Consider the following 70,946-nt stretch of genomic DNA (forward strand, 5'->3'; position numbering starts at 1 on the left):
ATCTACATAAACCATGGCCTCATCTACCCTGAGACTGGAAGAGCCAGAGGGTGCCTGGTTACCACTAATGACCGTTCTGATCAGGGCCATGGGGGAGAAAAATGTGGAGCAGAACTCAAATTCTTAAAAAGTCCAGACCTAATGAACCATTGAGACTAGAGGACTCCTTAAGGCTACTACCCTCTCTAAACCTTGAACCGAAACTACTCATTGAGATCACCTTTTAGCTAAACAACAGAGTGGCTCGCAAAATGAGGAACACTACCAGTGAGTACTGTGCACCTTTACAAAATCATCTCCATGAGACCAAATGGTCAACAAGGACTCTAAAACAAAGATGAAAGGGTAAGGGGACAGGGAAACCAGGCTATCAGAAGTGAGACATCCAGAAAGGGACTAATGAGAATGTTAACACGTTGTGAAAAACGTAACCGATGTCTAAACGACTTGTGTAGTAGTTGTTAAATGGGAACCTAATCTGCTGTGTAAACTTTCACAAAAAACACAAAATATTAAAAAAAAAAAAGTGGCCAAGTAAGTTGGCACCCCTTTCTCAGCCCACTCCAAGACTCCCCACATCCACTTCCTGCTTCCCAAGATGGGGTTGCCTACTGTTTCTCCTACCCAGCCTCCCTCCTCATTCCACTCTCCTCCCTTTAAGGCACCAGTTGCTAATCTGAATTTACGTTATTATGGGGTTTATCCGGGGACCCAAGAAGCATGATACATAGAAGAGAGCCCCACCTGCTAACTGCAGTTCTCTAAAACCCAGAGGAATAAACTGAGTAGACTCAAAGGAGGTCCTGAAGAAGCTGCTAGATGACCCTGCCTTGGAGAGAATTCAGCAGGAGGTCTGAGATCTTGGCTCCCTTGCTATTTGACCATGTGAATGTCTCTGATGACACCCACCACTGCCTCCCTTGCCCTGGAAGAGAAAGCCTGACTTCATACCTGTTCCAGGACCTGCCTCCACAGCATTCCAGCTCCCAATCCCAGTGTCCTGTAGTATCGGGTTTCCTGGTTGTGGCCTCTGCCCCCAACTAGCCTCTCTCCCCAGGTGTCTGCCTGTGAAGTCAGGTGCTTCTTCCCAGACCTCTTTCCTCAGCAGTATCTGACATCCCGGCTGTTCCTGAGACCCTGCCTGGCTCTAACCTTGCATCCCCAGGGGTAGAGGGCACTGACACAGAGGTCTGGGGGATATGAGTTATACATGTGGTTTTCAGCTCTAGGATACAGTCACTGATGTCAACTACACGTACAGGCTGGTCCCCCTATTGAAGGATGGTGAGCAGAAAGGCGCTCAAGGTAGAAAGGAAGCCATAAGAGAAAATATTTATGTAGATACCGGCCATCAATGGGCTTTCACAGATATGGGAAGCAGTGCACATCATTGTCGAGAGCCTTAAATATGGTTGTTCTCTGAATAAATCATTTCCTTATTGAAAACTCAAGAACGTAGCAATGGATGTATTAATATCCTATAATAGTTCCCCAAATACAACACGATTGTGGCAGATAATGACAGTTTTCCTCCAATATACTTCCTCCTTCCTCTCATAATAATAAAACCAGCACCAATTGCCATCGGGTTGATTCTGACTCATGGTGACTCCACGTGTGTCAGAGCGAAATGTGCTCCACAGGGTTTTTCATGGCTGATTTGTTTTCGAAGTAGACCACCAGGCTTCTCTCTCTAGGTGCCTATGTGTGGACTCAAACCTACAACCCTTCAGTTAACAGATGAGTGCATTAATAGTTTCCACCACCCAGGAACTTCCTTATAGTAATAGACTCCCTGATATTCATCTGGGCACAAAGACATCCAGTTACAAACCATGCTTCTAAGTCTCCATAATGGCTAGTTGTGGCCATATGACTAAGTTCTGGCCAATGCGATGAGAGTAGAGTGGCCGTGTGCAAAGTCTGGGTCTTGTTCTTCAAAGGAAGGAGTGAGTCTTCCACTCTCCTTCCTAACCTCCCTGTTAGGCGCAATGCGGACATGGTGAGGGGCATCTTGGATCATGTAGATGAGGGTCACACCCTAGGACACTGGAAAAGCTTGACTGAAGAAAGCCCTGCCATTCTTATGGGGTGGAGTCACCTTGCCAGACTGGACGTTGACCTAACAGGGAAATAAATGTGTCTTATTTAAGCCACTGTTATGGATCTCTGTTACAACAACTGGACTTACAGCCTAACTATGTATAGAACCACTAAGAATACTGTAGAAGAATATTTAATGACATGGAAAGACAGTCACAATATACTAAGTGAATAAAAACTACAAAACCAGGTAACGGTGTGGTACCTTTTTCTTTCTTTAAAAAGTATGCATATAATAAATTTATATAAAACATTGGTAAGCCACATAATAAATGTTAATGGTTGTCTTAGGTAGTGTGATTATGGATGATTTTAATTTTTAAAAAAACATTTTAACATTTAATTCTTTGATTATTTTTTGTTTAGGCTGCTTTTTCCTGAAGAGCACAATAAAAAGGAAAGTCAGCCCTAAGCCAAGTGCTTTAAAAAAAAGTCTCTTAGGGATTGTAAATTCAGATCCCTTCAGGTGTGGCACAGGAGCCATCCTCTTAGGAAGGGGCAAGATGTCACCAAAGGGTCGGGGGTGAACTGTAGTCACTGGTGTTCTGTACAATAGATCCCACATTTTAAACAATACAAAACAAAACCAATACCAATTCTGGCCAGACAAAACAACTTTTGGTGACCTCAGTGTAAAGTAAGAACGAGGGTCTCCTCTCCTTCTGCCATTTACCACTTCTTCCCCTTCTCCCCTAAGCACCGTTATCTGTTTTCAGAGGTGGAGGCCGTGGGGTCAGTGCCACTCAGATGTTCTAAGGTGAGCTACAGCAGAGAGAGGGGGAACTAGGCATCGCTCAGGCACAGCAGGGTTTAGCATAGACACTGGCAGATCTTGGCCAGGCGGTTGAGTGGGAGAGTTTTTAGGGCTGAGGGGAGACAGCCAGAGGAGAAAGAGAAAGAAGGAGAGAGAGAGAGAGAGAGGGAGGGCGGGAAGGAAGGAGGAAGGAAGGGAGAGACAGAGAGAGCCAGAAAAGAGGAGCATTTCTGGAATAAGGACAGAAGGGGATAAGTGGAAGGGCTGTCTTCCATTACCACATCAATGGAGAATATTCCAGTTTCATAAAGTACTTTCACATACTTCTTCTAGGGTGGGAATTATTTCTCTTTTTCAGATGGGGAAAATGATATTGAAAAAAGTGAGATGACTAGAGTTGTAGAGCTGGGAAATAGCAGCAGGAACCATGGGCACGAACACCACATTCGTTCCACCACGTCAGGCTGCAGAGTGGGGGAAGAGAAGGGTCTAGAATGATTTGTGAGCAGTTTGGGGAAACAGGTTAGGAAGAAGTGTTTTCCCACGGTGGTGGCCTTTCCTGTTCAACTGGATAGTGTGTTCACCAAGATCTGCCAGCCTCGCGTCACTGTGCTCATTGTGAGGTGTGTCCTTGTCATCCCCTTTAATTCACGCCTGTGTTTGTGCTCTGCCTCGTCCCAGAGAGGACTGCGGCCACAGGCCAGCACTGGGCCCACTTTCTCTGAAGGCAGAGGGGCTTGCTTCCCACTCTGTGCCAGGCACCAACAGCCGAGGTCTTTGCTCATGTCTCTGTCCTCTATGGCTTGAGGCCATGGGTGTTCTCACTAATTTATGCATTCAACGGGCATTTGTTGAATGCCTACTGTGTGCCAGTCATTGAGCTAAGTGCTGAGTCTATATAAGCCCAAACTGAACTGCTCTCTATCCTCAAGGAATCTGCAGTCTAGTTGTTGCTGTTGTGAGTCGCCATAGAGTCGGCTTCAGCTCATGGGGAAACCATGTACAATAGAACAAAATGTTGCCTGGTTCTTTGCCATCTTTGTGATCACGGGAATGCTCAAGTCCACTGTTGTGGCTGCTGTGTGTTTTGTGTGCCTTCCAACCTGGGGGCTCATATTTCTGCACTATATTGGACAATATTCTGTTGTGATCCATAGGGTTTTCATTGACTAATTTTCAGAAGTAGACTGTCAGTCCTTTCTTCTTTGTCTGGAAGCTGCCTAGTGACCCTGCTGGTATTTGAAGTACCAGTGGCATAGCTTCCAACTTCATAGCAACACGCAAGCCACCACAATACAACAAACTGACAGATGAGTGGTGGCAGTCTAGTGGAGGAGACAGTACTAGTAAAAAAAATGCACAAATATATCAAAAGGTTGTAAACACTGTGAAAGAACAGACACCTCTCTTCTCTTGCCCCATTGTAAGACTGGCCCAGACATGGTTCTCTGTAAGCATCTGTTGAAGGAATGGGAGGGTGAAGGAGAATGTGTGGGCCATAGGAAGGTCATCTGGGGGGCTGTGCTGGGGATCCCTTGTCTTAGCAAATATGGAGGCCAGGCCCTCCTCCTGCTGCAGTTGCCCCTGCCCAGCTGGGCTCTGGGATGCTGTGGAGGGAGGATGCTGCGGCTCCTGCTCTGCCTGTGACTTCGTGGGCCTGAGCTGCTGCGGGTTGTGAGGGCAGCTTCTGGACAGTTGGTGTCCTCTCAGGGGGTGCAGCCTGGGGACCCCTGCTTGCCACTGGAGACCTGGCTGTGGCGGCCTGCAGAACGCTGGCTCTGAGAAGCTCTCTCAACACTCCACCCTCCCTACATCTGAGTCACGCCCACAGGTGCATCCCCAACACGTCACCTGGCACTAAATTAGTGCTTCACGGCTATTTGTGGAGAGGGTTAAGAAATGAGCCATGGATAGATAATGGCCTCACCAGGCTGGCCTACAGCGGCTGCAGGCAGATTGCAACTGGCTGGGCTGAAGGGTGGGGATTGCCCACACCAGGCTTCTCAGACACCAGTCAATTTCATTCAATAAATATTTATGCTGGACCTAAGTGAGCCTGTCTTAGAATCTGCTATTGGGTGAGGCTGAGGCCACTGGGAGGGGTGGGAGTGTGCTGAGAAGTCGCGTGCGCTCACATGGCCTACCCATGCTGGGCAAGGCAATGACTAACCAAATCACAGATAGGGAACCAGACAGCTGGAGTGTAGAGCTCAAAGGTGAAGGGATGCGTGCATGTTGCTGATTCCAGGTGAGGTTGGGGCCTGACCACGGGCAGGTGGGGCTGGTCAGATGGGAACAGGGAGGGCCCTGCAAAGCCAGGTTAGCAAGGTCATCCCAGAAAAGTGACAGGTATTAAGCACCTACTGTGTGTGTGAGACAGAGAAGAATAGGCAAATAAGCTACTGATGACTGCAGGTCAGGTACTGAAACCTAGGCATTTTCAACCCTACCTTGTAGACAAAGAAACTGAAGTTTTCAAAGGACCCAAATTTGACCCCAGTTCCTCCAATTTAAAGCCTTTCTTTCCACTGTAGCTGTTTGCGTGATTCAGATCTGTTAAAGACTGGAAGACTTTCATCGTGTTTACTAATCATTCATGTATCAGACTTATCTCATGCCTTCAACAGTCATTTCAATTAAATTCCTGCCATTTATCACATTTTTAACATGGGCAATCTACTGTGTAGCTTGTTTCAGGGAAAGCCTACTTTACTGAAGAGGGTGTGTCTTGGGATTGGAGTCAGGGGGTGGGGACCGCTGAGTTCCAGTCCTGCTTTTGTTGTTTTCCAGCTTGGCAGGACTTCAACTCCCTGAACCCACTCCTAACATGCTACCACTCTGATCTTTAATTTGTACTCAGAGCTGTTTTGTGCCAAAGAACTGACATTCCAAGTTAGTTTTCCTAGCTGTTTATTGGTGAGATCATTTTGATTTGGAGACAAAGACCTTTCTTCTTCTTTTGGCCTGATCATATCTGAGATTTGCTTGGATTGATTTTGTTTTCTTATTAGGGAATCTTTATCACCATCTTTTTATTTTGTTTATTATTGTAAAAAATATGTAACACAACGTTTGCCAATTCAACATGTTTCATGTGTGCAGTTTAGTGCTATCAATTACTTTAATCATGTTGTACAACCATCACCCATAATCATTGCCAAATTTCCCGTTGCCACAAACAGAACAGGGTCACCATCTTGTTAATAGTCAGCTACTCTTACTGACAAATGTTTACAGAAAGATTTGCTCCCAGTCAGCAACTTCAGCAGATATATCAGAATAGTCCTGGATGTTGGATCCTAGAGATTGAGCCCCCTAAGCCAAATGCACCAGTAGCCTGGATTCCAGACTCGTGTGTAGCCCAGCGCCCTGAGATTTTCACAGCAGCTAGCACTGAGAAGCAGGAGACTGATGGCTGAGCCCTATCAAGGTCCCTCAGCTCTGGGTGATGGCTTGCACACTGAGCAGAGAGGGACTGTTTACGGCCTCTGGGGAGAGAGGGTGTGACAGTCCCACCCCATTCCTGGGGGAGGGCTGTATTCTGAGAGGCAGCTGTCCTAGTGAATCCAGTGCTTTCTGGTGTGGTTTCCAGGAGGTGCCAGCTTCCCTTCTTCCTGGTACCTGCATCTCCTTTCCTAGCCAGAATCTCTAGGGGCTGGTCCTGAGGCCAAGAGCCCAGTTTGTGTCTCCTGCCCCAGCACAGATTAGGTACTAGGCAAGTGTTTGTTGAAATGGACTGAACTAGACCCTGAGACTTCAGAGGTGATGGACTTGGTCTCCCTCAATACACCCATTCTCATCCTAACTCTTGGTAAAAAGTCATTATCAGCCAGGAAATGGTGACAGATTCACACAGAATTTATGTCAGGAGTGGGGAAGTCAGATGCCTGTAGGAGCCAGGTAGGTCACACATATAGGACTGGTGAACTGGTGTAGGGGGTATGGAGGAGTGGGGCCTGTGGCCAAGTGGAGCTGACATGCCCTGTCTAAAGGCCATCAGTTTAAACTTCTACATTTCTATTGGCCAAAATACCTCTGATTCAGCCCAAAAGTCCTTCGTTTAGGCTTTCAAGCGTGAAGAATGGAGAAACGTAAGCAAGCAAGCATGGTGGCTGGCAAGCAGGGGCAGGATGAGGGAACACAGAGGAGCTCTCCTGAGGATGGTGCTGCTCCCCAAGGGGGCTTCTCCTTGCGATAGCCAGCAGTCAGGGGGCCATGGATAGGTATCCAGAGCACTCATGGTAGCACCTCTCCAGGAACATGGCCCTTAGTAGGGCCAGGAACTTGAGCGTTAGACACCACAGTAATGGACAGACAATAATAACAACAATAAAATAAAACAATCTTTGTTGTTATTACCTGTTGAGTCGGTCCCTGCCTCAGGCAACCCCATGCACAACAGAATAAAACACTGCCTGGTCCTGCACCATTGCCGTGATTAGTTGCGGGTTGGACTGCTGTGATCCATGAGCTTCTCACTGGCTGATTTTCTGAAGTAGATCACCAGCCCTTTCTTCCTAGTTGGTCTTAGTCTGGAAGCTGTGCGGAAGCTGTGCCGAAGCTGTGCGGAGCTGTGCAGCAGCCTGCTCGCGTTATAGCAACACACAAGCCTTCAACGGCAGACAGGTGGCGGCTGTGCATGAGTTGCTTCTTCTTGTCGTTAGTTGCCGTTGAGTGAATTTCAGCTCATGGCAACCCCGTGTGTGCAGAGTAGAATGGCTCCGTAGGATTTTCAAGGCTGCGGCCTTTCAGAAGCAGCTAGCCACACCTGTTTTCCAAGGCACCTCTGGGTGGATTTGAACAGCCAACCTTTCAACCAGTAGTCAAGGGCTGAACCATTTGCACCACCCTGAGACAACGCACATGAGGTGCACTGGCTGGGAACTGAACCTGGCTCTCCTGCATGGAAGGAGAGAGTTCTACTGCTAAGCCACCAAAGCCTCACTAATAAGACAACAATAAAGATAAAAGAGCAGTTGTATCTTGCGTTTACTGAGTGTTTACTATGTGTTAGGCATTGTGCCCAGCACTTTAATCTTTATTGTGTAAGTATATATATAAAACAAAACAAAACATTTTCCATTTCAACATTTTTCCATACCCAGTTTACTTTCGTCATGTGCAGCCATGACCACTACCATTTCCAAGGCTTTCCGTCACCTTTGTCAGAAGCTCAAGCACCATCTTGGAACACTTCGGCTGACACTGCAGTTGGTAAGTCCACGTCACAGAGGGAGTCAGGAGGCCCTGAGAGAGTAAGTGACCTGCTCAAGCTCATACAGCCCGTGAGGACTGGAGCCTGCTTTGAATGAAGCAAGTTCTGTGTGGACTCTGCCCATAAACCAGTTGCCATCAAGTCGGTTCCGACTCATAGTGACCCTATAGGACAGAGTAGAACTGCCCCATAGAGTTTCCACGGAGCACCTGGTGGATTTGAACTGCCAGACTTTTGGTTAGCAGCCCTAGCACCTAACCATTACACCACCAGGGTTTCCACGGACTCCACAGTGGGGCCTAATTCCACCCTGCTGCCTCATGAGGATGAGGAGGCCTTGATCTCGGACAGGGCAAAGGGCTGGGGCTGAGGCTGTGGGATCCATGGGAACCACACGAGAATACACTCTGTCCTGTAGCCACTGGAGGTGAAGTGACTGGAAGGTGGCTTGCGTTTAATAAACGCTATTACTTTTGTCTGGCAGTATAACTAGTGAATTATGGTGAATTTCCAAGATAATAAAATGCATATCTATCCCTTGTTGTATATACATATTTTCTCTTCATAAGTCCCCTGTTCATCTGAAATTTCAATTAACTGCTGTTTTTTCACATCCTCTATGGTGTTCAGCTACCCTAAGCTTTGGTTGGCAATTTCCAAAACTACAAAACGACAATAGATTTGCCGACAAGTCGAGAGCTTGTGGTGTTCACACTGAGCACACACACGCTGTCCCTCCTGCCTCAGGAAAGCTGTGGACCCCAGGGATAGCACTAGAGAGGCTTTTTGCTGCTTAACAACAAAACAACAGCACAGCAAATCGCCTGGACGCTCTCAAAACACATAATTAGGAATTCAGTGTGGCTTTTTTTCTCCCTGAGAATTGAAGTATTTTGTTTCATTTATGCCATTATTATGGACTGAAACCATACTTACTACAATTGTTTCTGTTAATGGAAAGTTTAAAGGGGAAGGTTGGGAAAATCCCTTCTGAGCACAGCAGAGAGGTCAAGTTCAACATATATTCATGTATTTGGGCTAGAACGATGTTGACAGTGGAGCCTGCAAATGTTTCCCCAGTTTTCCTAAAACAGAACCAAAAGATCAGAAATGACTACCATGTGTGATGTTTGAAACATCAGCCCTCCACCTAAAACCCCACATTTTCTAAGGAGTGGGATTTGCTTTGGTTCGATACTCTTTTCAGGAATCAATTTAAGATCTCTCATAATTCAGCCGAAAGACAATTTAGGGCTTACATGTATAGATGCTCCAATTTCCAGCATTTTATTGCTGCTCTCGGTGCTTTTGAGATGACAGCTTTCCCTTCCTAGAACAAGCTTAAAATTAGAAAAATCAAACACCCATCAGAGAAAGCAGATTCTCTCTCCTTTTAATTGATGTACAGCAGTAAAGCTCCCACCACCCCGGAGCCCAGAGCACCCTTTGCAGACATTTTCAGGGGCCGGAGCCTACTGGTCAGCAAGCCACTTGGCCTGGGCCAGGACTGTCTGCTTTGATGAGCTGAGACTCAGAATTCTCAGCTCCAAGATGGATGGCACTAGAGGAGCTGCTTCCCCAACAAAATCTGGCCACAAATTTTGGGAGAAGAGAGTCACTCTTGATCCACTTTATGTTTTTTTTTTTAAGTGAACAACCTTGAAAGTTGAACTTCTACTCTGCCCTGCTGGACCCGAGGTAAATCAGTGCACCCTATTTAGTTCCAGAAAAGGATGGTTATCCAGACGGCAGCCTCTGCAGCTTTTGGGTGTTAAATACTCAGCAAAGGACTGTTGAGGACCACAGAATTGTCTCCTCAGAGGCTGGAAGCACCCCAGGTGGGGTGGGGAGGGTGGGGGAGATGTGAGGCTCTGTTGAAATCTGACATGACCATGGTTTTAACTTTAAATAAGCATTTCCATCCTAATGGAACCCCCCTCTAATGTCTCCTGCAGCTTTGATTTTGGGACACGTCACATTCCTCATTAAAGCAATCACTGTTAAAACATAAAGCAACACAGGATTTATTTCTTCATTAAACTGATGATCCGTATATGAAGCCAATTAACGTTATGAGTCTGGTGAACATCAAGTGTAAAGAGGTTAGAGAAAATTAAAAGCAGTCACCTTGGTCTTTAGATAAAGAAAGTACACTTTCAGGTTGTAAATTATCAGAGTGTCCAAGCGGGACAGATCGGAGAATTTGGTTAATTGGGAAATACGTTTTGCTGCACAAGATTTAAGAGGGAGAAAAGAACACTTTTCCTTACTAACAGCCTTTTTTGGGAGGAGGGGGATGATAATGAATATATTATTAGTCGCCTCCTGAGGCCAGAGCGTAGGAAGCAATTGGGAAAAAAGGGGGAATCGCGTCATCAAAGTTTCGTTTCTAAGGTTGTTTGGTTGCTTGTTTATTCGCTGTTTTTCAACAGGAGGGAGCCCAGCCTCCTAGCTCCCGGAGAGAGACGCTGGGCGAGGGGAGGCCGAGGGTCCCGAGCCGGCTCCTAGTCCTACGCGAGGTTGGTGTTTTTCTGGAGTACAGCCGGTTGTCGCGCGGGGGAAGCCGCCAGGCTCGCGTCGGAGGACCCAGGGAGGATCCGAGCCAGGCAGTGAGGGACCGCAGGATACCTCCCGCTGTAGCTGCGGGACGGGAGCCCTGCATTGGGCCGCGGAGAGTTCGGTCACTGCTGCGAGCGCTGAGCGCGAGTCCCAAGTAACTTTCACAGACTTGGATCGGGAGAGGACTGGAGTTGGTCCCAGAACGATCGGAATCGGGCCGGGCGGGTCCCACCGCGGTGCAGCGCAGGGCCCGGGCAGAGCTCTGGGAGCGTCGTCTTTCCGCGCTGTCCGGGTGGAGCCGATGCCGCTGTCCAGGGTTCTGACCGGTCGCAGACCCTGAGCCAGCCAGGTCCACCTCCGGGCCTTGGTGGTGACTTGCTTCGGAGGAGGTCAAGGATGGGGAGCCGAGACTTGACTTGTGCCTTGCTGGTTTCTGGGGCCCAGAGGCTCCCAGTGTTGGACTGCGAGTGCGGAGGGCTCCCGCATAGATACCTAGGTGCGCCGTAGCATCTCCCCCGAGCCTGCCTGGACGCCTTCCTCACCTCACTTGCTCCGGAGCGCGCAGGGCACGCAGGCGGGTAGCAACCTGAGGAGGCTTTTAGAAGCTTCGGGCGCGTAAGGGCAACCTTAGGCTCTTGAGAAGGGCTCCAGAGAGCAGGGGTTCTCTGAGGGAGACAGGGAGAGACACCGTAAGCGCGAGCGCGAGCTGGACTCTTGGCCCGGACGGAGAACGCTGATCTGCTCCGGGGCTCCAGCCCTCTCTGTGTAAAGCAGAAACCGCGCTCTCCGCCCCTCTGCCCCGCCGGCCCCCGCCTGCCGCAGCACTCGCCTCCAGGACCTGACTGCGTGCTTCCCCGAGTCCCGCAGCCTGGACTCGCGGAGTCGGTAGTCCTGGCAGAGCTGGCGTCGCGGACTCCCTCTGCTCTGAACAAGCCCCAGTTTCCAGCCGGCTCCTTCTGCGCGGCTGGGCCCGCTTCCCTCTCCGGGGCGGGCTGACCCCGGGAGGGGCCGCTTCAGGTCCAACGGGCCTTGACTTGCCTCTGCAGGAGAGGCGCCTTCTTTCGGGAGGGTTCGGAGGGGTGCGCACAGCGCTCCAGCTCGACGCGCCTCGCCGGTGCGGGTGTCCACGTGCGGCCCGCCAGGCTTTTTGTTTCCAATGCGCTGTGTCTTTAAGATCAAGGCTGGCTCCCGGGCCTTGCGGGGACCCGACCCACCGCCTCTCCGAGGCTCCCAAACACAACATTAAAATGTTTATAAAATATTCAATTTATGCAGTCTGTCCAAGAAGCCATCGTCCCAAAATAAAATCAGCAGTCTAGACGGAACACAGACACCAGAACCTATCAACAGTTGTCTGACTTGCATCTTCTGATGCATCTTGAGTGGGTCATAATACCAACTTTATTTTCAGTGGTGCATAAATTAATTACACGCATTTAATAACTAAAATATCATTATATTCCCCCTTTAATATCATAAAGGCTTTCCGCCAGGGAAGCACTTAATAGTGCAGGGGGCCGTAACGGGCTATTATCCTGGTGTAATGCCATTACAGAACCAATTATACGCCATCAGACTTGCCTTTTTTGCAGTTTATGTGATTTGATCCAATCCCGCGCCCCGGACTTGAAAATTTCAGCCCGGCACTTTAGAGTTTAATTTTCACCCAGGCAGAGGGAAGGGCGGTCTCTCTCCGCTGAGTGTCTGTCTCGGATGCGTTTTAAAAGTAATTGCGAAGGGTCCCACCGCATATCATTTGCATCGAGAAACAACATAAATTCAGGGACCCCTTGCTGAGAACAAAATCAAACTTTCCTTTTGTACGATCGCTTGGAAAGGGAAGCCGTGTGCAAAGAGTCCCCCCAAAACCCATCCGGCGGCGACAATTAGCAGCGCTTTTTCAATTCGCAGCCCCACGGCCGCCGGGCCTCTGACAAGGACGAGCCCAAATTCAAGCTTTCCCGGAGAAAGAAGGTTTGAGTCAGAGGGGGCAAGGGAGGGGCCGGAGTGTTTAGAAAAGAATGCTCTTTTTTGGGAAGGGGGAGGGTGGAAGGGTGGTTATTTCCCTCCGCTTTAAAAGAAGAGAAGAAAAACCTTCCTGATGTTTGCTGAGAAATGACTGTTTTTTTTTTTTTTTTTTAACACCACGTGGCCCATTTGTAAGGCCCAATAGACCTATCCAAGTTACTCGCTGTAGACAGCGCTGGAAATAATCAGATTAAGGCCAATTATGCGTGAGATTATAAAGGCGAGTGCTGAGCGGCGGCGCGCGCTGTAGACAGACAGCAAGACATCTGGCCACTTCCCGAGTCACTTTCCTGATCCTGCGGGCGCCAGCCGCGCCGAGCCCCGCCCGCCTCCGGCAGAGCCGGGAGTGTCGACGGGAGGCGGTCACGCTCCGGCCTTCCTCACCCGCCGCCCGCCCGCCAGCCCGCCGAGGTACGCGCGGCTGCTGGCCGACCCGGCCCGGCGCGCCCGGGCCTGGGGGCTCGGCTGCCTTCTGACCCGAGCTGCTGGGCACGCAGGTGGCCCTGCGCCCCCGCCGGCCTCGGCTGCCGTGCCCAGGCTGCAGGGCTTGTGGCAGCGACCCCTGAGAACGGGAAGCCGACCGCGGGAGTTTGGTGTTGGGCAGGGGCGGGAGCAAGGCTGGGGAGGTGGACCCCAGCAGAGGGGATCGGCTGGCGAAGACATTGCCACTTCCCCTCGTGACTCGGCAGTGGGTGAGGACTTTGGGAGAGATTTTTCCAGGAGATGAGCGTCCGGTGCGCCCCAGGTCCCGGCTGGGTCTCAGGAAGAGGGAGATTTAGGCTCTGTCGCTGTTTGCTTTGCAGCCAGGCCGGAGCTGCGCGCCTGTCCGTCCCGCGACCACCTCCGAAGACCCAGCGGTCGAGCCGAGCCGGCCGTCGGCGATGTTTTATTTCCACTGTCCGCCACAGCTAGAGGGTGAGTAAGCGCCGCGCCCGGGGCCGACGAGTCTCTGGGCGGCTCCGCTAGGCCGGCGCCGGCGGGAAGGGACCCGAGAGGCAGCGGGACTGGCGGGTGGTGAAGTCCTCAGCTCGCGAGGGACGCAGCCGCCAGGCGGTGAGCAGGGCTGCCCGGGCCCCCTGCCCACACCCGGCTCCAGCCTCCGCTCCGCCGCCACCTGCCTCCCACCTCCCTCCCCGCCTGGGCCGGGGCGGCCCTAGGCTACGCGCGTCGCGGGGACCGTCCGGATGCTCCCAGCACAGATGCTGGTGTCACGCCTTTAATCGGGGCCCCTGCCCAGGGGGCAGCATCAATCTTTCACGGGTTTTTTTTGCCAGCATCCCGGAAAGCCGAGACGGACTCGGCAGTTGGGCTGCCGCGTCCTGGGCCCGACCGAAAGCCGGGAACCTATTCCTGGGCAGTTCTCGCTGGGGGCGGAAGGCGAGACTGCTCTGGTCCCGCCAACTCGGCAAGTCTGGGCCACTCAACGGTCCATCCCGGGTGCCCGCCGTGCAGCCCCGAGCCGGGTGGTCCTTCCCACCTGGCTTCTCCTCGGCCCCAGATATCCAGGACTCCCCACCCTTCCTAACTTTCAAGGGACAGTTCATGCCATTGAGGGTCTCCAGGCCTTGGAAGAAATTTCTGCTTAGAAACCCGATTGTTAAGTAGGGGTGGGGTGGTGGGAAGGGGGTGCCCTAACCTAGGGCCTAGGGGGCCCTCCACCTGTGTGTGTGTTGGGGGGGGTGATTGTGGCTGCTGTAGACCCTTTAACACACCTTCCTCAGTCTGGGGATGTCTGGTGGTTGCAATACTAGGACTGGACTTTGGTAACCTACCCCTTTGATTTATTTGTGGGGTGGGGGAATTTTGGAGTCAAAGGAGTGGAAGGAGACATGGGACAGGACAAAAAGGAAATGAGAGTGAGGGCCTGATCATCGGGTTACTTGCAGCAGAGCCTCACCTCAGCTGGCAAATGTGCACAGTGATTTCAGAAAGTTTGCGGGGTAGTTTTCCCGTAAAAGATCTTAAGAGTTCAGCAGGGTTTTCTGAAGAAGGATAGTGAGGACCAGTGTTGACGCTGCCAGCTCTGGGAACATCCTGGAGAAGGGAAGCCTGAGCACTTATCTGCAATTCACCCCTTTTGGCCTCCAAGGACCCAGACAGGTGGGTTTTATGAACAGAGAAGAGAGGCGCACCTGGGACAATGTATCCCAGGATGGAGGGGCCATCTGCAGGTGTACGGGTGAGCCTTCTCTGTGCCTCTGAACCCCTGGTCTGGAATGACTGCCCAGGGGGCCCAACTTCTGGTCAAGTGGGAGGGCAGAGGCTTGGACACTTAGCAGGTGGCAGGTTTCCTCGTGTCTGAAAGTGAAGGCCCTGCAGGTTTCAGAAGTCACTTAGGGAGAGCCGGAGCACAGGGCACTAAGCAGCTTGCTGCTTCCAGTTCAGCCCACAGGGTATCTTCTATCCTCACCCCTGTGCCTTCCACCCAGGCACTGATTCTGATTGATATGACCAGAAGGACAGGAGATCGGTCTTCAGGAGCCTTTTTATCCCTTTACAGATGAGTTTCTATGCCGGTTTTGCACACTGCAGTGTTTATTTTAGGTAAATGCTGCCAGGGAGGAGGTGATCTGCAGCAGACAGAAAACCTGAGAGCAGGCTTTGGACAATGACAGCTCGCAAGAGCCTGTCAGCTGTTGGTTTTTATTTCTTATTAACATAGAGAGGCAGAAAGAAGAAAGCAAAGCAGGGCTCATAATCTCAGCCCTCAGATAACGTTGCAGATAGGAAATAAAAGCTACTGCACATACCTGCTCAGGGAATGCCAACAGTACGGCCTTGCCAGGAACGTTCTTGTCTCTCTATCTGGGCACATTTTAATAAGGACATTCATAATTAAATACTGTTTTTGATGGATATTATCAAATTGCCCTCTAAAAAGGTGGCACCAATTGATGCCCCCACAACTGGTGACTGGACTGCACGTTTCCTGCACCCCTGTCTGCTCTGGAGATCATAATACTCTCCATTTTTTCCCCCCAAGATGGTGAAAATAGTATTTCTTGTTGTTCTGTCTTGTTTAATTATCCGTGAGGTTTAGCATTTCATAACATTATCAAACTTATATTTATTTTTAAGCAAAAAGCCTATTCCCATTTTCCTTCAGTTTTATATTAGGTTGGTCATCTTCTTTCTCACTAATTTGATGAGCCATCAGCCTTTGTGAGGTAAAAATTGACATGTAGTGTTTCACTTAAAGGTGTTCTGTGTGTTTCTGTGTATATGTCGTGGAGCAATGTGGGCCACCAGGTGTGAGTTAGAGTTCTGGGAAGGACCGTGATTGGAGAGCCTCCGAGGTTGCATTCTGTCCTCACCAGCCACTTGCTGTTTCAGAAGGAGACAATTAGGTTTCCTGCAAAATATTGGCAATAAGATTGCTTTGAGGTGCTCCCTTGTAAGTTTTCCATGAGCTAGAGAGAAATGTTTGTGACTAGGGTTTTGAAGAAGAGTGTGATTTGGGGGGGAAGGCTTGGCAGAGAATGGGGGTGCCGTGGCTCTGAAGAGTACAACGACAAATAGGAGGGAGTCTGTTTAGAAGAGAGAATTTTAGAAAGCCGGAAGGACTGCTTCTCCCAGGCCGAGGTCCTTTTGAGGGATATTGTTCGGGCAGTTCGGCAGGTAAGCTCCTGAGGCTGGAAGTGCAGAGATCCTGATGACAGAGCCCCTGGCAGGTGAAGCACTCGCTGGTTAATGGAAACGTGCTCATTTGTTTTCCTAAGAAGCCATTGTGGACTATCAAGTAAACCGTGCACATTTGGAAAACGGTCTGAATGCACGTTTGGGGCCAAACTCCGTTCTGGCTTTACAGCAAGCTTTGGAGGCTGCCAGAGAGGACAATGCCTTTCTTTGCCAGGGAAGAGGGAGCTGTCTCTCCTTTATAAGGCCTGGCCAGAGGGTGGGGTGTCCTCTGAGAGTGAGCCCAACCTAAGTCTACTTGGAATTCAGGACAGCTGCTATTGGTGCACATCTTTTGTTAATTGACATCTATATAACAGATCCACTATGGTGCTGATGAGCTGTGACAAATGGTAATTAATATTCATTTATAAACTTCTTACCTCCTAGGATCCTGCAGTTCTAGGGGGAAAGTACTGCAAACTCTTGATGTTTTCTTTGCTCCTCCATCCTCCTCAATTCCCAGCCTTTAACTCTTGCTGCTCAGAGAAATAAGGGGAAGTGGACTCACAGGTTGGCCAAGGATACAGATGCTCATATTCCAAGGTCAGAGGCAGGGGGATGAACTAAAGGAGCCTGGGGCAGGGGTGCAGCTGGGAGCCAGAGGACAGACAAAGGCTCCACCTCAAACCAATGGCCCTCCTGGCTCAGAATCCAGAATTTCACAAGAAGTGGCCACCTTGGGGGTTAAGGCCACCACCTTTTCTAAGAAGTAGGCATCCAAACCAAAACCAAACCCACCGCTGCTGAGTCGATTCTGACTCACGGTGACCCCACAGGACAGAGTAGAACAGCCCCATAGGGTTTCCAAGACTATAACCCTTACGGAAGCAGACTGCCACATCTTCCTCCCACAGAGCAGCTGGTGGGTTCAAACCACTGACTTTTTGGTTAGCAGCTGAGCACTTTAACCACTGCACCACCAGGGATTCTTATGAAGTAGGCATAGCTGGGCCTAAAGTCAAAGATCTTTGGGAAAGAATGAAAGAACAAGAGGGAGAGAGAACATGAAAGGGATGAAAAGAGGGGGCTTAATAAGAGGACGAGTCCCTGAATGATGCATGGTTAGTGCACTTGGTTGCTAACCAAGAGGTCGGAGGTTCCAGTGAACCCAGAGACACCTCAGAAGAAAGGCCTGGCAATCTACCTCTGAAAAATCAACCATTGAAAACCCTGTGGAGTGCAGTTCTAGTCTGACACGCTTGGGGTCGCCATGAGTTGAAGTTGACCCCGCAGCAGCTGGTTGCTCACAATAACAGGAGCGGAGAGCGCAATTTTGGGAGAGAGAGAGCTGGGCGAGCTGGAGGGGCTGCGGTTGGAGCCCCCTGAACACCTGCATGGCCTGGCCGCTGGGGGCTGACCCGGTTTGTTCCCAGTAGGCACTGCGTCCTTCGGCAGCCACTCGACGGGGGACTTTGACGACGGGTTTCTGCGCAGAAAACAGCGCCGGAACCGGACAACGTTCACTCTTCAGCAGGTAACAACGCCTCCCCTTCTGAGAACTGCCTACTTCCTGCCTCCACAAACATCCGAGTTTGAGCAACGCTTATCTTTTAAAATAAGGCCAACTGATTATGTTAACTGGATCTTTGTTTTCTTGAGCAATGTATATGGCAAGGGATCTGTTTGAGGGGAGGGCAGATGGCTGTCCCATTTGCCTTAGTTTTATATCTGGGGAATATTTCAATATCAGCGATATAATGTGAACCTCACAATAAGCCAGGGCTCTGTAGACCAGCCTCTGTCCTAGTCCTGGAGCAAACTGGAGCAATTGGGATGAGGACCCAAATATCCCAAAGGGATTTCTGTAGGACTGACACAGTGAAGGCATCTCGGGTTTTTTCCATTCTCCACCCGACAGAGGAAGTTTGCTGAATGACTCATTCACAATGCTATCCTTAGATTCCTGATTCCTACAAATGGGTTTAAACGGAAATGGGTATAACTACCTACTCCTCTCTCATTCCTTCTTACTCAGAGAGCACCGAGGTTGTTAGTAAGTCCAGCTCCTTCCTAAGTCATCCGTGGTTGAGATTTTCATTCTGTGGGATCTTTTCAAACAGCCCTTTCCTTACTCCCCTTCCCCCATTTGACTGTGGAACTGCTTCCTCCTCACTGGTAGCGCCTGGAATACGCATCTGCTTCCCTTCACCCAGCCACAGCTCTCCCCAGTAAATAGGCTTTCCTTTTACCAGCTGGAAGCTCTTGAGGCAGTTTTTGCCCAAACGCACTACCCAGATGTCTTCACCCGAGAAGAGCTAGCCATGAAAATAAACCTCACAGAAGCTAGAGTGCAGGTAAGCATCCTTGTTAATTATTTAACTCTCTCATATTAAATCTGGCAAACTTTTTTTTTTTTTGACATCATGACTGCAGAGTGCACATTTGGCCAAAGAAAGCAAATGAAGACTATCTGTCATTTTCATGATGCACTTTAATAACATCAACATAATGTGGAATATTAGATTAGGTTGATTAATCGGTCATTCATAATTAACTAGTGATAATGTTCTACACTAATTTGTCCGCGTCTCTAAGGTACTAAATTACATCAATGCACATCCATTTCCTTGCTTTGGAAAAAAAGAAAAAAGAACTGAGATGCTCTTCTCAAAGCAGCCCTGACCGCTCTAGGGTAAGGCGGGTCAGCGTAGAGAACCGAGTTTTCAGATGGGAAGCAGGGTAGGAGCTGTTTTCCAGAAATTGCATCACGGCCAACTTTTCCTCAATATGCGATGGTTTCAACGAAGTGGATCCAAAGGACATGTGCAATTTAAAACTCTTTAAGGGGCCATAGTGCAAGGGAGGGCCCTGGAGATGAGCCTGGCCCACAGTGACCGTCTGGAAGCAGCATCTCTTTACAGGAGCTACACAGTGATTACGTTTAACTGCACAAACCCGTCGAGCCCAGCATCTGTGCCCGAGCTCGGGAGGAACCGATTCACAGAGCCGCCTCTCCCGGCGAGCTGTTCTTTGAGCACAATTATACATTCACTTTATTTATGGGGTTTCCTCCATGCTGTTTTTATTTTATTTTTTTATGTAGGGGCTTGGGGTTAAGGCTATGCAAAGATCTAATTGTAGGAAATATAATAGTTTGCTTTCGGCTCCCCTGGGTCACGTTAGTATCTCTTAAAAACCAATGGCTGGAGAGAAATAATGGAATTCTGAGCAGTAAATTGGGGGTTGTAAACAAATTATTTCCCCTATAATCAGATTATGCGATCCTGATTATTAAATCAGAACATGAATCATTGGTCAGAGGCAGGCAAATTAAACTGATTATTATTTGGAAATGAAAATCTCCTTTGGCCAGGACGACGTCTCTCCTTTCTTTTTTTAATGCCAGCTTGCCAATAGCTGCCTAAAGACTGAACTGCAAATTGAGATAAATGACACAATTATTGAGCATTCAGAAGTGGAAGACCATAACTTCTCCCTGAAAGGTGCAAGGGTGAGATAGGGGTGGTGACAATTCAAGCGGGAATTGTTGTTCAGGCCGTTGTTGGCTATTATGCAAACAGACAATAGCTGTGAAGCGTTTGTTTAGTGAGCTTCCGTGTGGGGACAGGGGCTTCGGGCTTCCGCGGCGGGAAGGGAGATGTGTTTACATTTCTACCCCTTGCTCATTCAAACATGATTAATGTTCTATAAAGCAGGGTCTTAATCGAAGCTGATGTTGTCAAACAATAACTAAATAGGGAAATAAACGACTCCATCACGCTCCTTCCTCAGAAGCAGGCAAACTGTCAGTGCAAAGTCATTAGAATATGATAATGAAAAATAGCTCAATTAAATGTTGTTATAGCTGTGACCTTCATTCAATTAAGACGCAAGAAAGTGTCTGCATTTTGCTTTGCATTTAACTGCCCTAAATTTAGAATATAGATAAAATCATTATTCAATGGTTGCTGATATGTGCAATTAAAAGCAAACTAAATTAAAAAAGAAAGACACCCAGTTAAGGGAGAATGAGAATGAAGAGTGGGGTGGGCTCAGCCTGGGGACCCAGGTTTTCACCAGGGTGGCTGACATGTCGGCATCCATCCAGGGGAGAGGAGAGGACCTCCTGAGGGAACAGGAGGGAAGTCTGGCCAAGCCTTTTTTTAAGCCGGGGGTCATCTTCCAGGAGTAGAAGGGAGAGGCTTTGCTGGATGGGACAAAGAACAGCGGGATTTCACTGACCTCTAAGCAGGGGTGGGGTGTTGGGGGTAGGAGGGGGGGACACCTCGGGGCCGGGCTGCCTGACTTCTAGTAGGCTGCCCTTCTGCAAAGGCACTTTTGGTTTCCAAAGCTTAAAGCATTTCACACCAGCCTTTAAGACGGTGCTTAAACAAACCAAACCAAACCTGACTCGTAGCGACCCTATAAGACAGAGTAGAATGCCCCATAGAGTTTCCAAGGAGTGCCTGGCGGATTCAAACTGCCGACCCTTTGGTTAGCAGCCGTAGCGCTTAACCACTACGCCACCAGGGTTTCCAAGAAGGTGCTTAAAACCAACACCCCCAATGCCGTCAAGTCCATTGAAGGTGATTAGGCCAGGTGAATCCAAAGCTGCCTCCTAACCTGAGGATGATGGAGATGGTTGATTGGTGAGGGCTGTGTTCAGTGTTTTGTGTCATCTTCCTAACAATGTTCGGGGTGACCACTATTATCCCTCAGCAGTTTGGATCATGGTTCCCAGCCAGGACACAGGGCTTCAAATCCTGATGACCTCAGGCAAGTGAATTAGCCTCTCTGCGCTTAATTTTTTCATCTGTAAAATAGGGATATTAGAACTACCTACCTCACAGAGTTGCAGTGGGTCTACACAGGCCTGGAATTCTGGAGTCGGTGTTTCTAGTAGGTACACTGGGCTGATGGTCATGAACTTGTCATGATGTGTAATTGGGTGACTTCAGGATTAAATCCCAGGTGTGAGGCTTGACACACAAGAGAGCACTCAGATAAAGCTTGCCAGAAGAGTGAATGAGGACTTTTGATGAGGAAACCTTAGGGCAGTGTTTTACAAACTGCTTTGACCGTGACCCTAGTAGGAAATCCATTTCACATCATATAATCTACTTCCATGAAAGTCAGTGTAGATAGTTTCCACAAGATGGAACACTTTTTTTTTTTTTATTGTACTTTAGATGAAGGTTTACAGAACAAAGATGGAACATTTTTACCCTTCCAATGAGAAATATATTTGAATGCTTTCAGTTTTTTTTTTTTTTTTTTTTTTTAACACTTCTTAAAACAAAAGACAAAACCTGCTGCAGCCTTCTAAATTGATTTTCTGACCCACTGATGGGTCAGAAGCTGCAGTTCCCAGAGCCCTGCTTTGGGAGGCCTTTTGGAGCAAGAAGGTTCTGCTTACCATGCACCTGGCTGCAAGGTGCTGCAGAGCCCTGGGGAGGGGTCAAGGACGTGTGCTTCGGGCCCTGGCTCCTTTTTCTGTCCGGTTTCTGTCTCTGTTGGGTATGTCTCCACTCTTGTCCCCTCCTCTGTCTGGTTTCTGCCTCTGTTGGGTATGCGTTTCCACTCTTGCTCCCTCCTCTGTTTTCTGCCTCTGCTGGGTATGTGTTTCCACTGGGCACTCAGGTTTGGTTCCAGAACCGGAGAGCCAAGTGGCGGAAAACGGAGCGAGGGGCCTCAGATCAGGAGTCCGGTGCCAAGGAGCCCATGGCAGAGGTGACACCTCCACCGGTGAGAAACATCAACTCCCCGCCCCCTGGGGACCAGGCCCGGAGCAAGAAGGATGCCTTGGAGGCCCAGCAGAGGTGAGGCTGGCTGCGGGAGGCTGTTGTCAGGGGCCGCGTCATGGGTCAGGGACTCAGTGTGATTTTCTTTCTCTGCCAGCCTGGGGCGAACAGTGGGTCCCACGGGACCTTTCTTCCCCTCCTGCTTGCCAGGGACCCTCCTGAACACAGCCACATATGCCCAGGCCTTGTCACACGTTGCTTCCCTAAAAGGTAAGTTTTGGGCCGGCTGGCGAGAGGGGCTGGGCTTGGCTGGCTTCGTCCCAGTGGGGATGATGGAGATGGCCGTCTGACTGTCCCACCTTCTGGGTCAATCTTGCACGCCTAGACAGCGCAGCCCCTTTCTCTGCTGTAAATCATAGCCAGAGTTACGGACAGCACGGGTTTTCACACACGAGACTGTGTTTGACTTTTCATGGCCAGTGACGTAAGTGGAAGTAGAAAGCATGGTTTCACTTGACCAAATGGCTTGTCCAGGAGGCGTTTATTTTAAAAACTGCCACTCTCCTTGTTCACATAGTCCTTCCTCTAACTGGTAGTGGTTTTAGGTGCTAAGCAGCACCTCCTGGTGAGGCCTGAGCTGTCTTGCCCGTTTGCTGTTGCCGAGGACTCCTGATGTCAGGGGCCTGAGCCGTCAGTGTCCGTGGTTTCCCAAGGTTTGCTGTCTTCTTAGTGCCTGTTACTGTCTGAAGGTTGGGAATGTTTAGGGGCTTTTTGTCAGGCTCAGAGTGAGGAACGCTGTAGGCTGTCCCCTGGGGTTTCTGGGGAGCTCTACTGGATGAACGGGCCCATCCAGTGTCTCCTAAGAACATTCCTCCTGTGGCCAAGACCAGGCTGGGCCCCAGGTGGGCCTGGAGGAGCAGGTGCTGGTGCTCCCACGTGGGGCTCCTGTCTGCAAGGTCTGGGAAGTGGGGTGCAGATGCAGACTGTAAGCGTTTTCTCTGAGTAAACAAATGAGTTTCCTGAGACGTAGGCAACGGGATTGGCATCCTGCAGGATCTCCTGCTTGTCCTGTGTGAGGGCCTGAGGCCTCCCTGCCTTTGAAGAGCTCCTCCAGCTGGTGGGCAGATGTACACGTGGAGCATGGTAGCCTACACTGCAAATGTGGTTTCTTCAGTCTGAATGAGAGCCTGACCGAGTCGCCCAGGGCCAGGTGTCTACAGGATGAAGGAGGCAGGGGGCAGTGTGTGCCGTGTCACCCAGGGCCAGGTGTCTCCAGGATGAAGAAGGCAGGGGGCAGTGTGTGCCGTGTCACCCAGGGCCAGGTGTCTCCAGGATGAAGGAGGCAGGGGGCAGTGTGTGCCGTGTCACCCAGGGCCAGGCGTCTCCAGGATGAAGGAGGCAGGGGGCAGTGTGTGCCGTGTCACCCAGGGCCAGGCGTCTCCAGGATGAAGGAGGCAGGGGGCAGTGTGTGCCGTGTCACCCAGGGCCAGGCGTCTCCAGGATGAAGGAGGCAGGGGGCAGTTTATGCTCAGTGCAAGAAGGAAGGCGGAGGGTGTCAGGGCAGGTCCCTGAAGGCCAGGCTCCTGGCTTTGGGCTTTCCACAGCAGCAGGCTGGGCCTCTGAACTTGGCCTCCCCGGGGCCTGGAGCCACTTGTGAGCTGTCTGGGGAGTTGGGTGAATCTCTTTGCTCCATAGGCTGGGTGGGCAGCCAAGTTCAGCTCTGCCCCAGACTAGACCCCAGGGTCCCTCCTTCTGCTCCAGGGTCCAGGTGCTTGGACAGGGGACAGGTGGAGCCCCACGGAGCGGCCTGAGGACATGACCTCAGGACAGTGGGCTGATGGGCACTACAGAGGTGGGCCATCCCAGAAGGAGATGACCAGTGGATTTGGGCATCACCTGAGGGGTCAGTTTTGGCAAAGGGGCAATCCCAGCATCCCCCATCAAAGCCTGCAGGTGCAGCTCCTGAGAGTAACCACTTCTATAAATGCGTTTCGCTCACCCTACTCCAGCCCCATGACTACCCCAGGTCTCTTTGCTGCGGGAGCCCATGGGTGGAGGCCCGAGGTGCTGAAGGAAGGGCTGAGCCAGACTGCCAGGCAGTGTGGGCGGGAGAGCAGCTGTGGCTGGGAGCAGGGGCACCCAGGGCAGTGCCCGGTCGGAGGCAGAGCTGGGGGCCAGAACCACACTCCTGACTCCCTGTGCAGTCGGTGCTCCCAGCTGGGCACCAACCCAGAAGGCAGAGAGCCTTGGGCTGGTGGGAGGGGCTCGCGCGAAAAGTCTCCTGCCTGTTCTGCCCCAGCTCCCTTCTCTAGCCCTTCCCCTCCTTTCTTCTCCCTGCTGCCCGCCCCTTTCTTAAGCCTTTCTGGTTGGTCTGTGACCCTGCGCCTGTCTCGCTGGGACCCACACTTTCCCTTGATGCTGCCTTGGCTGCCCATGGCCTTGGGGCGTGTGGACCCTGCAGCTGTGGCTGAAACACCAAGGGCGTCTACCAACGCGTGGGCACACCTTTGTGCGTTGTGTGGGGCCGCTTTGGCATTGGGGGCAGACTTGTTTTAGAGCTGGTGACACTTTCAGATGTTTCCAGACCAGGTGGGTACCGACCACGAGTGCAGTGAGTTGGTGTGGAATGGCCTTTGCTTCCTCAAATCAAAATGAACTCTTGCTCGTTTCTCTTTAAACACACGGCCCTCTCGGCCTGTCTTTGTTTTTCCCACTGCTGATGGGGGCCTGGGTCAGAGACATATTTCTCTACTGTAAGAAACAGCCAGGCAAGCAGGGCGGCCGGGGCGTGGCGGGGGGCGCGGTGCTCTGTCCAGGGGGCCGGGGTGCTCTCTGTCCGGGCCAGGGTGAGGCAGCGGAGGGTGGGGGCCCTGTCCGTCTCAGGGGCCAGCTGCTCAGCTGCTGCTCCGCTCAGCAGACTGGCCCAGTGGAGTGAGGATGCCGTGTTGCCAGATTTCCTGACTTTCAAGAGAAGCTGGAAATGTGGATTTTTACTGGAAATAGTCCCATTTTTAAAATGTTGTCTTCAAGTCTTTGGGCCAAACTGGCAAGCCTGGGCTCAGATGCAGCCTGGCCTGCGGGTCTGTGAGCTCCATTAAAACAGCAGGGGAGCTGCAGCCTTCCCCGCCCCTCCATCCCCACTTTCTCCCTTGCCTTCACCTCCTCAGGCCCTTTACCCCCATGCAGTCCTGCTTGGCACCCTGGTCTGGCCCCTCTGACACCCTGGCCTTGTGGCCTCGTGGAGCAGTTGGCCTCTTAGTCTCTGGCAAACTAGGCCATGTCGGAAGGGAGGGGAGATGGACAGGCACTGGAAAGCTCGTCTGTCCCTGCAAGGCCAGCTAAGCTGTGATCTCACGGAGTCTGCACACAGCCCAGTGAGCTTCACACAGAGGAGGAGGTGCAGAGAGGCCTTGCTAGGAGGTGCAGCTGGGGTCTCTGCGCTAATGGTGGTGACGGCTGGGATCTCTTTACGTTGTTCTAAAAGCCATCTGACTCACGTGGGCATTTCTGCAGGGAAGGTACTCTGAGCTGGAAGTCTCTGGCTGCCTCTGAGCCGGCTGGGCCAGCCCAAGGGTGTTTGCTGGAAGGTGCTGGGAGACCAGGCCCCCTCAGGTCCCAGGGGACGAAACGTGTGCCTCTGCCCACAGCCAGGTTCATGCGCCATTGTGGTATGGAACCCGTGGGTTGGGGCCAGGACGGCCTTGTCACCATGCAGCCTACTTCTTCTCCTAGGCTTCCCCAAGCTGCAGGAATTAAGGTCATAGCTTGGCCTAGGCCCCAGACAGGAGTGACCCCCATCTTCAGAGGCAGCCACCCCTCTCTCTCTCTGGCCTGGACTGGGGCTGCTGGCCAACAAGGGACAGCCTCTGCTTGCTGGGAGGAGCCTCAGCCACTCCAGTGCTAGAAGGCACCTGGCTGGTCTGAGCCCACTCTTCCTTTCACAAATGAGAAACTGAGGCCATGTGCTCAAACTCGACTTACTCAGCCAGGTCTCCCCTTTGAGGTCTAGGCTGCTCACCACGGGATCCCGATGGGCCCTCACCCCCTCCTTGCCTGGCACCCAGACACTATTTCTTCATTCATTCCTCTGGGTCAGCACCTGCTGGTGGAGGGACAAAGAGGGCACTTGGACCCACGCCCTTGTCCCCAGCACACAGGACAGCTGTGAATCTACCTGGGAGGGAGCCCTGAGCGAGGGCCTGGACTCACCAGGACCACCAGAGTCCTGGACTAATGTGAATTGAGTCCGGGGCCCCTTCCAGCCCAGGCATCCCAGCCCACTTATCCAGGTCTGTGGAAACTTGCAAACGACACAGAAGAAGTGAATCAAAACTGATTTCAGTTCTCAGGTCCAAACTAGAGTTTCTAACACCCTCCCTAGGAGCGGTGGTCCTGGTGGGGAACACAAGCATGAAGGCAGCAAGGGTAGGCCCCTGCGGTTCTGGTCCAGCCCTAATAGCACTCTGGGTGTGGCTCTCCTGTGACTCCAGGCCAGAGGCTTGGGATGCGGGGCAAAGGTTACCCTGTGCAGCCTCCCAAGCAAGGCTGGAGGGGAAGGGCAGACGCCCAGTGCTCCAGAGTCGAATAGTCCCAGAGTAATGCCTGAGGTGTGTTATGTGTGTTGCACATGCAGGGTCTCAGCTGGGGTGCCTGACAAATGCTATTATTGTTAACATGTTCCTTCTCCTTGCCACACAGGTCCTACTTAACTTTAAAGGACTAAAGAAATGACTGCTTTCCCCAAACTTCTCCCATTTCTCTGCATTTTATTGCAGCTTAAGACTCACCATTTCCTTGTTGCCCCCGTTGCTTCAATTTTTGGCAATGTTTGGAATTTTTTCTGTTGCTATAGGATTTTCTGCTCAGAGCACCCATTTCCTCCAGGGGCCTTTATGTGGGCAGTGTGCTTTGCCCTGAGGTTGCTTAGAGAGCACCCAGGCAGGGAAGGGGCTGGGCTCGCTGCAGGTTTTATGACTGGGCGTTTCACGGAAATGCAAATAAAAAGGCAGCAGACCTCTACCCCAGGCGGGGAGGGTTTGCATAACAATAATGTGTGCTCAGAGAAAAAGCCTTTGCAACACAAAGAGTTTTCCTGCCCTGCCTTATTGGCCAGCCCAGTGTTCACAATTCATTAATGCAGAGGAGATTATTAATGGCTGGGGGAGGCGCTGGGGCTTGTCCCGGGGAAGTGCTGGCCGCCGGACAGGCGGTGCAGCTGGGAGACTAGAGAGCCACAGGCAGCCAGGCTTTCACCCATGCACTTAGCCGGCTGCCTCTAACCTGTGATTCGCAGTGCTGGGTGTGAGGTGGAAATAATTACAGCTGCCAGGGGAGAACTTCCAGGATGCACTCCGTTCCCCTCTGTGGGCTCACATTCTGCTCTCCTGCAGGGGGCGCAGCAGTGGGGAGGAAGGCAGAGGTGGTGGGTGTGGGAGAGAGGAGCCCTTGTCCTTTGTCAGGGCAAGTCCCTAGAGAGAACGGAGACTGCTTTATTTATCACTAAATGTTCACCCACAAAGGCTAAACCTGAACTTCAAACTGGTTCTTTGCAGTGTGAACTCCTGCTGAGAATTTGCATTTCCGCCCCAGATACACTGAATCAGAATTTACATTTTAACAAGACCCCCAGGTGATTCTTACAATAAAATTTGAGAACCGCTGCTCTACTAAGGGAAACCCTGGTGCCGTAGTGGTTAAGAGCTACAGCTGCTAACCAAAAGGTTGGTGGTTCGAATCTACCAGGTGCTCCTTGGAAACTCTATAGGGCAGTTCTACTCTGTTCTATAGGGTCGCTATGAGTTGGAATTGACAGTAATGGGTTTGGTTTTTGGCTCTACTAGTGGTTCTCAGAATTGGTCCCTAACCAACAGCATTGGCATCACCTGGGAACTTGTTAGAACTGCAAATTCTCAGCAGGGGTTGGAACCAGAGCTGGAGGCGACAGCTTCCTCCTCAAAGCCCCTGAAAGCATTTTCCTCCTCTTCGTTTAGTCAGAAACCCTGGTGGCCTTGTGGTTACGTGCTATGGCTCTTAAACATAGGGGTCGGCAGTTTGAATCTGTCAGGCGCTCCTTGGAAACTCTACAGGGTGGTTCTACTCTGTCCTATATATAGGGTTAGGTCAACTATGAGTCGGAATTGACTCGGTGGCAGTGGGTTTGGTTTTGGTTTTTCTCTTTAATTGGATTTTTCTTTGTGTTGTGAATTTTAAAAACTGCCTTATTGTGAAATATAACATTTGTTCGAAAAACTCATACAACATTAATATAGAGCTTAATGAATGATTTTAAACACCTATGTAAGCACCGAAGAACCCTAGTGGTGCAATGGTTAAGCACTTGGCTGCTAACCAAAAGGTTGGAGGGTCAAACCTACCAGCAGCTCCTCAGGAGAAAAGACCTAGTAATATATTCCTATAAATATTTCAGCATAGGAAACCCTATAGGGCAATTTTACTCTGTCCTATAGGGTCACATGAGTTGAAATCGACTCGCTAGGGACACAACAAGAACATGTAAGCACCATCCAGGTTGAGAAATGATCGCCTTTCTCCTTCCATCTCTTTTACTCCCCAACACTGAACCCCCATGCTGGTGTTTAAGCCTTACCACTTATCTTAGTCATCAAGTGCTATAACAGAAATACCACAAGCGGATGGCTTTAACAAACAAATTTATTCTCTCACAGCCTAGTAGATTTTGAAGTCCAAATTCAGGGTGCCATCTCCAGGAGAAGGCTTTCTCTCTCATTTGGCTCTGGAGGAAGGTCCTTGTCATCAATCTTCCTCTGGTCGAGGAGCTTCTCTGCACAGGAACCCCAGGTCCAAAGGACACGCTCTGCTCCTGGCACTGCTTTCTTGGTGGTATGAGGTCCCCCTATCTCTCTGCTTGCTTCTGTCTTTTCTGTCTCAAAAGAGATTGATTTAAGACACAATCTAATTTTGTAGATTGAGTCCTACCTCATTAACATAACTGCCACTAATTCCATCTCATTAACATCATAGAGATAGAATTTACAACACAGGAAAATCATATCCAATGACAAAATGGTGGACAATCACACAATACTGGGAATCATGGCCTAGCCAAATTCTTACACCTATCTTTGGTGGGGAAACCCTGGTGGTGTAGTGGTTAAGTGCTACGGCTGCTAACCAAAAGGCCAGCAGTTCAAATCCACCAGGCGCTTCTTGGAAACTATGGGGCAGTTCTACCCTGTCCTATAGGGTCGCTATGAGTCGGAATCAACTCGACGGCACTGTTTTTTTTTTGTTTTTATGGCCTCTTTTGCTCAGCATTATGTTTTTGAGATTTACGTGTGCACGTAGGCTTTGCTGTAGGTCCTTTATGATAGTCTACGCACATGATCATATCATCTGCAGATAAACAGTTTGTCTCTTCCTTTCAAATCCTTACACTTTATTAATTTTTCTTGTCTGTGCTGCTGGCAAAGACTCAGTACATTGTTGGATAGAGGTGATGAGAACAGGCATCCTTGCCTTATTTCTTCATTTTTTTTATGACAGCTTTATTGAGATAAAATTCACACATCATACAACTTATCCATTAAAGTGTACAATTCAATGATCTTTAGTCGATTCACAGAATTTTGCAACCAATTACCACGGTCAATTTTAGAGCATTTTTGTTACCCCAAAAAGAGACCCTGTACCCATGTACAGGCACTTCCCATTTTTCCCCAACTCCCCCAGGCCCCTGCAGCACTAATCTGCTGTCTGTCTCTATGGATTTGCCTAGTCTAGACATTTTGTACAAACGGAATCATAAAATACGTGGTCTTTTGTGACTGACCCTTGCCTTTTTCTTTTTTAATTTACTTTTTGGGAATTAAAAAAATTTTATTGTGGTAAAATCTACAGAATGAAGCATTTTTACCATTTTCAAGTGTACAATTTGGTGGCATTAATTGCATTCGCCATGTTGGGCGACTGTCACCCCTGTGTATTCCCAAACAATCTCCATCATCCCGAGCAGGAGCTCTGTACCCCTTGAGCGGTAACTCTCCACCCCACCTGCCCCCAGCCCCTGGCCACCACTTGTAAACTTATGTCTATGCATTTGCCTATCCTAGATATTTCATGTAAGTGGCATTGCACAATATTTATCCTTTGATGGCTGACTCAATGTGCTCAGCATAGTTTTCAAGGTTCCTTCATATGCTAGCATGTATCAAGGACTTCATTTGTCCTAATGGCTGAATACTATTCCATTGTATGGGTATGGCACATTTTGTTTATCTGTTCATCTGTTGATGGACACTTAAGTTGTTCCCACCTTTTGGCTACCATGAATAATACTGAAGATACCATCGGTGTACAAGTATCTGTTTGAGTCCCTGTTTTAAAGTCTTTTGGGAATATGCGTAGGAGTGGAACTGTTGGTCATATGGCAATTCTGTTTTTGACTTTTTGAAGTAGCTTGTCTTATTCTTGGTCTCTAGGGAAAGTGCTCAATATTTCATCATGTTTGTTGTCTTTCTTTTTAGATACTCCTTTTTCAGGTAAAGATATTTTCTTCTTGTTCCAGTTTCTTAAGAGTTTTAATTATTATTTAAAAAAATCATGGATCTGAGTGGATGCTGAATCTCATTGCATACTTTTTCTGTATCTGTTGAGATGATCACATCACATAATTAAAAAAATATATTAATCCGGTGAATTACATTGATTGATTTTTTAATGTTAAACCAATCGTGCATTCCTGGAATAGACCCAAATTAGATGTGACATGTTATCCTTTTAATATATTGCTGGATTCAGTTTGCTAATGTTTAGAGTTTTTGCATCTGTGATCATGAGGAGATTGGCCTGTAATTTTCTTTTCTTATAATCTCCATTTCAGGTTTTGGTATTGCTTGACTTAACAGTGGTTACCCCAAAACTTGGTGTAAGAAAACAACAGCTGTTTTATTGCGTCTCATGAGTCAGAGGACTGACTGGGCTCAGCTGGGCAGTTCTTCCACTGCTTTAGCTTAGGGTTTCTCTCAAGGTTGAGGTTGTAGTCAAATGGCAGCTGGGACTCATACATAAGAGAGGGCTTCACTTACAAGTGAAACAGGGATGACTGGAAGGCTGGACCTCTCTTCCTCTCCACGTGGTGTCTTCCCATGGCTAGCTTGGGCTAGGGATGGATAGCAGTTGGGTCCCAAGACTGCAAAAGCAGAAGATGCCAGAGCTTCTTGAGGCTTAAACCCGGAACTGGCAGTGTCACTTCTGCTGCATCTTATTGATAAAAGCAGGTCACAGGGTCAGCCTAGATGCTAGGGAGGAGACTGCACAAGGGCGTGAAGACGAGGAGGTATGGTTCACTGAAGGCCATCTGTGAGACTGACTGTGGCAGGTACCAGAAACCCTGGTGGTGTAGTCGTTAAGAGCTACCGCTGCTAACCAAAATGTTGGCAGTTCGAATCCACCAGGCGCTCCTTGGAAACCCTATGCGGCAGTTCTCTTCTGACCTATAGGGTCACTATGAGTCAGAATCGACTCGACGGCAATGGGTTTGGTTATTTTTGGTGGCAGGTATCAAAGCCACAGTGGCTCCATGATATGAGTTGGGAGCATATGTTTTGAACCACCTTACCTTCCAGTCCTGATTACAAGTACTGTAATGGTAGTGGCCATATCTAACCCACCTCTAGGTCCTTCCAAGCCACTCTCACCCTAGCAGAGTCTAGTATAGAATGAAATGGAACGAAGTTTGCATAAACTGGGCCTGGGAAAAACACTCAGTGGGGACCGGCCTGGCCCTGTTGCTGCTGGCTGCCTGCTGGACCCCGGAAAGCATTGGGACCTCTTGTTCTTCACTCGGCCCCCTGAGCACTGCGCTTTGTCAGACTCTGAACCAATGGCTGGGCATCCACCAATGGATTAGACACATCTCTACTGCAAGGGGCTCACAGGCTGGAGGCTGGGCTTGGAGAAAAACAAAGAATTTCTGTCTAATGGGTCATAGTCAGGTGCTCTTCTAGAGGCAAGAAAAGGCATGTGAAGTTTGGGGAGGGAGCGATGCTCTGTCTTTAGGAATGGGGGGGTGTTCAGGCTGAGCTTGAAGGCTTGCAGGAATGGCTGCTGGGTGAAGGCATTCTAGGCTGAGAGTGGCATGAGCATAGTAGAGCCTGAGGTCCGGATGGAGCACAGTTCTGGGGGAGGAGCACCTTATATCCTGGGGGAGCCCAGGCTCTAGGGTCAGACCAGCCGTGGCCCAACCCTGCCTCCCCTCTCGGGAGTGGCTCAACTTAGAGTCTGCCTCAGTCTCCTCACCTGTAAATGAGGATCACGATAGCCATATCTATGGCAGGTATGTGCCTGTGGCACGTCTTGCATGGCTCTGTGCCACACTGAAGTGTCCAATAAACGCTGTGTGTTGTTATGATGGAGTCCAGGAGGTCTCTTGGGATGGTGAGGGTTTGGGTTTCTAAGGTGGCTTCTCTGGAGCAGAGCATCCTGGCTCCTGCTGGTCTTTGCTCCCCATGGGAGAGTCTCCCCATCTCTGAGGCACAGTTCAATATGGCCTGTGGTGTGTGGGCGGCTCAGATGCACCAGGGAAGGAGCACAGCGCCCTGGGGTGCTGACTCATGTCTGAGGGTGAAGATATTTGGGGAGCAGATGAGTTTTCATGGGGAAAGTGGGTGGGGTAGCACTAACCCCACCATGCCTTGCTGAGAAGCCCTACACCCACATCTTGATGTCCAGAGGACAGGGCTAGAGAATCCCAGAAGTTAAGATTTGTAAGGAATCTCCTCATCAGCATGTTACCATTGCTTCTGCAGGACACAGTGGGAGAAACTGAGGCCCAGAGAGGGCACGGTCCTACCCAAAGTCACACAGTATGTCTGTTAGAGGACCCAGGTGTCCCACCTTCCAGTCTACCACACCTGGTATTGATTCTATTCCTTTTCCAGCACCTACTGTCATTTTCTGGCTTTAAAAACTGCAACTCACTTTCTAGAAGCCATTTCCTATGGGTGCTGATGGGTTTGCCTTTCCTGCTGATCAATGGGGGCCCTGGAGCACAGGGAGCTGAGCAGAGGCTCTGGCTCCTGCCCAGAGCCGGCAGAAGCAGCAGCCAGGATATGTCCAGCGTCCTGGCTGAGGCTGGAAGGAAGGGGCGTTGTACTCACTGGCATCATTCTGCACTGCCCTGATGGGCTCCCCAGACCACGTGTTCCTGCCGCTGTGCCTACTGTGCTAGGGGTCTTGGATTCAGGTGCTGCCATTATTTATTTCAAAGACAGCCAAGCAAAATAGAGCCACTTGCACTGGCCAAGACCGTATCAAAGCCCAGGCCTTGGCTGGGATGGTTGGCTGAGCCAGCTCCTCTCCTTAAGTGTTTGCTGAGCTAATCCAAATGACCAGAAAGCGAGCGTCCTTGTGAGAGAGCAGAATGCAGGGTCAAGCCCATCAGAGCAGCTGCCCAATTAACCTGGGGGTTTTGGCATTAATCAGGTTGGATAACTTTGCCATGGCCACAGCTTTTCTTTCCACAGGCCATTGAGGAAACTTAGAACCTGATGATGATGTAAGGAATTAAGGTACACCAGCTCCTTAGGGAAAAAAGAGGGTTTCTCTCCCTTCCTTCCTCCTCCAGGTTTTGGTTGAATGTTTACTTTGTGCCAAATCAGGACAGCTTGGTCCTTGGATCAGGAATGTGGGGCGAGGGTGGGGTAGAGACCTTACACGCAAATTTGGGAGAGAGGCGTATGCAAAACAAACACAATTCACAGTGAAAAGGTGATACAAAGCCTCAAAGAAGGACAGGAAAATGTACGCCAGGGTCTCCGAGGTAGATGATGTGCTTCCTGTTTGGGATTTTCCTTTTGGGCATTTGATTAATTCCTGTGTAAACACTCCATGCGAGCATGAGGCACTGGTATTGTGACTCACAAACATGTTTGTTTATTTTTATTTTTTTCCTATAAAGCAAAAAGAAATGGACTACGGTATTCATCTTGAACAACACGTAAATTCAGGGACTCATGTCCTCGTTCCACTGTGCTGCCCTTAACCTTCCAAAGAGAAAGCAGTGCACAGGGTTCCTCCTGAAACGAAAATTGTTGTTCACCTACCTTTCCGGGGAAAATATGCCGTCAGCAGAGACGAGACAGAGCTAACTTGATTTTTCCTGTCAGTCTCTGTAGTAGATCAATTAAACTGCCAATGAGATCAAATATTTCAGACTGTATTTATTACATTAAGTATTTATGTTCAGGCCAACCTTTAAAGCATGATGTCAGATAGGAAGGCAGGCCGATTAGATCAATTCAGCAGAATTTGCTGTAACTTAATGGAAATCTAATTGTGTGTTTTAATTTAACATCCAGAAGGTAGTATGTTCTCCAAACAGAACAGTTCCTAGGCTGCATATAAGGGCCAGGACTATCAGACTTTGGTGATGGCAAATGCTGGCATGGACAGAGGAAAGAAGGTCTTTGCTGGCTGGTGAGTTGGTCAGGTCCCATGCAAAGGTACTCAACGGCTTTGATCTCCCCAGACCAGGAGTTGGGCGTAAGTGCTCCTGGGTAAGTTCTTCCTGGTGAGCCCTCAGCCCCTTGCCTGCCAGTCAGCACCCACTCTGGGAAGTCATTAGCCATCTTGGAGTCTTAGCTGACGAAGACACAATATTTCCTAGCGAGTTCCGTGCAGCTTTGTTCTAAAGGGAAACATCTATTCCCATCATCTGATAGAATCGAGATCAGAAAACGGACATCCGTTTTATGAGAGTAGTACCTGGTCAGTTTAGAAAAACCGGAAAATACAATAAACCACAAAGGAAAAAAAAAATCATTCATAACCTTAGCCCCCAGAAACCACTATGGATGTTTTTGTGTCAGTACTTCTCTTTTCCATTTTAAAATAGATATATTCATATATATATAACAAATAAATTTGTTTTAATAAATTATTCATAAATTTAAACTTTTTTACATTTTCTATTTTTAAATATGAATGTATATAAATACATAAAAAAAAGTCAGGGGCTACCTGTACGTGTACGTAAATGTATACACAGTGTATACAAACATGCATACATATTATTCCATCTGGGTACGCGTATGTGTGTGCACACATGTATGTATATATTTACGTACACGTACAGGTAGCCCCTGACTTACGACAGGGCTCTGTTCTGAGGACTGTCGTTAGGTCAGTTCTAACTTGAATGCCCCCTTTTTTTGGTTTTCATTATTATTGTGTTTTATTGTCAGTATCTTTATAAATCTGATTTTTGAACATCTGTGAATGAACGTCGGAGAATGGTAACATTCGCGAATTATGCAACATTGTATGTCCTACCTATTACTAACCCTAAGATGTACAAAAACAACCATAAACCAAAAAAGAGACAGCTGTAAGTACAGTTCGTTGTCACTTGAATATGTCATAAATTGGGACTGCCTGTATTTGCATGTATGTGCGTATACATATTTTATACATACACACATCAAAATGAGACCATATTGACTTACCGCTTCTTAGCCTGCTTTATTAACATTTCCTCATGGCACTCAATGTTCTCCTGTAATACAATTTTGCAATAGCTACCACACGTTCTATATGGGTGATGAGTCAGCAAATTTCCCATTATTAGACCATTAGGTTATTTACAGTTTTTTTTTTCTTGCTATATGTCATATCTCCTTTGTACCTAGTTTAATTTTCAAAGTATTCATGATTATCACTTTTTGACAAATTAAAAAAACAGAAAACTGCTACTCTCTTCTGAGCGCCTAGTTTGGGCATCTAGTAATAACTAAACGACAGGCTTTTAAAGTTTGTTTGATGTACTTCTCAGCATTCTGATGGCAGAATGAGTTATTCTTCCTGGTCAGACAGGAAAGGCTTCCCAAGGAAGAGCTGTGGAGAGAGGTGTAGGGATTGTGTCTAATGCAGGCTGACTTCTATAACGTTTTGTCTCTCATATATCCATCATTGTGTCGTCCATGAGCAGCCACATCTCCTCCTAGCTTGTGGCGGTTTTGTAAGTCAGACAACCTGTGTTAGAAACGTGCTTAGCGTAAGATTCTTTAAGCACTTCGCAGGCTGGTAGAATGGTTATTGCAAAAAAACTTAGCTTTGTTGCAAATTTCACCAGCCGGTTCTGGGTTTACTCCTTGAGGACACTCAGAACAATCTAGTTCTTCAGCTGGTTGTTGAATCAAATGGAAAATTAGAATAAGCTATGAATTGTGACTTAAAATTTCTCTTTGACTTGCATGTTGGTGCTAGTTGCCAGCAAGTTAACTCTGACTTGTGGCAACCCCATGTACAAGAGAATGAAAGATTGCCTGTCCTGCATCATCGTTGACGATTGTTGGTGTGTTTGAGTCCATTGTTGCAGCCACTGGGTGTACTGAGTACCTTCCAACCTAGAGGGCACATCTTCCAGTGCTGTATCTGACAATATGATTGGCTATTTTTCAGAAGTAGATCACCAGGCCTTTCTTCCTAGTCTGTCTTAGTCTGGAAACTCTGCTGAAACCTGTCCACCATGGGTGACCCTGCTGGTATTTAAAATACTGGTGGCATAGCTTCCAGCATCATAGCAACAGTCAAGCCACCACAGTCTGACAAACTGACAGGTGAGTGTTAATTTGCATAGGGTTATGGAAATAATGGCTCCCTGGGTGGTGCAAGCAGTTGAGTGCTTGACTAGCCAAAGGCTGCCAATTCCTCCAAAGACAGGCCTCTCGATCTGCTTCCAAAAGGTCACAGCCTTGAAGATCCTGTGCAATAGTTCTTCTCTGTAACACGTGGGGTTGTTGAGAATCACAATCGACTCCATGGCAACTAAAAACAAGCTTTATACACTTTAGCCCCGAAGTAGGTGCTATAATCTCCGTTTTACAGATGAGGAAATTAGAGTTTGGAAAGAATGAAAGTAGCCCCATGGCTGCTTAGCGATGGGGCCGGGGAGCAAATGTCAAAACGGCCCCCTCCGCCACCCTTCATCAGGCTGTGCCTAGCTTTTGGGCCTAGAGACTTCCTACTGTTACTCTCATTTTATAGGATTTTTTTTTTAATTACTCTTTTGAGGTTTTATTCATTTCGATTGTGACAGTATAATGAAAGTTTTTTTTAATATAATTTTATTAATTTTGTTATTGTTGAGGATATACACAGCAAAACACGCATCAATTCAACAGTCTCTACATGTAGCATTTAGTGACACTGATTGCGTTCTTGGAGTCCTGTAACCATTCTCACTCTCCTTTTCCAAGTTGTTTATTTTATAGAATTTTGACAATGATGACTTGGTTTCAGGTGGACATTTTCTAGAATGTTTTCTTCAACATCGTGAGGCTCTCGGTGGCAGACTCAGCATTGTCCCCAACACAGCTGCAGGGCCGTTGTGGTTTCAGAATACCATCTCTTGTTATAATTCTGATGAGCAGTCCCTGCTGTGGGTCAGTGAGGCCTTCAGGTCATGCTAAGATGTGTTGCATTGCTTGTCCCTACACTAAATGGCCTTGGGTTACTGTGCATTTTGAGATTTTTGATTAAGTTTTATAAAATTTTGTCTTTTCTCAATACCATGTTTTACACAAATAACGTGTACCTTCTATGTTTGTTTGCCAGCTCCGCCCCACCCCCGGAGGTATTTTCATAAGCACTGCTATACCTTTTTTTTAACATGCTGTAAAAAAATGTAGCATAGCATGTTTATGAAAATACGTCACAGGGGGAGGGTGTGGCTGGCAAATAAATGTGGAAGGTGCGTGTTATTTTCATAAACATGGTATATCCATCATTATGTCTGTCACGAGCAGCCACATTTCCTTCCAGTTTGTGGCAAGTCAGACAACTTATGTTAGAAACGTGCTTAAAGTAAGACTCTTGAATTACTTGGTGAGGGCCTTGAGCATATTTTTATGGGCAAAGCACATGAGCTTCAGGCTCTGGATTTCTACTGGGAAAATATTTGTTAATAAACCCCCTGTAAAATGGTGAGAGTAGGAGCAGTGTCACAACTTGTTTAACTTCGGGGGGTATAATTACCAGGATCAGCCCAAAAATAATTTCCATGGGGTAAAGGTCAAGATACCTCTACTTCGCAACTTCTTTATCATTTCTGACACCAGACATCCACCCATAGCACTTTCTATTTCTCTGTTGGCTTCAATAATTCATTACAATGGCCACACGGAACTAACAGACCATACCTACAGTTAAGTGGTTTCCTAAGGAAGCAACAGGCTTCAACTCAGGATCTAGATCAGGGAGCATGCAGGCAAAGTCTCCCTTCTTCAGTGCAGGACAGCTCTCTCAACTCCTCTTGGCCACGCAGGCCTCCTCTCGGCCCCCTTAGGACAGGCTTCTCTTGGTCCTGCCATCTGCCGCCACTGGCTCTGCTGCTGGGCCCCTTCTGGGCCTGTTGCTATCTTCGGCGTTACAGTCCTGGACACTTCTTACAGCTCTTTTAGAAAGTTCCTTCCCTTCTCTCGTGCGGCTTTTTCTCTCTTCTTTCTTCCTTTTATTTCTTCCTGCTTCTTTCTGTCTCAAAAACCTCTTGGGCCTGGCTGCTTAAATATAGGAACTCCTTGTCAATTTCAAGACATGGCACTCCCACCAGGACCATGAACTGACCAATCCCCCTCCGTAAGCTACAGATACTTCATTTGCATAGTAAGCTAAAGCTTGCCTCATGCATAGTCTATTGACCAATGCCTGCAGACCGCAGCCCAGGACTGGACAAAATGTATCAAAACCAAGTTGTTTACACTTACCCCGGAAATGTCAATCAACCTGGACAAAAGTAACAAACCCTCCGGAGTAGAAAACTAGGGCAAAGGTAAACTCCTCAGGGCTTGTGGGAAAAATCTCTCAAACTGGTTTTCTGAAGAACCAAGGCAAAAGGCTACATAAAGGAACTCATTTCACGTAGTTTTTTAGTAGTTGCTCAGGGTAGATGAGGCTGTACCAGCAGGTAGCGTATGGAGAAGCCTAATGATGCTATTGGTACTGTGGGATAACGGAGAGCAAGCGTTAGCTTTACAGGAATCCTGTTTGTGGAATCATTTTTCATTTGTTAAAAAAATGGTTATGGAATCTAAGGGACATGCTGGTCATTGGACATTTTAAGTTAGTTGCAATGAATGGAAATCCTGAAAACAATATGCTGAAGTTGTAAGTAGAACTGGAGTTCATAATTCACATCCCGTTGTAAAAACACAGATTTTGTTGTTGTTGTTGAAAGGGATTTTAAAAATTGTCAAATAGTCCATATACTTCTCCATGCGTGAAGATTCTCGACAGCATCCTTACCAAGGGGGCAGGAGCTCCTCATCTCCGGAGAGCCCACAGTGTACGCATAGCATGCTGGTGGCGAAGTAAAAAAAATCCCACTTCCTTTAGCCCCCACCGTTTGCTTCCATCCCACTCTGGGCCACCTAGAGAGAGCACATGACTTCTGAAAAACCACCTTTAGATACTTGGAGGCAGTGACCACATAGCCATGTGGCTGGTGACTCCCTCTCACCAGCCTCAGGTCTTTCACCTTTTTAGTCCTTTGTTCCTTCTTTCCTTCCTGTCTTCCTTTCATACTCCTTCCTCTCTCTGTTTGTCCTCCATCTAGTTCTGGTCTCAGGATGATGTAGTCTCTGGTTCATGTGCCCCTTTCTGTCTCTCGGGCTCATAATTACCTTGTGTCCTTGGTGTTCTTCATTCTCCTTTGATTCAGGTGAGTTGAGACTCATTGATGCATCTTAGATGGCTGTTCGCTAGCGTTTAAGACCCCAAATGCCACTCTTCAAAGTGGAAGGTGTTTGCTTTTATGGGATGAGTTAAGAGAAACAACAGAAAAGAAAATAAATGGCTTGTATTGGATGTGAGAAGTGCAGTGAAGGGTCTAACGAGTGTGTTGGGGCCCTCGTGGTGGGGCACTTCACCTGGGGGACAGGGAAGGCATTTCTGAGGAAGGGACATTTGGGCTGAGAGCAAGGTATGTGAAGATCTGGAGAAGAACGCGGCAGGCCCAGGGGCAGGAAGCAGATGGCTTGGGTGGGAATGTTTTGATCTGTCTGGCAATGGACATGGTTTGGGTTCCAGTCTTGGCAGTGGATCTAAGGAAAGTCTCTTAAACCCTTTAATCTTTGTTGTTGTTATTGTCAGGTGTCATTGAGTCAGTTCTGACTAGTATGTACAAGAGAATGAAAAGCTGCCCGGTCCTGGGCCGTCCTCACAATCGCCGCTGTGTTTGAGCCCACTGTTGCAGCCACTGTGTCAAACCACCTTGTTGAGGGTCTTCCTCTTTTTTGCTGACCCTTTACTCTACCAAGCACGATGTCCTTCTACAGGACTGGTCCCACCTGATAACATGTCCAAAGTATGTGAGACCAAGTCTCACCATACTTGCTTCTAAGGAGCATTCTGGCTGTACTTCTTCCAAGACAGATTTGTTAGTTCTTCTGGAAGTCCACAGTATATTCACTATTCTTTGCCAACACCATAATTCAAACGCATCAATTATTCTTTGTTCTTCTTTATTTATTTAATTTTTAGTGTGCTTTAATTGAAAGTTTACAAATCAAGTCAGTCTCTCACACAAAAATTTATATACACCTTGCTACATACCTCCAGTTGCTCTCCCCCTAATGAGACAGCCTGCTCCCTCCCTCCACTCTCTTTTTTTGTGTCCTTTTCACCAGCTTCTAACCCCCTCTACCCTCTCATCTCCCCTCCAGGGAGGAGATGCCAACATAGCCTCAACTGTCCACCTGATCCAAGTAGCTCACTCCTCACCAGCATCCCTCTCCAACCCACTGTCCAGTCCAATCCATGTCTGAAGAGTTGGCTTCGGGAATGGTTCCTGTCCTGGGCCAGCAGAAGGTCTGGGGGCCATGATCACCGGGGTCCTCCTAGTCTCAGTCAGACCATTAAGCCTGGGCTTTTTGTGAGAATTTGGGGTCTGCATCCTACTGCTCTCCTGCTTCCTCAGGGGTTCTCTGTTGTGTTCCCTGTCAGGGCAGTCATCCGTTGTAGCCGGGCACCATCTAGCTCTTCTGGTCTCAGGCTGATGTAGACTCTGCTTTATGTGGCTCTTTCTGTCTCTTGGGCTTGTAATTACCTTGTGTCCTTGGTGTTCTTCGTTCTCCTTTGATCCAGGTGGGTTGAGTGAGACCAATTGATGCTAGCAAGATGGCTGCTTGGTAGCATTTAAGACCCCAGATGCCACTCTTCAAAGTGGGATGCAGAATGTTTTCTTAATAGATTTTATTATGCCAATTGACTTAGGTGTCCCCTGAAACCATGGTCCCCAAACCCCGCCCCTGCTACACTGGCCTTGGAAGCATTCAGTTTATTCCGGAAACTTCTTTGCTTTTGGTTTAGTCCAGTTGTGCTGACCTCCCCTGTATTGTGTGTTGCCTTTCCCTTCACCTAAAGTAGTTCTTATCTATTCTCTAATTAGTGAATACCCCTCTTCCACTGTCCCTCCCTCCAGCCTCTCGTAACCATTAAAGAATATTTTCTTCTCTGTTTAAATTAATTCTTGAGTTCTTACAATAGTGGTCTTATACAATACTTGTCCTTTTGCAATGGAATAATTCCACTCAGCATAATACCTTCCAGATTCCTCCATGTTATGAAGTGTTTCCGAGATTCATCACTGTTCTTTATCGATGCATAGTATTCCATTGTGTGAATATACGATAATTTATTTACCCATTAATCCGTTGATGGGTGCCTTGGTTGCTTCCATCTTTTTGCTATTGTAAACAGTGCTGCAGTGAACATGGGTGTGCATATACCTGTTTGTGTAAAGGCTCTTATTTCTGTAGTATATATTCCAAGGAGTGGGATTGCTGGATCATATGGTAGTTCTATTTCTAGCTTTTTAAGGAAGTGCCAAATCGATTTCCAAAGTGACTGTACCATTTTACATTCCCACCAGCAGTATATAAGTGTTCCAGTCTCTCCACAGCCTCTCCAATCTTTACTGTTTTGTGTTTTTTGCATTAATGCCAACCTTGTTGGAGTGAGATGAAATCTCGTTGTAGTTTTGATTTGCATTTCTCCAGTGGCTAATGATCGTGAACATTTCCTCATATATCTGTTAAAAAAAAGCTACCTGAATATCTTCTTTAGTGAAGTGTCTGTTCACATCTTTTGCCCATTTTTAAATTGGGTTATTTGTGTTTTTGCAGTTGAGTTTTTGCAGTATCATGTAGATTTTAGAGATGAGGTGCTGATCAGAAATGCCATATCTAAAAACTTTTTCCCAGTCTGTAGGTAATCTTTTTACTCTTTTGATGAAGTCTTTGGATGAGCATAGGTGTTTGATTTTTAGGAGCTCCCAGTTATCTAGTTTTTCTTCTGCATTGTTAGTAATGTTTTATATAGTGTTTATGCCATGTTTTAGGGCTCCTAACCTTGTCCCTATTTTTCTTCCATGATCTTTATCATCTTAGATTTTATATTTAGGTCTTTGATCCATTTTGAGCTCGTTTTTGTGAATAGAGTGTTTCATTTTTTTTGCAGATGGATATCCAGTTATGCCAGCACCATGTGTTAAAAAGACTGTCTTTTCCCCATTTAACTGTTTTGGGGCCTTTGTCAAATATCAGCTGCTCATAGGTGGATGGATTTATGTCTGGATTCTCAATTCTGTTCCATTGGTCTATGTATCTGTTGTTCTACCAGTACCAGGCTGTTTTGACTACAGTGGCAGTATATAGGTTCTAATGTTCTTCTTTATTCATTTTTCAGCTTTCGCATGCATATGAAGCAATTGAAAATGCCATGGCTTGGGTCAAGTGCACATTAGTCCTCAAAGTGACATCTTTGCTCTTTCACACTTTAAAGAGGTCTTTTGCAGCAGATTTGCCCAATGTAATACGTCACTCGATTTCTTAACTGCCGCTTCCATTTGAATGATAACACCTACTTTCGGGGTAGTTGAGAAGCCTGAATGACATTATACACTTGTGTGTGTGCCCCGTACACTGTAACTCCCACCCCTTCCTTTTCCTGGGGTGGTGATGGACAAATCTGTTGATGGGAGACGTTAGGAGTGGTTGGAGTGGAGGAGACTGTAAACCAGCTGCTGCGAAGTTGACTCTGACTCGTGGTGACCCCGTGTGCTCCACAGGGTATTCAGTGGCTGGTTTTTCAGAAGTAGGTTGCTAGGTTTTTCTTCTGAGGTGCTTCTGGGTGGACCTTTCATTTAGCAGCTGAGCGTGTTGACCGTTTGCACCACCCAGAGAAGGCCTTACTTTCTGCAGGTTCTGCCTCTGTAAGGCAGCTCATGGTGCCTGGGCCACAGCACGCTCACCATAAAGCCCCATTTACCACATGCAGGGCTGCTGAGCTGCATCTCCCTCTGAACAGTTGTACTCTAGGAGGCAGATGACGGACTTTCCACATTCCCGGCTCAACGTCATCCCATTAAATTTGTCTCCTCACTTGCTTCTGACCCTGTCTAGTATACAGGTCAGTCTGTCTCTCTCAGTCTTGCCTGCATCTGTATCTAATCAGCATGTCTTCTATGTCCTCACGTGGGGCGGGGCAGGGTGGGCGGGGCACGGCGTGGAAGGGAGTCCTCTGGAGACCTCCCTCCAGACCCCCAGTGCCCCAGTACCGTCGTTCTTGGATATGGCTGTTTGGACATTTACGAGTCTACCTGTAAGCGTCAGTCCCCTTTGGGGGACACTTTGATCGCTGTTCAGACTTGGGCAGCAGATGAGGAAAGAAGGTACACCCTGCATGGGGCCCTTAGAGCTCTGACACTAGAGCCTCCCAGAGTCATCAGGTTTATCCGGTCCTCAGTTTCCCTCCCTGTATGGGCGGCGGGTGAACTAGGTCGTCTCCACAGACTTGTCTCCCTTCCTTATCCTTGATTCTGTGAGTTAGTACGTTTCTCTTAGCCTCTGAGTCTGGGCCTTGGGGGCCAGGAAGGTGGTGTCCTGGGAGCTGGCTGTGGTGTGGCCTATCAGACACAGGGCTGGAGTCCAGAGGAGGAGGCCCTGTCTTGTCCACATGGCACTCTGCCCCTGCAGAACATCATGTCCATCTTTTGGTCACAGACCACCTGACTCACTGGTTGATGTTCACACAGGAACGGGTCCTTGGCTGGGGCAAGGATCAGCCTAAGATGCATGGAGCCCCCTTTCTCGGCCTGGCCTGACTTGGCCAGCTGCCTGGGGCTGACCGAGCTGTTGTTCCCCTCAGGTCCCCCAACAGCTCCCAGCCTGCTGACCTTCCCCATATGTCAGAGTGGAGCTTCCCAGCCCTTTCAGCCCACCCCTCACAGTGTCAAGGAATTCGTCTTCAGTCTCCCCTCTTTTAAATGTTAACTTGAAATAAAATTTATGCCTCTGTATTTTAAAAAATTTCATGTTCATTGTAGAAAAACAAGAAAAATTCTGAATAAACACAGTGAGGAAAATAGAAATCTTGGGCAACACCACTCCCAAGAGATATCTCTATTCTTAATATGTTGGTCTTTTCGTCTGAAAATGTCTTCATGTGTGAGCTCATTTGGGAGGGAGACTTGGGGCCATGGTGTGTGTGTGGGGAAAGGACCTTCCCTGTAAGAGTGCAGCCCTTGGCCTCAGGATGGCCGCTGGGGCTCATGGTGATAGACCTTCCTTCTCAGCACAGTGAAAACTTCCACCCTCCTTTGTGGCTGTGGCTGTGTCTGTGACGTGTCAGTGTGCATCTATGTCTGTGACTTGTGTCAGTATGCAGCTGTGTGTGTGACCTGTGTCAGTGTGCGGCTGTGTCTGTGACTTGTGTCAGCGTGTGGCTGTGTCTGTAACTGGTGTCAGCGTGTGGCTGTCTGGTGTCAGTGTCTGGTGTCAGTGGGCGGCTGTGCCTGTGTCAGTATGCGGCTGTGTCTATGACTTGTGTAAGTGTGTGGCTGTGTCTGTGACTGGTGTCAGCATGGAGCTGTATCTGTGACTGGTGTCAGTGTGTGGCTGTGACTGTGACTTGTGTCAGTGTGTGGCTGTGTCTGTAACTGGTGTCAGCGTGTGGCTGTCTGTGTCTGGTGTCAGCATCTTGTGTCTGTGCAGCTGTGTGTGTGTGACTGGTGTCGGTGTGCAGCTGTGTCTGTGGCTGGTATCAGTGTGCCACTGTGTCTGTGGCTGGTATCAGTGTGCCACTGTGTCTGTGACTTGTGTCAGTACGCGGCTGTGTCTGTGACCTGTGTCAGCGTGTGGCTGTGTCTGTGACTTGTGTCAGCATGTGGCTGTCTGTGTCTGGTGTCAGCGTGTGGTGTCAGTGTGTGGCTGTGTCTGTGACTGGTGTTGGTGTACGGCTGTGTGTGTGACCTGTATCAGCGTGCAGCTGTGTCTGTGACTGGTGTCAATGTGCAGCTGTGTCTCTGTGACTGATGTCAGTGCATGACTGTGCCTGTGACTGGTGTCAGCATGCGGCTGTGTCTGTGGCTGGTGTCAGTGTGCGGCTGTGTCTCTGTGACTGATGTCAGTGCATGACTGTGCCTGTGACTGGTGTCAGTGTGTGGCTGTGTCTGTGACTGGTGTCAGTATGCGGCTGTGTCTGTGGCTGGTGTCAGTGTGCAGCTGTGTCTGCGACTGATGTCAGTGTGCGGCTGTGACTGTGACTGGTGTCAGTGTACTACTGTTTCTGTGACTGGTGTTGGTGTGCACTGAGTCTGTGGAATTGTCACCAGGAGAAGTGGAGGAATTGAGACTCAGGATTTAACAAAATTCAGCCTCCTGTGTGTCCCTGTCAGTGGGACCAGGCCTTAGTTGTCTTCCCCTGCCTCTCACCAGATGAAAGGCCAGCGGGGAGTCCTGGGGGTGTGGATCTGGTTCGCAGTTCCCTGTCAATTGGCATCTGTTTTCCTTCTCACAGTCATCTTTGTATCTGCTATCTACTGCATCGACCCCTCATCAGAACTGAGGCAGGAGACAACAGCTGCGTCTAAATCCCTGGCCACCCTGTAGGAGAGCAGAAGCCGCTGGAAGGTCCTAGTCCCACCTCTGCATAAACTGGGCCACCCTGGGCCAGTTCCTCCCAGAGCCTTGGTTTGCCATCCTGCAAAGTGGGAATGAGTAATGCCTACCTCTTAGGACGCCATGATGGTGGTGGGCAACATGATAAAGCGCCAGTAAAGTGAGCTTCCTTTTGCCTCAGAGCAGGCTTCGAGAGCAAGAGAGAGAGGCCTGAATGTGCTTGAAGGACTGGACAGTGCTGGAGCCCTCATGGGAAAGCCTGTCCTGGGAGAGGAGTGTGGGGACTTCTGGCTGATGCTGCTGAGGTTGGTCTCTGCATGTGGGTGCTAGACCCAGGTGGCCTCTCAGGCCCCCAAATCATGATCACAGTAGTAGATGGGAGGATTCTAGACCATGCTCAGAATTGTGGGAAACAGTTCAAAGCTCATTTGCTGAGGGAGCGGTGGGTCTGGGGCCCAGGTACTCCTGGTTCTGAGCCTGGTGTGGGGCCCCTTCAGAAATTTGTAACCAGAGCGGCATTCTACCATGTCTGCCATGTCACCAGCCAAGAGTGGTAGAGAGAGGCTTGGCCTGGGCCTGAAGTCAGGGGCTCCGGCTTCAAGTCCACTGACTCAGTGTCCGTGGCATGCCACTGGTTTGTTGAAGGGGCTCCGTTGTATGTTCTGTGAGCTGGAGCCATGGTGCCACTCGCCTCCACCTGGGGTCTTGCTGTGGTCTACTCATTCATTCACATACAAGTTGTTTCTGGTGCCAGGGTGGGCTCTGTGCTGGGCCCTGGGCTGCTGAAATGACAAGACACTGTAAGTCCCGGCCTGGGGGCTCGTGTCTGGGGAGAGATAGGGTGCAGGGAGAATGCAGAGGAGGGGCAGAGCAGTGAGGAGGCCAGGGAAGCTTCCAGAAGGAGATGACAAGGAACCCAGGGGCCTGAAGGACAGTGGAGGCACCTCCATGGGCAGTGGAGTGCTGGGTGTGGAGGGTGCTCTGGTGGGTGAGGGTCAGAGTCCCCAGGGAGCTGTAGATATTCAAGGCTGGCTGGAGGCTGGAGGAGGCAGTGTGGGGGTCAGGTGCAGAGGAACAAGTCTGGGGAGGCTCGCTGTGGTTAGAGAGAGCTCGCAGATAAGTAGCTGCCTCCACTAAGTCAGGAGGAACCAGCAGGATCCGCTACGGAGACAGGGGAAGAGGCCAGCAGGGGTAAGTGGGCAACCACAAGCAAGTCTTTGTGGCTGGAGCAAGTGGGCGGGGGGGAGGTTGGGGATGAAGGTGATTGGACCAGGAGGCAGCTGTGGATAATGGGGGGTGTTGTATACCACCCTAAGAGGTTTCATTGTTCATATACCCAAGCAGGTAAATGAGGGATGCTCTCCAATTCCAGCAGTGCTTGGAAGTCAGGGTCACAGAGCTGAGGTGAAAGGGCTTCTGGGGCTTCTCCTCATGTCAGTCCACAGTGGGTCCTTCTTGCAGTTCTAGAGTTCACCCTCTAGAGCTTCCTTCCCTCTTCTCTCTCCCCTCCTTCCTTCTCCCTCTCCTCCCCTCCCCTCACTTCCCTCCACACACATACCTCCCAGGGGCTTGGCTGTGCTCCTTGTTGGGGATAAAGTGTGAACAAGACAGAGAAGGAACCTCCCTGGTGGGAGCCTACAGCCATGAGTGAGGCAGACAATAAACAAGTAAACAAACCATTAGAAACCGAAGCACAGGCTGTGGCCAGTGCTGGGACTGACATGAGCAGAGTGTCCTGATGGAGCATAACTAGGGGCCTGACCTGGGATGGGCGCCACCACGGGGATCCCTGAGAGGGGATGATTCAATGGGGCCCTAAAGGGGGGAGGAGCTGGCCATGGAAGGGTGGTCAGGGCTGGAGTGCCCATAGGTGAGCCCAGCAAAGTCCCCAGGTGGGGAGCACGTTGTCCTCTTTAAGGCAGAGGAGCGCAGTGATTGGGGGTGCATGGAGCTCTGCTGACATGAAGTCCAGCTCTGCCACTTTTGACAAGGAACCAGCCATCTGACCTCAGTCTTAACATTCGCAAAAGGGGATCACAGTAGAACGTACCTCACAGAACTGTGAAGATGACGCCTGGTGCACACACATGTGCTGTAGTTAGTAAAGCTCCACTGTGAGGGTTTGCTGTGTGATGGTGATCACGGTGATGAGGAGGATGGTGATGGTGAGGAGGGTCTGAAAGAGGACCTGTGTGGTACACAAGAAGGGACTGTAGAGGGCGATGGGTCCTGACCATGCCAGGTTTTGGAAGCCACAGGGAGGAATTTGGTTCTCATTCAACAGATACAGATTTTGGTCCCAAAGTCCTCCCTATTTGCACTGCGGCTGCTTCCCAGCCTGTGAGCACTTACAGAAAGAGCCAAGGGCTGGGCGGAGGATGAGGCTGGTCTGGCTGCCCCTCCCTGGCCAGATGGAAAAAGTGGTTGGGCTCTCATATGGGGTCTCAGGAACAGGCACAAAATTCCAGGTGTCATTGGAAGGCCAGGACGTACCATCTTCTTGCCCTGGTCAGAGCTTGCTCGGGAGTTGTCCACCCTGGTCAGGACACCAAGGCTGTGACTATGGGCATCTCCTTCAGAGACTGCACTTGGAGGCCTGCGCTTGACCTGCCAAGAGGGCTAGAGAATCTCTCCAGTCATGTCATGCTGGCAGCTGAATCCACCTCCTGGCCTGGGCGAAGGTCTCTGCGGCTCCTGTAGTTGCTCTCGTCCACACCTGCCTGGTGGTGAAATGGCTGCAGCCCGTGGGTATCCGGCTAAGGACAGGGTGACGTCAGCACTGCTGAGCACCTATGGCCAGGCCAACAGGACTTCAGAGTTCCTGGGCCCAGGCTGGACCCTTGACATCCCCCTCCCCCACAACCTTTCTCTATTTTTCCCCACTTTGAAAGTGGTGCCCCATTAACTCAGATGCTCAGGGCAGGGTCTAGGCACAACTGTGAGTCCTTTCGTTTGCCACCTCTAGGCCCTCAGCAGTGCACTCAGGCTCCAGCCTTCAGCGTGAACCCAAACCAACCACCTCATACTACCTCACTCTCGCCATTTTGGTCCACTCACCATTGGCTGTGCCTGCACCCCTGCCACCCTCCACTCTCCCTGTTGTGGATAAGATCAGACTCTTTTGTTCAAAACCTGAGAAGGGCTTCCTTTCCCTTGTCTGCCATGACTGCACAGCATTCTAACCCTGGTGACCCTTTGACCCATCTCCACCCCTCCTCCCCTGCCGTGGTCACTAAACTCTGGTCAGTGTGAATCTCCCATTGCTTCTGGAACAAGTGAGCTCTGTTTCACTCCATGCTTTGACACCCTGGATGCCTTCATTCTGGACATCAACACTCCCCCCGCCCAGTCTGCACTTTTCTGTACAGCACCCAACACCCTGAACTTCGAATCATGGATGTCTCAGGACTGGGCTCTGGGGGACTCCCTGCTGTATGCTTTCTTCAGGACTCCTGCGAGCTCATCAAGGCCTGACACAGTGCCTGGTGCTCACAGACTTCTCCTTGGATAAATGTGTGATGGCACGAGTGAGTGAACCAGCACTGTTGGGGACTCCTTGTGCTGGTGTGGCAGAGAGGCCTGCAGCTCTGCTCCTGAATGGCCCACACGGCACTGCTGCCGGGCTCAGAGCCAGGCAGTCTCTCTTAGGCCCATTCTACACATGAGACCTTGTGCAAAGTACTTTCCAAACTGGTTCTTTCAGAGGTTCTTAAACCTCCTCTGTTTGCAGTACCTGTGGGAGCTCAGCTATCTTTCATGACACTCCTACCAGTTGCTGTCAAGTCACGCGACCCAATACGTGTCAGAGTTGGTCTGTGCTCCGTGGGGTTTTCAACGGCTGATTTTTCGAAAGTATATCCCCAGGCCTTTCTTCTAAGGTGTCTCTGGGTGGACTTGAACCTCCAACTTTTTAACGCCCTTGTTGTTGTTGTTAGGTGTCATTGAGTTGGTTTTGACCCACAGTGACACTATGTACCACAGAACAAAACAGTGCCTGGTTCTGTGCCATCCTCACAATCATTGTTATGCTTGAGCCCATTGTTGCAGCCACTGTGTCAATCCATCTCATTGAGGGTCTTCCTCTTTTCTGCTGATCTTATATTTTACCAAGCATATGTACTTCTCCAGGGACAGATTGCTCCTGACAAAATATCCAAAGTTTGTAAGATGCAGTCTCGCCATCCTTGCTTCTGAGGAGCACTCTGGCTGTATTTCTTCAAGACAGATTTGTTCATTCTTTTGGCAGTTCTCAGTATATTCAGTATTCTTCGCCAACACCACAGTTCAAAGGCATCAATTCTTCTTTGGTCTTCCTTATTCATTGTCCAGCTTTCGCATGCATATGATGCCATTGAAAATACCATGGCTTGGATCAGGCACACCTTAGTCTTCAAGGTGACATCTTTGCTCTTCAACACTTTAAAGAGGTCCATTGCAGCAGATTTGCCCAGTACAATGCATCTCTTGATTTCTTGACTGCTGCTTTCATGGCTGTTGATTGTGGACCCAAGTAAAATGAAATCCTTGACAACTTCAATCTTTTCTCCGTTTATAATGATGTTGTTTATTGGTCCAGTTGTGAGGATCTTTTTTTTTTTTTATGTTGAGGTGTAATCCATAGTGAAGGCTGTGGTCTTGGATTTTCATCAGTAAGTGCTTCAAGTCCTCTTCACTTTCGGCAAGCGAGGTCGTGTCATCTGCATAATGCAGGTTGTTAATGAGTCTTCCTCCAATCCTGATGCCACATTCTTTTTCATATAGTCAAGCTTCTTGGATTACTTGCTCAGCGTATGGATTGAATAGGTACGGTGAAAGGATACAACCCTGACACACACCTTTCCTGACTTTAAACCATGTGGTATCCCCTTGTTTTGTCTGAACAACTACCTCTTGATCTATGTACAGGTTCCTCATGAGCACAGTTAAGTGCCACTGCCCTTGTTTTACGTGCCCCTTGAATTTTGTGTGATGCTGGCAGAAGTCAGCTTCAGAAGATGTGACATGGTTAAAAGGAATGCAGTGGGCCCTAATGCTGAAGCTGTGAACTCCCTCAAGCTAGTAGTTTGTACTGCATGGTGGTTTGCGAATGTGAAATATTCCTGTAGCGGGTTTTTAGGGGTGCCTCTGCACATGGTTTGGGGAGTGAGAGATTGCTTCATTGAATCCTTATAATGATCCTGGGAAGTAGGTATTACCCCATTTTATGGAAGCAGAAGGTGAGGATTAGAGAATCCAAGGAATTGGCTCAAGACCATACAGCTGTTCGTGAGGGAGCCGGGCCAAGCCCTAGGCCCTGATAATCCTTGGGATTATCAACTACATCTCTTGGGTTGTGTGTCTGTGGGGTCTTGAACACTTGTTACCTCTCCCATTAGTGTCTGGAACCTACCAGAATAAATCTGTCCCTCCTTCAGGTCCCCAGATGCTCCTCTGTCCACCCCAAGCTCCAGAGATAGTCTGTGGACGGTGCTGAAGCCTGCTGTTTTTTCCTTTCAGGGGGCCCACTATGCTCTTGCTGTGTCCCGGACCCCATGGGCTTGTCCTTCCTCCCCACCTACGGCTGCCAGAGTAACCGCACGGCCAGTGTGGCCGCCCTGCGTATGAAGGCCCGCGAGCACTCGGAAGCTGTCCTGCAGTCGGCCAACCTCCTGCCGTCCACCAGCAGCAGCCCCAGTCCCGCGGCCAAGCTGGCGCCCCCAGATGGCAGTCAGGACAAGATCCCTCCCGCCAAGGAACAGAGTGAGGGTGAGAAGAGCGTATGAGGCCCAGGATGTGTGAGCCTGGAGTGCCCTCCCTTGCCCATGCTTCTCCCAGCCTCAGCCCCTGCGGAAAACTCTCAGAACAGCAAGGAGGAGCCTGCTGCCCCAGGGCCCTCCTCTTGGACTTGGAAAGAGAAAAAGAGACCCACAGTTAGCTCCCCTGGTCCTGTCCCAGTCCATCTGAAGTCCTGCCATAGAGCTGTGCTGCCCCTGGGTGGCTTCTTGGGTGACAGCCCATTTCTTGCTGGGCTACCTCAGTGGCACTTGGGGCACTGGAACCCATTATGGTGTGACCCCTGGAGTTTCCATTCAGACCCAGGAGCCTTAGGGGGAGGTGGAATTGCTTACTCCACTCCCCTCCCTGGCCCCATCCTGGGCCTCCCTCTGAAGGTCTTGTCAACCCAAAGGACCCTGGCATGGGCCAACCTTGGGAGAAGGCCCAGTGCTGAAGTTCTCACAATATGAAATGGGACTGTCCCTGATACACGTTTAGGACCAGGACACTGGTGTCATCCCAACCAACTCTTGTTCCCCTCCACCCAGACGAACAGCATTGTCCTTCCTTCTCTTCTCGGGGGATGTTGGTTGTGGCTGGTTTGAAGGCAGCCTGAGAAGCTGTAGGGTGAGGAGGCCAACAGGACCCAGCCTGTCCCAGGGGTACATTGTGGGCCTGTCCCTCAGAGTTCCCACTGGCATGTCTGACCAGGGCAGCCAGGCCAACCAGACAGGTCATCCTTCCATGAACAGCAGCCACGCGCTTGACACTGCAGCACATGCGGGTCCCACAACAGAAGCTCCCACCTCCAGTCCCTGCCTCTAGGTCGGCGGGAAGTTGACTAACTTGAATGCGGCTCCTCTCCATCTGGAGTCATTATGCATCTGGACAACTGCCTTTCCTCAGCTCTGGCATGGGGAGGGGGCTCTTCAGTGGTGTTTTTTTTTTATTGGAAAACAATGTAGGAAAATGAGCTGGGCACAGTGTGTCTGCAGAAATGGAGCGTGGGGAAGAGGGCTTCCTTGTGATGTAAAGAGCAGTAACTCTGAAGGGCTGGCTTTCATAGACTGCTGTTTTGGTCTAGCGTGTCTGCCTCCGCTCTTGTGATAGTAAACTCGAAGATGGAAGGGAAAAGTGCAATAGGGTAAGCTCGGCCACTCCCTAGCAAGGGGCCTGCTGCCTGGGTGGTGGCCGTCCTGGGCTCACCAAAGGTGTTTCCATCCAAACAGCGATTGTTACTGTGACTGTTCTCATTGCAGTTCTTATAATCAAAGGTTTTACCTTCAGATCCCCAACCCCCTTTTTACCCTTCCTCCTGAAGTCTCCCCCCAGTAAGACTTCTAAGTGTATCGTGCCTCCCCTCTGAGTACTGAAAAGCATTTGATAAAATACATCGTCTCCTTTAAAAAAAATCAAGCCCTCCTTCCTGCTGTATTTTGCTTGTGGAGTACAAAGATGAAACGACTTGCCAAAAAGCGGCAAAGTCTCTTCCGTTTCCCTGTAATTACGAATGTTTGGTTGAACGATGTAAGCTCAAGCCCTTATGTACACTAACTCTTCAATCTAATTGTTTGATTAAACTCGTATTTCCTCCAGAAAGGTACATAAATAAGTGAACTGTTGAGCAAATTAAGAATACTTAACAGCATTGCATCTGAAAAGTAGTTACGCTGATTAAATTTTGTGTCCTTGAGGACTTTCAGGAAATTACTTTTGATCGTCAATAACACAATTAAGTAAACTACACACACATTAGCATGAATAATTGATAAGAAATTATGTATTACCACGAAGCACTGATTTAATAATTCATGACGCGACACTCTAGTGACTGTGCAAAACTGAATAACACCGAAAAGTCTGCCTGATGTTACAGAAAGAAAAAGGAAAAAAAAAAAACACAAACCCAAAGCTCTGCAGAGATATTGAGTTCTTAGTTTTGTTGGAGAAAAGCAAAAAGTAACTGCTGCATGGTGTAGTTTCTATTTGTTTAAATATCCGAATAAATTTAGAAGTGTTCAAAACAAATACATTGAGCTCAGGGTCTCTCTTTGTTTCTCCTGGCCCTGGGGCTGCGAGGCTGGGCGGAGTCTACCATCTCCAATCCTCCACTTTGGCCAGGATACAAATGGAAACCTTTTGGAACCTTCCTGGAAGAAGGCTCAGAAGCCTTTTAGCAGATGCTGGGACAAGTTAGGGGCCCCTGTGCAGGCCAGGGCCCTCTCTTCAGGGCTGGCACCTACAGGAGTCAGACCTTCTGTCCCAGGACAGACGGCCATGGCCTTGCTGTCCCCTATATCACTTGGGGGAGCCCCCTTTCTGGCAGTGCCCAGTCCTCCATGAACACTGCCCTCCTTAGAGCCTGGGGGTGGCCCATCTGCAGAAGTTCATGATGGAGCCATACGAAGACAGTGGGCTTTGTCTGGGAAGGAGGCTCAGGCCCCAGGGGTTGACTGATTGATTAGTTATTGTTATTCATTTATTAGTTGAAGCACTCTGAAGAGTTCCTTTAATGCACTCCAAGTTATGGGAAAGGAGAGGAGAAAGCACTGATACCATAACTGGGGCGGCAGCCAAGTCTCGTTGGGGACCAGGGCCTTCTGGGCTGGAGGAAGAACTGCAAGGGATGCAGGGAGTTGCCGGGTGGCTCTGGTACTGGGGGGCTCAGAGACTCTCTTTTCTGTCCCCCTGCTGGGGCTTTTTAGAAGTTCCCAGTGCCTGGCCTCTCAACTGGGGAAAAGGATCTCTCTTAATAAACGATCCTGACATATGGAGGCTTGTATCCTTGGGTGGCAGCATTGGTCAATGCATTTGGCTGCTAACTGAAAGACTGGCCTTTGAGTCCACTCAGAGGCACCTCAGAAGAAAGGCCTGGGGACCTACTTCTGGAAAATCAGCCTTTGAGAACCCTGCGGAGCACTGTTCTCCTCCGACACACGTGGGGTCGCCATGAGTCAGAGTCGACCGCAACAGCACTGGCCCAGGTATACATGAAGACTCCCACTGGTTTATTACCTCAGACCTTTACATATGTGAGTCATTTAATCCCAGTGATCATCCCACGAGGAAAGAATGACTGTTCCCATTTTGAAGATAAGATTGGACAAGTCTCCAGCATTTCAAGGCTAGTTGTCTCTGGATGGGGAGGGGCAAGGTGGGTCTCATTGCCTGTCACAAGTCGAGTGATTAATAAAGAAATAAAGGAAATTAATTGGACCCAGTCTCCAAGGTCCAAGAGGGCAGTGGAGGCTCGCAGGGCCCGGTTTGTGCTGGCCAAGTTGGCTGTGGCCTGGGTGGGAGCCTGCAGGGCAGGTGTGTGGGGTGGGGAGAGGAAGAGAAGGTCTCGGTAAAGGTTCTTTTAGTTGTATGTCATGGAAACCCTTGGAGCAGCTGAAGCTAAAGTGACCTTAAGGGAAGCCTACAAGGCATCTCATGGAACCCAGGGCAGCCAGGACTCTGGTGGGGACACACGGAAGACAGCAGGCTGCAGGGGCCCCACCTCCTTTCTCTGTTTTTTCTTGCAGCTCTGCTCTCCCAGCTTTATCACGCGCCTAGCTGCCTCTTCCTTCCTGACCTTACAAAGCCACTCAAGTTTCGGCCAGAGATGTACTGTGGTGTTGGGAACTCCATGCCAGACCTCTGGAGGCATGAATCTGACTGGCCCTGCTTGGGTTAGGTTCCACCTCTGGTCCAATCAGTCGTGGTGGCCTGGCCCAGCTCTGTGTGGGGAACAGTTGTCAGAGACAGCTGGACACTATGATCTGGGAATAGCATAAGTCTTTAAGAAACATAAATCTCATCCTCAGGGTTAACTTGCCTCAGCACGTCCATCAAGGGGCTGGTCTTACCCTGTTTTGCACTTCCTCTGTGCCGGGCACCGTATAGACATTGATTTATTTAATCTTCAAAGAGCACTGCGAGGCTGGTGCTATCATTTCCCATAAGAGAGAATTGAAGTTCAGAGAGGTAAAGTGGCTCACCTAGAGTCACACAGCAGTGTGAGCTGGGTTTTGCTTGCCTATAGAACATGCTCTTAACCAAAATAGCCCCATCCTGAGAGCTGGTGCCACAGTCAGAGAAGGGCGCAGACATGGTGAGACGGCCCCTTTCGAGGAAGGTTAACCCAAAGGGTGCGATTTACATTCCTTAAAGACAGAGACTACAGAGACTTAAGTTATTCATTTGTAAAGGATGATAACACAGCTGTATTTTCAGGCTCTACTCCTGGGCATGTCAGCCATGCTTCTAGAGAATTCAATGTTTGGTTGTTTTTTTCACCAGGACTTGGTCAATTACCTTATCTGGCAGCTCCTGTGACCTCTTGTACAAGTATGGAAGGCTATTGGTGTACCCAGGCCCCTCACTCTGGAAGCACATGGATCTGGGGCTGTGCAATACCCCAGGTGTCCCCTTGAACCATATTTAACTGCCCATCCAGGTCCGGACCCCTCCCAATGGCACCAGAGTTTTCCTCTCCCAGTTTAAACCAGCAGGGCCCCAGCAATCAGCTGCTGTTCTCAAGGTACAAGGACCGGGCAGTGAGTGCTGAGCTGCCAGGTGTGAGGGGCTTGGGGTCTTCACATCCAAGACCGTCTAGCTGCCTCATTCTCTCTGTCAGCATGAGCTGCTGTCCCGGCAAAGCCAGGCCCATATGCCTGCTCAGCCCCATGCAGGAGGAAGGGTAGAAGGTTTGGCTAAACCAGGCTCCATCCCCCTGATTGAGCCATGAGGAGCTCCTTAGGGTTGGGCTGCCTCTGCCCTGACATGGACTTTCAAGCCTCCTCTTCCTGAGCCACCTCAAGACAAAGCAGACACCCTAGTGGAAAACAGCATCGACTGGGTACCTGAGACATGCTGTGGGTCTCCTTTCTTTGGCTGCGCTGGATGGTACCCGAGACATGCTGTGGGTCTCCTCCTCTTTGGCTCCGTTGGATGGACCGATGGACCGAGGAGACTGAGCCTCCAGCTGAGTGTTCTCCTGCTGCTGCTGTCTGCCATCAGCCCCTGAGCTGGGAGGATGGCCCCTGCTGGGCTCATCTTTTCACAGCCCACTGTGTGTGGAGATGGGCTGTTTACCTTTAGCACTCTTTAACACTCTTACTTAGTACTTGGACACCCCTCTCGCCTGCTTCTGGCCCCCCTGGCCCCTGGACTCTGCTAGATGCAGCCTGGTCCAGTGCTGGGCAGGGACCAGGAGCACATTGTCAAGCTGTGGTGCAGACCCTTGGTCTGCATCAGCTGGATGTCCCCATGTCACAGTCACCTCTGCTCTGAGCTGCCTGTGCTGCTGTCTTGGCAGCTGTTGAATGCCTGCAGAACTCTGCCCTGGGGCTCATGGGTGGGAGGGCTCATATCCACTTGAGCAAAGGGTCCAGACACAGTTGGGGGTGTAGCATGAAGTTACCCAAGCTGAGGGACCCTCCAGGTTGAGGCTGCTTGGCCTCTGGTCTTCGCATCGCTGCTGCCAATGGGACAGGTGTCCTTGGATGGCAGGCTGAAGCCTCAGACTTCCCTCAGACGAGCAGCCTTTGCCCTTGCTCTAGCCCTGGAGGCTCTACTTTGAGGCTGTTGTCAGTGGCCTTTGAGTTGGCTCTGATTTGTGGCAACCTCATGTACAACAAAATGAAGTGTTACCTGGTCCTGTGCCATCTTCTTGATTGTTGTTATGCTCACTCGAGTCCATCGTGCGGCCACTGGGTATTTTCAGTCCCTTCCGACCTAGGAGGCTCATCTTCCGGCACTGTATTGGGCAATGTTCTGTTGTGATCCATAGGGTTTTCACTGACTGATTTTCAGAAGTAGATTACCAGGTCTTTCCTCCTTGTCTGTCTAGTTTGGAAACTCTGCTGAAACCTGTCCACCGTAAGTGACCTGCTGGAATTTGAAATACCAGTGACCTAGCTTCTAGCATCACAGGGTTCTTCATACACGGTAACACCTCAGGGGCACAGGCTCCAAGCGAGACATGGAGGAAGCTATAGGGTCAAACAATGTGGGGCAAGGGAAGGGCCATAAGTCTGGGAATCAGAGCTAAATCCTGAACTAAATCCTTCTCTGACACTAATTAGCTGTGTGACCTTGGGCAAGCTACTTAACCTCTCTGTGCTTCACCTCTTCATGTGCATAATGGAAATAATAATAATTTTGGCTTCACAGAGTTGTGGGATCAAGGGAGCTCATGCATCTGAAGGTGGTTTGTGAGCATCTCTCGAGAGGACAAGGCCCCTGGCAGCACGTGGAACCGTTCCCTCTGATGCCACCTTCTGCTGCGTCAGTGCGTGCCCAGCACAAGCAGAGCTGACAGGAAGTGAATTGCACGGCCCCTCCCCCTGGTTTTGTGATTCCCTTTCTCCTCCCGGGCCCTCCACCCCTCAAGGTCTGGACCCCGCAGTGAGAAGGGCTAAGTGATTGTATAATGGCCACATCTGTCAGCGTTGGCCAAATGGTTTTTCCAGGAGTCAGAGAGCTAATGGCCTGAGTCGGGAGAGAGCTTCTCCTAAGTGGAGTGCTTTATCTACCCGGGAACCTAAGAGCAGTGTGGCCGAGGCCGCCAGGGACTCAGAACAGCTGCTCTGTCCACAGCCCTGAATTAGGTCTGGCATCCTGATTGGCTTGGCTCACACTTTCTCCAAGAGGCCAAACTTCAGGGGGCAGCCCTTCAGGGGCTGGCCGGTGGCCGACCTACTGAGATGTCCTCCAGATCTGGCTTTGAATCTGGGGTCCAGCCCCACTCACTGGCTGTGGGACCTTGGCAAACTCCTTGCCCTCTCCCGGCCTCAACTTTCTCATCTGTAAAATGGAGGCCATGAGGCTTAAGTGGAATGAGATGACTCAGAGCTCTGGGCCCAGCACCCTCTGGCTGCTATGACTGCTGTAGGGTAGGGATGGGTAGAGCTATCTCCGGTGGTGACAGGGGAGGTCAGGAGAAAAACACTCTGGCAGATGGAAAAGCCACTGTGAGTGAAAGGGATCCAAAAGTGTGGCGACCTTGGAGGACCAAGTGCACAGAGCAGAGTGCTTTTCCTGAGTGCACCTGTGAAGGTATGAAAGTATGCACAAGACCAAACAGCTTATATATTTTAAAGAGGGTTCTGTTTCCAGAAAACTACAAAATACCTTAACTTTTCCAATATTGATGTGTTTTTAAAAATACTTTTTATTTCAAAATAATTTTAGATTCACACAGAGGTTTCAGAAATATAATAGAGAGTTCTCGTGTACCTGTTATGCAGCTTCCCCCAAAGATATCACTGGACATTACTATGGCATAATTACAAGTACCCAAAATCAGAAAATTGATATTGGTAAAGTACTACTATTGGGGGCATTGATGGTTCTGTGGTAGGATTCTCATCTTCCGTGAGGGAGACCCAGGTTTGATTCCCAGCCAATGCTTTATGCACACCCACCACCTACCTGCCAGTGGAGGCTTGTGTGCTGCTGTGATGCTGAACAGATTTCAGCAGACCCTCCAGACTAAGACAGACTAGGAATAAAGACCTGGTGACCTACTTTCAAAAAATCAGACAATGAAAATCCTACGGAACACAATGGTCTGATCTACAACCAATCATGGCGATGGTGCAGGACTGGGCAACATTTTGTTTTGTTGTGCATGGGTTCAACCCAACGGTAGCTACCAACAATGCTACTAACGGTGCTACTAAGTAAACTACAGGCCTTATTTGGATTTCACCAGTTTGGACACACATTCACTTTTTTTTTAGGGGAGGTAGGATTGTATAGTTCTATGAAATGAAATGTTATAATCTGTATATAGTCATGTAACCATCACCACACTCAGGATACAGAACAGCGCCATCACCCCAGAGAAATTCTCTAAGCCTCTTTACAGTCATACCTTCCCTCCAACCCTAAGTCTGAGCAACTATTCATGTCTTCTCTATCACTATATTCTTTTCATTTTGAGACCATTACACCCACGGGAGAACACTGTCCGACTCAGGAAAGACCAATTGCTGGAGGAAGACATTAAGTTTGGAGAAGTAAAGAGCCAAGGAGGGTGAGGGAGACCCTCAGTGAGATGGGTTGGCACAATAACTGCCATAGTGGACTCAAACAAACCAGCGACTGTGAGGACGATGCAAGGCCAGACAGCCTTTCATTCTGTTGAGCATAGAGTTGCCATGAGCTGGAGTTAATGGCAGCTAAAAACAACACGGGGTCATACAATGGCTACGTGCTTAAAAAACAAACAAAAACAAGTGTTCAACAGTATATTCATGATGATTTAAAACATTACATATAGAGAATAAACACTAACTATCTGCAACGTAACTAGCTTCTAAAGAACTTTCTTGCTCTTTGTTCTGCCAGACAGCATACTGTTATGTTTGTGAGAGAGAAGAAATGATTTTGATTTGGAAAGTCTTGCTGATGGGGATTCTGCAAAGGAATGAGTAGGCAAGTGTGAAGTTGACTTTGATGATGTCTTATTAGCTTTTTGGAACAATTTGCCAAGAGAAGATGAAATGCCAGCCTTCTCTCGGCAAAAGAAACTGTGACAAGCTATAAGCATAGCGTCTGGACTCGGGAATTTTCTCTACCTTTGAATCATTACGCTACCAGCTATAATCACGTGGTGAAAAGCAAATGGAAGCAGGGTAAATTATGTCTTCTCCCTACTGTGGACCTTCCCTGCCCCTGTTCCTCTCTCCAGAGGTGCCCACCACCACCAGGTTCTGTGTGTCCTTTCAGAGATGTGCATGGGTACAAATCCCCCATCCACACACAGTAGCATTTCATGGTGGCCTTAGCTTTTTTTCACTTAGATAACCATAAGTACATATTTTGGAGAGTGCCCCTTATCAGTGTGTATGGTTCTGCCTCTGAAATGATCTTTAGAGATTTTTTAGTAGACTTGATTTTTAAGAACAGTTTAGGTTTATAGAAAAATTGTGCAGAAAGTCCAGAGTTACCATATGAGCCTGTCCACCCTGCACAGGGTCTCCTATATTAACATCTTTCATTTCTGTGGTGCATTGGTTACAACTGATGACCCAACACTGATACATTATTAAGTAAAGCCTGTAGTTCACATCGGGGTGACTCTGTGTCGTACAGTCCTAGGGGTTTGACAAATGCACGATGTCATGTGTCCACCATTGCAGAGTCACAGAGAATAGTCTCACTGCTCTAAAACGCCCTGCGCTGTACCAACTCACCCCTTCCCCTCCCTCTGGGATGCTCCTCTAAAGCCGACTCCCTGTAAAGATCTCTCCATTCCCGAATACTACGCATCGATAAAGAACAGTGATGAATCTGTGAAACATTTCATAACATGGAGGAACCTGGAAGGCATTATGCTGAGTGAAATTAGTCAGTTGCAAAAGGACAAATATTGTATAAGACCACTATTATAAGAACTCGAGAAATAGTTCAAACTGAGAAGAAAACATTCTTTTGTGGTTATGAGAGGGGGGAGGGAGGGAGGGTGGGAGATGGGTATTTACTAATTAGATGGTAGATAAGAACTACTTTAGGTGAAGGGAAAGGCAACACACAATACAGGGGAGGTCAGCACAACTGGACTAAACCAAAAGCAAAGAAGTTTCCGGAATAAACTGAATGCTTTGAAGCCCAGTGTAGCAGGGGCAGGGGTCTGGGGACCATTGTTTCAGGGGACATCTAAGTCAATTGGCATAATAAAATCTATTAAGAGAACATTCTGCATCCCACTTTGAAGAGTGGCATCTGGGTTCTTAAACACTACCAAGCAGCCATCTTGCTAGCATCAATTGGTCTCAACCCACCTGGATCAAAGGAGAATGAAGAACACCAAGGACACAAGGTAATTACAAGCCCAAGAGACAGAAAGGGACACATAAAGCAGAGTCTACATCAGCCTGAGACCAGAAGAGCTGGATGGTACCTAGCTACAACCGATGACTGCCCTGACAGGGAACACAACAGAGAACCCCTGAGGAAGCAGGAGAGCAGTGGAATGCAGACCCCAAATTCTCATAGAAAGACCAGGCTTAATGGTCTGACTGAGACTAGAAGGACCCCGGTGGTCATGGCCCCCAGACCTTCTGTTGGCCCAGGACAGGAACCATTCCCGAAGCCAACTCTTCAGACATGGATTGGACTGGACAGTGGGTTGGAGAGGGATGCTGGTGAGGAGTGAGCTTCTTGGATCAGGTGGACACTTGAGACTATGTTGGGATCTCCTGCCTAGAGAGGAGCTGAGAGGGTAGAGGGGGTTAGAAGCTGGCGAAATGGACACAAAAACAGAGAGTGGAGGGAGAGAGCGGGCTGTCTTATTAGGGGGAGAGTAATTGGGAGTATGTAGCAAGGTGTATATAAGTTTTCGTGTGAGAGACTGACTTGATGTGTAAACTTTCACTTAAAGCATAATAAAAATTAAGAAAAAAAAAAAAGATCTCTCCATTCCCTCCATGGATGCATTTCCACTCTAGAAGATTTCATCCCTGTTTCCTCCCAGCATCTGCCCATGCTGTTTAACTGGCTTATCCTTTCCACAGATGGACACCCAGTTGACTAGACTGGTCCAATGGGCACTTGTCAAAGTGAAATCAGAGATTTGTTGGTAGCAGCGTATCTCTTGGTTTTTAATCTTTCCCTGCTTTAATTCTAGCAGCTTAATTTCCCCTTTTCCACTTTCTTTTTTTTTAAGATAATAAGGGCCAGTAATGCAGGCTGTATACCACCATCCATCTGTCAGTGTGTTGTACTGTGGCGGCTTGTGAGTTGCTGTGATGTGGGAAACTATGTCACCGGTATTTCAAATACCAGCAGGTTCATCCACGGCGGACAGGTTTCAGTGGAGCTTCCAGATGAAGGTAGACTAAGACCGGCAACCTACTTCCAAAAACTAGCTGATGAAAGCTTTACTATGTTCTACATACTTGCTTTGGACATGTCCTCAGAGGGATCAATTACTGGAGGAAGACAAATGTTTGATGAAGTGGAGGGCCAGTGAGAATGAGGGAGACCTTTGGAGAGATGGATTGGCACAGTAGCCGAAACAATGAACTTGAACACGCTGTCAATCATGAGGATGATGCAGGACCTGGCAATGTTTGTTCCGTTGTACATAAGGTCGCCATGGGTTGGAGCTGACTTGACAGTGTCTGTCTGTCTGTCTCTCTATCTACACATTTTTATCTAGTCCAGTGTAAAACAGACACGACTGGGTTGAGAAACATGCAGACGCTGAACGGTCGACTGTATGGTTTAAGATGTCCAGTCGCTGGTTGATGTTCCAGAGTCTAACTCTGGCAGGAGAGAGTTGATTTTGGAGTTCCAGTGTGATTCATGGAAATTCTGCTGGTGTGAAATTGAGGTTCATGTCAAGAGTCAATGTAGTCCCAAGTGAAAAGAATAAAGGCAGGAGAACTGGAGTGGGCCGGGGGGAGCAGGTTGGGAACGTTGACTGGGGCCAGACGGGGAGAGGCTTTGTGAACCAGGCACAATTACAGGGAAATGTTGGAAAATTAAACTTTGCTGGGTAGACTTTTTTTTTTTAATTAGAAAAATAGAGATTATTTTTGGATACCATCTATGTGGCAGGTGTTCAATAAAATGTTTCTTACATACTATTTCTGATACACAAATATGTAAGGTTGGCATGATTTTTCTCACTCTACTTATGAAAACACAGATGCTCAGAGGGTTTAAATGGTTTATTCAGAGTTATGGGGCTGGTGCTTTGTACTGCCAGAGTTTTCACCCGGGTCATCTGATGCCAAAGCCCAAGCTCCTATCCCTCTGCCACACTTCCTTTCTTGTGTTGCTGTCCCAATGTAGAGGCGTGGTACTCAGTGAGCACCACACTGGTCGGGGCCCTCCTGCCATGTTGGAGGGAAAAGAGTATAGAGTCAAGGTCCAAGGTCGCCAGCAAAGACACAATTTACACACGAGCATTGGATGGAACAGTGCTTTACTCACATAGAGAAGCCTGTACCCGTGTCACTCCCCGCAGCTGATGCAGGGCTAGTGGTCTTGTGTTGTAGTTGAAGGACCCTGGTTCTTCCTTACTGGGAACAGATATAGTAGCAGGGTTGGCCAGGTGCCGAATGACACACACACGTAAACAGAACAATAGGCCCATAACAGGAAGGAGGAAGAAGAAACCTGGACAGAAGAAGGCTCATTTCCCAGCCTCTGTTATCAGGAATGTTCAGGGCCATGGCTTCTGATTAGGCAGTCCAGGTGAGAGCCTCAAGGGCCATGGCAGACTACTCTCCCAACAAAGAACATCCAGACGCTTGGCCAGTTAACTGCATGGTAACCTTCCCTGAGGGTTTCCAGGTAGAAGTCGGTCCTCGGCTTTGCCCACCCCAAAGCACATGGCTCGGTTCTCAGTCTGCTAACTTGGAGAGCCAGGCATCCCACTTCCCGCCCCTCCAAGGCTGCTGCAGGAATCATGTGCCTCACTGTAATTCAGTTGGGTTTCCTGAGAATGGGACTGGAGCAGAGCTTCCCAGAGCATGGGCTGCCTTACATTAGTGGCTTGGGAAACATTTTTTTGTTTTCTTTTTGTGATTTGTGTATTCAAATTATTGTTACTTAGGTGTATATTAATTTTAATAAGTATTAAGAAAGAAATAACTGGCACAGCAAACTTTAAGATCATGTTTCTTTTTGGAATACTTTATTTAAATAAAAAAGCGAGCTGGGTGAAAGAACAAGTATTAAAAGCACTTGGTTAAGGGGAACTGTGGACAATTAGCAGTGGCCAGACTGAGCTGGTGAATGAGTGCATCTCACTTGTTTGCACATCTTGGCAGCTTCACAGTGAAACCAGACTTAAGTGGCCCGGTGGAGTCACAGGAGCAGACTCTACGTTGACCTCAGCCCATGAAGGCAGCTGGACACCTAGGCATGGTCACTGGATAGGCCTGGGTAGCTCACTCCTCTATCACCTGAGCCTTCCTCCTCCTCTGCTGTCCAGTTCTCACTCCTGCTCTGTCTCCACCCAGCTCCCAGCTCTCGGCTGACCCCAACGGTCTGTTAGTCAGAGCCCGGGCAGCAACTTCAGTGGGATGACTGAGGAGAGCTTAATAAAGGAGCTGTTTTCAAGAGTGTAGGCAGGGTAAAGGAAGACCAACAGGGGATAGTGTTTGCCGCAGGGCCTGGAGGGACAGAGGGTGGAGTGTGTGCTGGGGCCATTGGGCCTGTCACTTGGAGAGGGCTCTGGACAGCAGCTTTGGTCTTCAGAAGAGGAATCCAGCCACTGCCAGCCTGCAGCCCGTGGCCTCCCAGGGAGGGAGCCAGGGGAATAAATACCCCCACCTCACCTTCCTGTCACCTTGCTTCCCTGCCAGTTCCGCATGGCCCAAATGACAGCCAGAGGGCAGGGAGACTGTGTGGTGGGATGAGGTGCAGAGGTGTGGAGAGGGACCTGTGGTGCCTTTGAGAGGTGTGTTTGGATTCAGCCTCCCAGCCCCCTGCTGTTCTGTCACAGTGAGGAGACCTTGACACTGGCCCGTCCCTCCCTGGCCTCCTTGGGTGTGGGTGGGAGGTGGCAGACATGGGGATAAGAAGGGGAGGAGAGCTCTGAGAATTTGGGGAAGTCCTGAGCAGAGGGTGCTCTGTTGGCTCTGAGCCAGTCTGCTCCACCTCCCTTGCAGACAAGTGATCATCAGTTACTCCAGGGAATGAATGCTGCCATGATCAAGTCTCATTTACATCCATGTCTGTTTCTCTAGGTGGCTCTGCTGAGCCGGCTCCCTGTGCCATCCCAGTCAAGGGACAAGTTCCTTCTGGGTTCTTTCCTTCCATGAGCCAGGCAAAGTGAGCGCTGTCCTGGGAGGAGCCTGTGGGGGCCAGGGGAGACAGAGCCCTATGGATAGAGGGAGGACCCTGAGGCCATCGGGCCAGGCTGGTCAGTTTATGCCTTGAAAAGCTTCTCCTTTGTTCTTACCACTGTGCAGAGGCACCAGGGCCCATAAAGAGAGCCCTGGCTCCCAGGGTGAAAGGCCCGTTGACCTTTGCAGTTACCCGAAATGGTAGCTCCTGTTTCTCCTCAGCCAACCCCTATTGTAGGGGCAGGGGTGGGGCATTTGGGTCGGGGTAGAGTGAGAGAGCAGAGGATGGACATACAGCAGCCAGACCGGGGCTGCTGGCCACAGCAGTCACTGTCCCATCTTCTCCTGGGGTCCTCTTCACTCCGCCTGCTTTTTGTTATTACCGTATCTGTAGCAGTCAGTGCTTACAGGGAATTAAGGGGCAGATGGGGCTCATGTCCCCAAATTCCTTGTTACTTTCTGAGCATACCTCCTGCAGAGAGAAATGAAAAACAACTTGGGGAAAAGATTTCATCTTATAAATGAAAGTTTTCTTCTTTCTTTCCCTCCTTACTCATCCCCTTCCCACCCCTTGCCTTCTCACCTCGCCCCTTCCCTCCCTCCCTCCCTCTCTCCTGTTCTTCCTTGCTTTCATTCCCTCCTCCCTCTCTCTTTTCTTCCCTTCTTTCTTCCCTCCCCTCCCCCGCCCCCTTTTTTTCTTCCCCCTTCCCTCCCTTTTATCCTCTTTGACTATGTGGCTTTCTCTTACCTGGCAGGCCCACCTGCCTCTCAGCTCCATCTTGTCACCCATGCACTTATGTCATGGGTGTAGTAGGTAGCCTCTAAGGTGACCCCCAATGCACCCTGACTCCTGTGTAAACCCTCCCCTTAAATGTAGAATGGCTTTAGTGACTTGTTTCTAATGAATAGAAGTTTTGGGATGTCTCTTCCAAGACTGGGCTGTAAAAAGAGGGTGGCTCCCATCTTGGGTGCATGCTTTTTCTTTCTCTTAGACAGCTCACTCTGGAGGAAGCCAGCTGCCATGGCTTGAGGCAGTCCTGTGCAGAGGGCTGTGTGTGAGGGACCGAGGGAAGCCTCTGCCTGAGCGGAACAGAGACTGCATGAATAAGCCCGGAAACGTGGCTTCCCCCATAGCCTCCAGATGAGACTGCAGTCCGGTCGACAGCTTGCCTGACTGTAACCTCCTGAGAGACCTCGAGCCAGAGGCACCAGCTAAGCCACACTGAAGTCCTGATCCCCAGGAACTGTGAGATAATAAATGTTCGCTGTTTTTTAAGCGGCTAAGTTTTGGGGTACTTTGTTACACAGCAATAGTGGGGAGACTGCCATGAAAATGTGGACAGGAGGAGCTGGACCACGGTGTAAGCTGGCCGTAGGAGCCATTGGAGGAGGGGGACCTCCCCTCAGGGAACTATTTGCAGCCTGTCCAGTCTCAGCACTGCTGTCAGAGCCCAATGCCACAGGTGAGAATTTATTGGGGAGGAGGCCAGGGGTCCCCTTTTCCCTTATTATCAACTGACCTCCGTGTCTATTTTATTATTGACACCTGCCTGGTGGTGGTGTCTGTGGGTGAATGCTCGTCTGTCCGTCTAACTGTCCTGTTGGGCATCCTTCCCTGGATTTATCATTCCATCTCACTTCCTTATTTAGCAGTTTTCTTGCCAGCGATTAGCAATGGCATCAGTCAGAGTCCCTCTTTATGGGGAAGATTCATCTCTGTTTACTTGCCTGGGTGAATTTGAAGGTGAGGGGCTTTATGGGGGCAGGAGTCTGGCCCCCCACCACTGGCCTTCCTCATTCAGCAGCCCCAAGTCACCCAGCCACCCCAACACCTGAGACTGGTCATACTGGGCCTCAGCCTTGCCCTCCAGACACCCCTGCAAGCCCCTTTGTCATTAGGAGCCCTCACCGAGGGAGCTTCATGCTTTCCTCCCTCTCCTCTCATTTAGGGGGGACCGAGAATCACAACCCCTTCTGAGCGTCCTGCCCTGCACATCCCCACCCCAGCACCACCTCCTTACATCAAATTATTAGGAGAATTTTTGAAGCTGGGGAGATGCCCCTTCAGCAGACCTGTGGCTGTGGCTAGTTTATGGCTGCCCCATTGCCCAATCCACTACTGCTGCCGGCCTAACCCATGTTCCAGGATGCAAGATGTTGAGGAGCTCTCCAGCCGGGGGTGAGTCTGGCATCCGTGCTGTGCCCTAGTGGCTGCAGTGTGTCTGGCATTGCCCAGAGCCCACAGGACCTGAGCCCAGGGCCAGATTGGAGGGATTCTACATCCTAGCCTTGCTGCCCAGGCATGACGCCTCTTTCCTGATTCACCTGCAGCTCCTAACAGAGAAGGTAGGGGGTAGGTATAGGGATGAGGCAGGTGGGCAGTGGGGGCTTTGCCTGTATGGATGTGAGTGGAGGCCAATAGGCAGGAGTGCCCCACCCCTCTGCTCAGGCCACGGACTCTTGCCAAGTTGGCTGCAGAAGTCTCAGGGTCTCTCCAGGTGGGCTGTCTACGTGAACTAGCTTGTGCTCCCTCACAGCATGGCGGCTCAGATTTCATATTTGGCAGCTCTGGGCTCCAAAGTGGGGAAAGAGAGAGAGAGAGGCAGAAGTGGTATCAGCTTTTGTACCCAGGCTTGGAAGTCACAGAGTCACTCCCACTGTAGTCACTGAGTTGAGAAAACCCTGCCAGGGGCCAGGGGAGGGTGCATGGACTCCACCTCCTAATGAGGGAATGGCAGGTTTCCAGAAGAGTATAGGGATGGGAAATATTTTTGCGGCATTTTTGGAAAACGCAATCTGCGCCATTCATCAAACAGGGAAATGGATGGTAGACAGACCTGTCACCTGGGGCAGATGGCCCCTCCTTCAGCTCAGAGGCTGCCATGACCACATCCTCCTGCTCTCAGCCCAGCTCCCTGGCCTTCAGCCCTGGCAGCAGCCTCAGTCATCCCCACCGGGGACAATCCCAGATCCAGCTCCAGTCTGTGGAACCACCCTTTCCGTCCCTGACACAGGGAAAGTTCTCCCTGCTTGGGGAATCATGCTTCTGACCACATGGTGTGGTCTGACCCTGTGACCTCCCCGCTGGTAGCTGTGATTTCAGGTTCCTGCCCAGAGGAGTCCTGGCTTCCCAGGGGATGTGGCTTCATGCTGGGACCCCACAATGCCGACCTCTAGTCTGACTGTCTATGGATGAGCAGGGAGAAGCTCCAATCCCACTGTGGTTCTAACAGCTCCCCCAGTGAGGCCCACAGCCTGTCCACCCCTGGCTCTGACCGTGGCCTTCAAGGTGGCCTTGCCCAGGTCCAGGTCCAGGTGGGTGGATGAGGGGTCCCACCTGCTGCCACCTGGTCTCTTCACGGGTTGCATAAGCCTTGACCCTGTTTTGTGGCTGGAATTCTACTGCCGGAGGCCAAACTCACTCACATCTGTCACTCCCTTGGCACACTTTGGGAGCTCAGTCAAGACCCTCAGTCCTTTCTTTCCCTGTTGGTTCCAGGATTTGGGGCAGGCCCTGACAGCTCCCTCTTCGCAGCAAGAACTTTCTGCCCCATGGGTGCACCGCCAAGACTCCAAGCCTGCTCTCCCCTGGTCCTTGCCTCCCCCTTCCCACCCCTTCATCTCTCTCTCTCTCCTTCCTTTCTTCTTTTCTTACTTCCCTACTCCATCCTTCTTCCTTCCGTCTCTCCTCCCCTCTCTTCCATCCCTTCTCTTCTTCCTCCTTCTCTCTCTCCCACCCTCCTTCCCTTCTACCTCCTTCCAATTTTCCTTGAATAAACGTTGAGTATCTACTATGTTCTCCGTATTTTGATACAACAAAAAACAAAACAGAAAGAGATTTCTCCCCCTGTGAATTATTTTCTAGTTGAGGGAGACAGATAATAAACAACAGACATGATTTAATCCTAAATTATATGGTTTGTTAGAAGGTGACAAGCATTGTGAAAAAAGTCACAAAGAGGAAGAAGTGGGGGCTTGGCGGTCGACACTTTGAGTCCACCAGCCACTCCTTGGATGCTGGAGCAGGCTGGGCAGTGGCGGGTTGTGGCATTAATTAAGGTGTCCCAGTAGACCTGATTGAGAAGATGCACTAGGAGCGAAGCCTCCGAAGAGGTGCGTGGAGGAGCCAGGTGGAGGTCTAGAAGGAGTTTCCAGGCAGAGGAAGTAGCTGTGTAAAGGGCCTGAAGCTGCAGCATAGGAGCCTCAGGGGAATAGCAGAAGCCCAGGGTGGCTGGAGCAGAGCAGAGTGGACCAGGGTGCAGGAGAGGTAGGTGACAAACCAGACAGTGACAGCTAGGGATGGTGGGGGCCATCGCATGGGGGCTGGGGACCATGGTAAGACCTGGTCTGACGCCCCCTGGCCCCAGGAATGCTATGAGCCCAGATCCCTTGGCTCCTGCGCTGCTGCTGTGGACAACTCTGGCCGGACACCCCAGCTTTGCTCACACTAGGCACTGTGCTGTTGAGGGCCGGTCCCCACCCCCCAGGAGGATTTCTCATGGAGAGCTCAACTCAAGGGTTTCCCCTGTGGCCGACCCCTGGATGCGACCCAGAAGCCAGAAGCTGTAGCTGAGCCACTCTTGCGTTCCTGACCCAGGGAAATTGTGAGAAAATAAATGTTGTTTTAAGCCACTCAGTTTGGTGGTATTTGGTTATGCAGCAATGGATAACTAATCCACTGTTTGTACCAACTGATACTCTCACAAGTAGTGGATGAGAATTCCCATTGCTCTGTACCTTGCCAGTACTTGGGATTGTCAGAATTTATGATTTTTGCCAATCTGATGGGTTATTTCATGGTGAGTTTAATTTGCTTTATGTACTGTGAAGCTGTTACTAAGTGTATACACATTTAGGACCCTTATGTCTTCCTGATTAATGAGCTCCTTTATCATTATGAAATGTTCCTTTTTATCCCTGGCAATGTTCCTCGCTCTGAAATCTATTTTGACTGATATTAACATGGCTACTCCCACTAGCTGTCTCGCTTGCTTTCTTTCTCTTTCTCTTGCTTTCTCCTACAGTTTGATTTTATTCCTGGGAACATTGAACCAGTGGGAGTCGTCTGTGTTTTTACGCACAGATTATGTTTATTCACACTTCCTGCTGTATAGTATTCAATTGTAGCGATATCCTGTGCCGCGTGTTTCTATTATCCTGGTGATCGACAACTCGTTTGTTTTGCTTGGTTTTAATTTTTTGAGTTACAAACAACCTCTAAAAACATGTTTGTTTGTTTTGTTTTTAAATACTGAGAGAACACCAAGTTGAAGCGTGAGATTATTTCTATGGGTAATTATTCATGTTTTCATAGTAAAGCTTCTCAGTGAGAGGGCAGCGAGGGCAGAACCTGCGGAAGAGCGTGGAGCTGTTGGGGAAGGTTCTGCAGGGGACAGGGTGGAGCACTTCACCTCTAAGGGGCAGGAGTGCCGTGTCTAGACCACCCAA

At 49.4% G+C, this 70,946-nt stretch overlaps 1 protein-coding gene across 1 annotated transcript; it reads left to right on the forward strand.

The window, feature by feature from the left end:
* The first annotated feature begins 13,540 nt into the window (after nt 1-13,540).
* On the forward strand, nt 13,541-52,234 carry DRGX (dorsal root ganglia homeobox). The gene is made up of 6 exons (XM_010589288.3): nt 13,541-13,574; nt 17,714-17,811; nt 18,530-18,631; nt 21,918-22,096; nt 22,176-22,288; nt 51,448-52,234. Exons 1-6 carry the CDS (start codon nt 13,541-13,543, stop codon nt 51,711-51,713), a joined length of 792 nt encoding a protein of 263 aa, XP_010587590.1. The 3' UTR covers nt 51,714-52,234.
* The last annotated feature ends 18,712 nt before the right edge of the window (nt 52,235-70,946 follow it).

The sequence above is a fragment of the Loxodonta africana genome, chromosome 16, assembly GCF_030014295.1.
Source record: "Loxodonta africana isolate mLoxAfr1 chromosome 16, mLoxAfr1.hap2, whole genome shotgun sequence".
Lineage (NCBI taxonomy): Eukaryota > Metazoa > Chordata > Mammalia > Proboscidea > Elephantidae > Loxodonta > Loxodonta africana.

Excerpts from the sequence above, each read along its gene's own strand:
- DRGX (XM_010589288.3), top strand. The coding sequence starts at position 13,541 with ATGTTTTATTTCCACTGTCCGCCACAGCTAGAGG. Across the intron at positions 13,575-17,713 it reads CTGTCCGCCACAGCTAGAGG|GCACTGCGTCCTTCGGCAGC; the intron begins GTGAGTAAGCGC and ends TGTTCCCAGTAG. Across the intron at positions 18,632-21,917 it reads TCACAGAAGCTAGAGTGCAG|GTTTGGTTCCAGAACCGGAG; the intron begins GTAAGCATCCTT and ends CTGGGCACTCAG.